Raw genomic sequence first — 71,903 nt, 5'->3', positions numbered from 1 at the left:
ATCATCAGCTAGTCGGGATTTACAAAATTACCATTTTACCCTTCTAGCTGTTATTTCCTCAACTCCTTTCTCGCTTGTGAATAAGTTAGAAACAATGTATTGACGAGGAGCTAACAAGTCACATTGTTTCATCCAAAAGAGTCAGGACTCAATTTGGACACTGGCTAGTTCATTTATTCACACTCCAAGGAACAAAGCATGAGGTGATATACATTGCATTTCAGCAATCTTGTACATGAATTCCATATCTATGAGAACTTCACAAAGTTACTCATGACATTCTCACAACTTAGTACTTCACCAATAGGCCTTGTTCGGAATCACATAGTGAGTCCGAACTCTGACTTTCTCAAATGAGAATACGTAAGCTGTGAAATGGCATGTCTTATTTCAGGATTAAGGTAAGCACGATGCAATTCATACGTAGTGACTTTGAGACATAAGAGGTTAAATGGTTTGTTCTTATCTTGTCTCTAGAAGTGCACTGGTCAATTCAGTACCTTCGGAAGATACCTAGAAGAACTATATAGTCTCCAACTCTCAATGCCCCATAACCAAACATCATAGATTCTCCTAACAATCGTACTGAGGTCAATAGTCCTTTGACCCTTAGATTGCGAATATATCATTTTAAGCAAACTATGAAGAGTTTGTTCATGCAAATCTACATTTGTCTCTTCGTAAGTTGTTTAGTTTGTTTATGGACTAAAAGACTAAGGTTTTATCATAAAGCTTCAGACAAGGAAGATTGAATGAACGTTTCAACTTTTATTAATAAATAAGCAGTTACAAGCAAGAGTTTTCGTAAGACTATATGACATCAAATGTACATAAATACACACTATAACTCTTCTTGTCGGCACCATTGACAACAAACTCCCACTTGACTCAAAGAAGATGTGTGTAGTCGTTCATGCCTAATCCCTCTCGATGTTGGTCGAAGACCTTGTTTGCTAGGGCCTTGGTGAATGAATCTGCCAGAGATCTACTTCACCTCCACGTCTCCGCGCTGCACGATCTCTCGAATCAAATGGTATTTCCTTTCAATATGCTTAGAGCGCTTATGGCTTCGAGGTTCCTTTGAGTTAGCGACTGCCCCATTATTATCACAATAAAGGGTCATGGGCTCGTCGACGTTTGGAACAACTTCCAAATACTTAAGGAATTTTCTAAGCCATACAACATCTTTGGATGCTTCACAAGCAGCCATATATTCTGCTTCCATTGTGGAGTCAGCAATGCAAGATTGCTTAATACTCATCCACACAACAGCTCCACCATTAAGGATGAACACAGATCCCGAAGTGGATTTCCTGGAATCCTTATCCGCTTGAAAATCGGAGTCGGTATATCCCGTCATAGTCAGGTCAGTACCTGAGTATGTAAGCATCAAGTTCCTAGTTCTTCGAAGATACTTAAGAACATGCTTAACAGCAATCCAGTGCTCGGGTCCAGGGTTGGATTGGAAACGGCTAACTACGCCAACGGCGAAACATATATCAGGTCTAGTGCAAAGCATAGCATACATGAGGCTTCCTACGGCAGAGGCGTAAGGAATTTTCCTCATGTCTTCAATCTCTTGTGTTGTCTTGGGAGACTGGTCCTTAGAGAGTGAGACTCCATTCCTAAAGGGTGTTTGGCCCTTCTTGGAGTCTTGCATCGAGAAGCGATCCATCACCTTATCAATATAAGATGCTTGAGAGAGCGACAGGGTCCGCTTTTTCCTATCTCGAAAGATTTGGATCCCCAGAATGTACGCGGCTTCTCCTAGATCCTTCATGTCGAATTGATTTGCCAGCCAGACCTTAACCTCAAATAACTTACCCACGCCATTACGAATGAGTAGTATATATTTGACATATACTACCAGAAACACAACTTTGCCTTCATGTATTAACTTGTAAACACAAGGCTCATCTATTGACTTTTCAAAGACGAAGCTCTTTACAGTTTCATCGAATCTAATATTCCATGACCTAGATGCTTGCTTTAATCCATAAATGGACTTAAGCAACTCACAAACTTTGGTCTCTTGACCTTCTTCCACGAAACCGTCTGGTTGAGCCATGTAAATGCGCTCGTCATGATTGCCATTCAGGAAGGCTGTCTTGACATCCATTTGCCAGATCTCATAGTCGAGAGATGCATCTATGGATATGAGTATGCAGATGGATTTAAGCATCACGACTGGCGAGAAGGTTTCTTCATAGTTAATCCCTTCTTGTTGGGTATAACCCTTCGCCACAAGTCGTGCTTTGAATGTCTCGACGTTCCCATCAGGACCCATTTTCTTCTTGTATATCCACTAACACCCTACGGGTTTAATCCCTTCAGGAAGGTCTACAAGTTTCGAGACTTTGTTGACATACATCGAGTGCATCTCGACTTTCATGGCGTCAAGCCAAAGGTTTGATTCAGAACAAGCCATCGCTTGGCTATAGGAAACAGGATCATCCATGTCAGAGACGGCTACGAGAGAGTCTCCATAAGACATGTACCTGTCAGGCTTTTGAGTAGCCCTCCCACTACGTCGAAGTACTACTTGACGAGATTCTGATGAGTTAGGTTGTGTTTCAGTTGGGGTAAGAACAATTCTTATAGATGAGGTAGAAGCTTCCTCACCCAACTTTTCTTCAAGCACAATTTTGCTTCTAGGTTTCGCATCCTTCATAAAGTCCTCCTCAAGGAAACGAGCATTCGTGCTAACGAAAGTCTTATCGTCCTCGGGACTATAGAAAGTAAAACCTTTGGTTTCCTTCGGATATCCTACAAACAGGCACAATTCTGACCTACTAGCCAACTTGCTAGTCTTTTGCCTCAGCACGTGTGCAGGGCAACCCCAAATTCGGATGCGGCCAAGATTCACTTTACGGCCAGTCCATCGTTCATAAGGAGTACCAGGAACCGTTTTAGACGGAACTTGGTTCAGAATGTAAGCGGCTGTTTCGAGGGCATATCCCCAAAAGGAAAGCGGGAGTGATGAGTAACTCATCATTGATATAACCATCTCCATAAGAGTTCGGTTCCTTCTCTCTGACACTCCGTTTTGTTGAGGTGTGCCAGGTGCGGTAAGCTGAGAAGTGATACCTTCTTCTTTAAGAAAGTCATCGAACTCTCCAGACATATACTCACCACCTCGATCGGATCGAAGGGTTTTGATCACTTTGCCAGTTTGCTTTTCCACTAAAGCCCTAAAGACCTTAAATACGTTAAAGGTCTCGGATTTGTGTTTGAGCAAATAGACAAACCCATATCGTGAGTAATCATCGGTGAAGGTAACGAAGTATTCGTATCCCCCACGTGCCTGTTGGCTGAGCGGACCACATACATCAGAATGTATTAGTTCCAGCAACTCAGTGGCTCTTCGACCTTTATCAGAGAAAGGTCACTTAGTCATTTTTCCTTCTATGTATGATTCACAAGTAGGTAGTGAACCTATTGCAGAGGCTTGGAGTGGACCGTCCCTCACAAGTCTCTTAATCCTATCTAGACTGATATGACCAAGTCTTAAGTGCCATATGTGTGTTGATTTTGTTAGATCGGAGGATTCAGAAAGGTTGATCCTCTTTGGCTCCGTAATTAGATCATTATCTATTTCGGTGTCTAAAATGGAAGGTTGAGTGGGATAAATGTAAAAAAGAGCATTCTTCATACATGCATCAGTGACAAAAGAATTATCAGGAAATGAAATACGAATTCCATTCTTAATGAACTTTAAACAATAATCTTGCTCAAGAAGACGAGCAACGGATATTAAGTTCTTCCCAAAGGTAGGAACAAAATAAATATTATTCAAGTTTAAAGTGCGGTCTTCAAAAGACAGCGTCACGGATCCCACAGCCTTCACAGACACTAGGCTCCCATCACCCCATTTGAAACAAAACTCGCCTTCTTCTAAACTTTTGGTTTTCTTGAAACCATTCAAGGAACAACAAATATGGTTAGTAGCAACGGAGTCAAGAATCCACGTTGATACATTATCAGCTACTAAGCATGCTTCGGTAACTAGTACAATACTATGTTCCTTTGCTTTGAGATAGGCAAGACAGTTCTTTTTATCGGCCTTGTGAGGTCTCTTCTTAGTTCCAGAGGCGGAGGCTTTTTGCTCTGTAGCATGTGCCTCTCCTTGATTCCTCTTTCTCTTAGTGAGACCTTCAGCAACGTAGAGCTCCTTCATAAGCTCGGTAACAATGTACTCTAGCTTGTTCATGGAGTAGTTCCACTTGAAGGTATTAAAAGATTCGGGGAGAGTTTCCAAGATCATATCTATTTTGATCTCCTCGTTAATCTTAGATCCTAGGATTTCCATCTCATTCATATAACTAATGATCAGTATCATAAAGTCTCCAATAGAAGTCCTAGCCTTCATGTGACAGTTCATAAACCGTCGGACTGCTTGTTGCCTTGCTTGACGCCTTTGCCCTTCAAACTGTTGGAATAGATCTAGGGTTTAAGAAAAAGATTAAACGCTTCGGGAAGCGGCGGAATTTTAAAAAATTTCTTTTCAAGTAAAAACAGTTTTTACTAACCTAGACAAAGAGCAAGTACATGTAATTAAAAACTATTATAAGCTAAGATGTTTACTAACCTTTCTTGAAGCTTTTGGAAAGTTTGCAACGCTCGTCTCCCCTCGCAGCACGTCTCTCTTTCTTTCCTCGGCACCTCGAGCAACCACGATAGTTTCTATCACTAAATCACTCGAAATAAAAGGAATCAGTGAGTGGGCACTTTTAAACACTACGACTTAAGAACGAGTCTCGAAGTCGCAGAGCTAAACTCTAGGTCAAGTGAGGACCTAGGTGCCAAAGCAAAAAATCGAAAATAAAACAGAGAGAGAGAGAGAGGATTTCCGCCACAAGTTCTAGAGAGAGAGTCTCTCAAATCTCTTAAACTTGGATGAATGAATTGTGAGGAAATGAGGCTCCTATTTATAGGAGAGGTCTCACCTTCAATAAGGTAGTTTCCTCTTCTATAGAATATCACATATTCATGAGCCAATTTCCTCTTTTTCCCTTTGAGACACTCGGCCAACACAAGGCTTCTAGAAGCCTTGATTTGTTTCCAATTTTGTTCATGGCTTGCCTTTTCTCTCAACATGGCCGATTCCCTTATGCATGCATATGCAAATTTGTTTCCTCTTTTTCTTTTGGCAAGTATCTAAATACATTTATGCACAAAATAAACTCTCCTATTTCTCTATAGGGTAGGCGCCCAACATGTCTCTAGAAGGAGCTTCTAGAAGCTTCTTCATTTATTCATGAGAACATGAAAAAGGCCCATTAAGAATTTTCAATAAAACTCTTATGAAATGAAATTAATTCACGAGGCCCAATGATCAAGTCATGGCCGAGTGACATTAAGTCATCAAATGAACTTGTCAAAAAATTTATTGACATTCATTTCATCCTTTGTCTCAAAAGACAAAAATACCCTTTTGACTATTTTCGTTCTTGTTTTGACTTAGCTTCCAGTTTAACTATTCCTATCGATGTGATTCGTGACAGTGACCTCATGGACACAAATGAACAAAGCTTGAGCTAAACACTTGGACTCAAAAGTTCACAAACCTTTTCCAAGTTTAGCTTAATGCCAACTGACTCCACTAAAGAGTTGACACTGAAAATCTCTCGGTTCAAATGAATTTATTTTCTACTCAAGAATTCGACCTAATTATGATGAGCGGATCCACTGAATATTATCTATGTTTACCCTTCATGAATGTCATCAGCTAGTCGGGATTTACAAAATTACCATTTTACCCTTCTAGCTGTTATTTCCTCAACTCCTTTGTCGCTTGCGAATAAGTTAGAAACAATGTATTGACGAGGAGCTAACAAGTCACATTGTTTCATCCAAAAGAGTCAGGACTCAATTTGGACACTGGCCAGTTCATTTATTCACACTCCAAGGAACAAAGCATGAGGTGACATACATTGCATTTCAGCAATCTTGTACATGAATTCCATATCTATGAGAACTTCACAAAGTTACTCATGACATACTCACAACTTAGTACTTCACCAATAGGCCCTGTTCGGAATCACATAGTGAGTCCGAACTCTGACTTTCTCAAATGAGAATACTAAGGTGTGAAATGACATGTCTCATTTCAGGATTAAGGTAAGCATGATGCAATTCATACATAGTGACTTCGAGACATAAGATGTTAAATGGTTTGTTCTTATCTTGTCTCTAGAAGTGCACTGGTCAATTCAGTACCTTCGGAAGATACCTAGAAGAACTATAGAGTCTCCAACTCTCAATGCCTCATAACCAGACATCATAGGTTCTTCTAACAATCGTACTGAGGTCAATAGTCCTTTGACCCTAAGATTGCGAATATATCGTTTTAAGCAAACTACGAAGAGTTTGTTCATGCAAATCTACATTTGTCTCTTCGTAAGTTGTTTAGTTTGTTTATGGACTAAAAGACTAAGGTTTTATCATAAAGCTTCAAACAAAGAAAGAATGAATGAACGTTTCAACTTTATTAATGAATGAATAGGCAATTACAAGCAAGAGTCTTCATGAGACTTTATTACATCAAATGTACAAAATAAAGATTACAACTCTTCTTGTGGGCACCATTGACAACACAAACATCTCTAGGAGATTGTAGAGCATGTCGGCGGCAGTCTCGATGTCACGATGTTGCTTTTTCAGCATATTGTTCATAGATGCTAAGATATAGCACCTCACAATCTCATCGGATCGAAGCCAGGCCGCTAAGGCGTCATTGTCCTCTTGAGTCGAATCATCATTCGTTAGAGGAGGACATGGGGTGGTGAGTACCCATTTGTGCTTGTTAATGGTAAGGATGATATCGAAGTTATGTTTTGAATCTACGTAGTTTTCATTTTCGAGTTTATTCGAGGAAAGGATGAACGAGAGAATGTTGTGAGACATATTGCCTATATAAGTTGAAACAAGTTTATGATTAGTCTTTGGTTTAGGATTTAAGTTTTGTATAAGACTTGATAAAATCCAAAGGTGTTATAAACCAAACGATAATTTACTCCTTCGAGGGAAGGCCGCAAAAAACTCCATTTATAAGTAAATGACACATCATTAATGCTTAGCCAAGATGTCAATACACCAATTTTGACCAGCCACCTTTTAAATTGGTTTGATCACTCACATCCTTTCGCAGGGCCTCGAGGGAGGATTACTAGGGATTGAGTCTAAGTGTGTAACCAACCACTTAGTCCAAAATATTGACTTTGAAATACAATCTGCCGAGGGGAGGTCTTGTCTCATTGTCTCACTTTCGGATTTAGCTCATTAAGCAATGATCAGTGCAAATCGCCCTTGAGTACTCTCATTTAAGAGAGGGCCACGAGGGTGACTCTTAGTCTAACGACAATTGCACTTTTCATTAGTGTTGGGGATCGTAGGTTACAAACAACAAGTATAACACTCCCACTTAGTTTTTGGAGTTGGTACATCGACTCTTATAAGTTCGGAAACGGTTTTCCTAGTTATAGAGCGATAGATCGGACAACTAGAAAAGAATCCTAGATTTTCATGTTCAGAGCAGTGTTAGTGCATAAAGGCACAAGGTACATACTCGGATCTTTTCCTATTTTCTATTTCGGGAAAGTGCGTAAGGGAAGTGTGAACTTCAACTCACTCGAACACTTGAAAGTTTGAGATTACACATCTTTTTATTTTTCGGCTTGTCTACAAGGAGACCTCCCACTCAAATTTTCAAGAGCATATAGATTTTGAACATATGTGATATAGATATAGTTTTGAAAACATTTTGAAAACTTATTTGATTTGGATGACAAAATATTTTCAAGTTTGAAAATGAAAACGGTTTTTCAAAATTCAAACTAGTTTTGCAAAAATTCAATTTCAATTAAACTTTCAAAAATAAAAACATTTTAATCTTACACATCATGTTTATAATCTTATGAAAACATTTTGCTCAAGAAAATTTTTCTCATTAGAGTTCTATAACTCATGGTAGTGGGGCTGAAAATCCAGAATTCTAAAAAACTGGACTTTTGGAACAGCCGCGCACCTCGGAGTAAAATCACAATAACTGGCGGCTCCGATGTCCTTTTGATCCAAAACCGGTGGCATTGAAAAGAGGACAGACAGACCTTTAATTTGATTCAAGAATCATTAAAAATTTCGATTTCTGAGCAGAAAGTTATGCCACTTTTACTGTGGGTTTTACTCCAGCTCAAAGAAAAAGAAATAATTAAAGTTCGGTCTTTTTAGGTGCGAAAAAGAATCGAGTGTAACGGAACGTTTTAGGAGGTTGTTAAAGCTTTTATTTGTGTTTTATTAGCAGGGTAATAACATGGTATAAAAGAAATAACAACATGCATAAAACGATTCAAGTAAATAAAAGAAACTAGTACGACAAGAAAACTAGTCACAAAATTTATTCGAAATTTTCTGAAACTTTTAAAACACGCTTTTCAATATAAAAAATAAAAAAAATTTAGAACTGATTCTAATGTGTTTTAATAACATCCCAAACTCATAGAAAAACAACATGATTTTTAATTTAAAGGCAAGAGCAATAAATTAAAAAAAAAAATCTAAGATAACAATTCTAACTTGTCACAAAATTAGTAAACTTTCGAAAACGATTTTCAAGCTCATATTTTTAAATACATGTACATGCATATCTTTAACCATAGCTCTGATACCATTTGTTGGAATTGATCTAGGGTTTAATAAAAAGTTTAACGCTTCGTTAAGCGGCGGAATTTTAAAAAATTTCTTTTACAAGTAAAACAGTTTTTACTAATCTAGACAAAGAGCAAGCACATGTAAATAAACACTAACATGAACATTTAAAGATTACTAACCTTTTAGAAGCTTGAACGTTGAGAAGCTTTTGGAAAAGGTTGCAACGTTCGTCTCCCCTCGCAACACGTCTCTCTTCCTTCCTCGGCAACTCGAGCAACCACGAAAGTTTCTATCACTAAATCACTCGAGAGAAAAGGAATTAGTGTGTGGGCACTTTTAAACACTACGACTTAAGAACGAGTCTTGAAGTCGCAGAGCTAAACACTAGGTCAAATGAGGACCTAGGTGCCAAAACAATAAAAACGAAATTGAATAGAGAGAGAGAGGAGAGGGGCGGCCAAGTCTAGAGAGAGAAACTCTCAATCTCTAAAACTTTGGATGAATGAATTGTGTGGAAAGAGGCTCCTATTTATAGGAGAGGTCTTAAATTCAATAAGATAGTTTCCTCTTCTATAGAATATCACATATTCATGAGCCAATTTCCTCTTTTCCTCTATGAGGCACACGGCCAACAAGGCTTCTAGAAGCCTTGGATTTGTTTCCTCTTTTTGCTTCTCTTATGCCTTGGCCGAATTTCCTTATGGCATGCATAGGAAATTTGTTTCCTATTTTTCTTTTGGCAAGTATCTTGATACATTTATGCACAAAATATTCTCTCTTTCTCTTGGGTATTTGGGCGCCTATCATGCTCTCTAGAAGGAGCTTCTAGAAGCTTCTTCATTTATTCATGACAACATGACAAAAGCCCATTAAGAATTTTCAATAAAATTCTTATGAAATGAAATCAATTCACAAGGCCCAATTAATCTAATTTGGCCGAGTGACATTAAGTCATCAAATGACCTTGTCAAAAAATTTATTGACATTCATTTCATCCTATGTCTCAAAAGACAAAAATACCCTTTTGACAATTTTCGTTCTTGTTTTGACTTAACTTCCAGTTTAACTATTCCTACTCGATGTGATTCGTGACAGTGACCTCATGGATCCAAATGAACAAAGCTTGAGCTAAATACTTGGACTCAAAAGTTCACAAACCTTTTCCAAGTTTAGCTTAATGTCAACTGACTCCACTAAAGAGTTGACACTGAAAATCTCTCGGTTCAAATGAATTTATTTTCTACTCAAGTATTCAACCTAATTGTAATGAGTGGATCCACAGAATATTATCAGTGTTTACCCTTCATGAATATCATCAGCTAGTCGGGATTTACAAAATTACCATTTTACCCTTCTAGCTATTATTTCCTCAACTCCTTTCTCGCTTGTGAATAAGTTAGAAACAATGTATTGACGAGGAGCTAACAAGTCACATTGTTTCATCCAAAAGAGTCAGGACTCAATTTGGACACTGGCCAGTTCATTTATTCACACTCCAAGGAATAAAGCATGAGGTGATATACATTGCATTTCAGCAATCTTGTACATGAATTCCATATCTATGAGAACTTCACAAAGTTACTCATGACATTCTCACAACTTAGTACTTCACCAATAGGCCCTGTTCGAAATCACATAGTGAGTCCGAACTCTGACTTTCTCAAATGAGAATATGTAAGCTGTGAAATGGCATGTCTCATTTCAGGATTAAGGTAAGCATGATGCAATTCATACGTAGTGACTTCGAGACATAAGAGGTTAAATGGTTTGTTCTTATCTTGTCTCTAGAAATGCACTGGTCAATTCAGTACCTTCGGAAGATACCTAGAAGAACTATAGAGTCTCCAACTCTCAATGCCCCAAAACCAGACATCATAGATTCTCCTAACAATCGTACTGAGGTCAATAGTCCTTTGACCCTTAGATTGCGAATATATCGTTTTAAGCAAACTACGAAGAGTTTGTTCATGCAAATCTACATTTGTGTCTTCGTAAGTTGTTTAGTTTGTTTATGGACTAAAAGACTAAGGTTTTATCATAAAGCTTCAGACAAGGAAGATTGAATGAACGTTTCAACTTTTATTAATAAATAAGCAGTTACAAGCAAGAGTCTTCGTAAGACTATATGACATCAAATGTACATAAATACACACTACAACTCTTCTTGTGGGCACCATTGACAACAGATTCGTGGGCCGGAAGAGCTTGGCAGGCTCGGGCTCCTACATAACTTGAAGTCTCCCAGGCTGGCAAGGCTTGGTCGGCCCGGGATTGTGCAAATGTTGGTGTCCCTGGCCGGCAGGACTTGGCTGGCCCGGGCTACTTGGAGTTTCCCATGGCTTAGCCCAACCGGTCGAGGCATGGCTGGCTGGGTCACAGGACCGGTTGAGCTCGCGTGCCGTGATACGCTCATCGTGTCCTCACGTTGAGTTACTTTTAAGGTCTTGAACTTGTTTAGTTATCCCGACCTTCTTCATTCCTTAGCTCTTCCGAAGTTGCGGGCCTTTCCCGTCGCTTGCGAGTTGTGCGTCTCGTTCTTATTACCATCTCTGATTCTCCAGCTCGTTCAAGATTTGTCATGTGCTTTTTTATTTTCTGTCATCTTTTAATTTTTTTATTAGAAAACCCGGGCCCTTTAAAAATTATACATTATATACTTAGATATATGTGAGATACTATATATTATATACAATATTTGTTTTAAAAATATCATTTCATTATATACTTTGGTAGATACTAACTATATTATATATATATATATATATATATATATATATATATATATATATATATTAACTCCCACTTGACTAAAAAAAGATGTGAGTAGTCCTTCATGCCTAATCCCTCCCGATGTTGGTCGAAGACCTTGTTCACTAGGGCCTTGGTGAATGGATTCTCTAGGTTGTCAACCGTTGAGATCTTCTTTACCTCCACGTCTCCGCGCTGCACGATCTCTCGAATAAAATGGTATTTCCTCTCAATATTTTTAGAGCGCTTATGGCTTCGAGGTTCCTTTGAGTTAGCGATAGCCCCACTATTATCACAATAAAGGGTCATGGGCTCGTCGACGTTTGGAACGACTTCCAAATACTTAAGGAATTTTCTAAGCCATACAGCCTCCTTGGATGCTTCACAAGCAGCCACATATTCTGCTTCCATCATGGAGTCAGCAATGCAAGATTGCTTAATACTCCTCCACACAACAGCTCCACCATTAAGGATGAACACAGATCCTGAAGTGGATTTCTTGGAATCCTTATCCGCTTGAAAATCGGAGTCGGTATATCTCGTCATAGTCAGGTCAGTACGTGAATATGTAAGCATCAAGTTCCCAGTTCTTCGAAGATACTTACGAACATGCTTAACAGCAATCCAGTGCTCGGGTCCAGGGTTGGATTGAAAACGGCTAACTACGCCAACTGCGAAGCAGATATCAGGTCTAGTGCAAAGCGTAGCATACATGAGACTTCCTTCGGCTGAGACGTAAGGAATTTTCCTCATGTCTTCAATATCTTGTGCAGTCTTGGGAGACTGGTCCTTAGAGAGTGAGACTCCATGCCTAAAGGGTGTTTGGCCCTTCTTGGAGTCTTGAATCGAGAAGCTATCCATCACCTTATCAATATAAGATGCTTGAGAGAGCGACAAAGTCCGATTTTTCCGATCTTGAAAGATTTGGATCCCCAGGATGTATGCGGCTTCTCGTAGATCCTTCATATCGAATTGCTTTGCTAGCCAGACCTTAACCTCAGATAATTTACCTACATAATTACCTATGAGTAGTATATCATCGACATATAGTACCAGAAACACAACTTTACCTTCGTGTATTAACTTGTAAACACACGGCTCATCTATTGACTGTTCAAAGCCGAAGCTCTTCACAGTTTCATCGAATCGAATATTTCATGACCTAGATGCTTGCATTAATCCATTAATGGATTTAAGAAACTCACAAACCTTGGTCTCTTGACCTTCTTCCACGAAACCGTCTGGTTGAGCCATTCAAGAAGGCAGTCTTGACATCCATTTGCCAGATCTCATAGTCGAGAGCTGCAGCTATGGATAGAAGTATGCGAAAGGATTTAAACATCGCGACTGGCGAGAAGGTTTCTTCATAGTCAATCCCTTCTTGTTGGGTATAACCCTTAGCCACTAGTCATGCTTTGAATGTCTCGACGTTCCCATCCGGATCCATTTTCTTCTTGTATATCCACTTACACCCTACGGGTTTAATCCCTTCAGGAAGGTCTACAAGTTTTCAGACTTTGTTGACAAACATCGAGTGCATTTCAACTTTCATGGCATCAACCAAAGGTTTGATTCAGAATAAGCCATCACTTGGCTATAGGAAACAGGATCATCCACATCAGAGACGGCTACAAGAGTGTCTCCATAAGACATGTACCTGTCAGGCTTTTGAGAAGCCCCCCACTACGTCAAAGTACTACTTGACAAGGTTCTGATGAATTAGGTTGTGTTTCAGTTGGGGTAAGAACAGTTCTTACAGATGAGGTAGAAGCTTCCCCACCCAACTTTTCTTCAAGCACAATTTTGCTTCTAGGTTTTACATCTTTCATAAAGTCCTCCTCAAGGAAACGAGCATTCGTGCTAACAAAAGTCTTATTGTCCTCGGGACTATAGAATGTGAAACCTTTGGTTTCCTTTGGATATCCAACGAACAGACACAATTCTGACCTACTAGCCAACTTGCTAGTCTTTTGCCTCAGCACGTGTGCATGGCAACCCCAAATTTTGATGCGGCCAAGATTTACTTTACGGCCAGTCCATCGTTCATAAGGAGTACCAGGAACCATTTTAGACGGAACTTGGTTCAGAATGTAAGCGGCTGTTTCGAGGGCATATCCCCAAAAGGAAAGAGGGAGTGATGAGTAACTCATCATTGATTTAACTATCTCCATAAGAGTTTGGTTTCTTCTCTCTGTCACTCCGTTTTGTTGAGGTGTGCCAGGTGCAGTAAGCTGAGAAGCGATACCTTCTTCCTTAAGAAAGTCATCGAACTCTCCAGACATATACTCACCACCTCGATCGGATCGAAGGGTTTTGATCTGTTTGCCAGTTTTCTTTTCCACTAAAGCCCTAAAGACCTTAAAAACGTTAAAGGTCTCGGATTTGTGTTTCAGCAGGTAGACAAAACCATATCTTGAGTAATCATCGGTGAAGGTAACGAAGTATTCGTATCCTCCTCGTGCCTGTTGACTGAGTGGACCACATACATCAGAATGTACAAGTTCCAGCAACTCGGTGGCTCTTCGACCCTTATTGGAGAAAGGTCGCTTATTCATTTTTCCTTCTATGCAAGATTCACAAGTAGGTAGTGAACCTATTACAGAGGCTTGGAGTGGACCGTCCCTCACAAGTCTCTTAATCCATTCTAGACTGATATGACCAAGTCTTAAGTGCCAGAGATATGTTGAGTTTGTTAGATCGGAAGGACCAGAAAGTTTGATCCTTTTTGGCTCCCTAACTAGATCTATATATAATTCAGTATCTAAAAGAGAAGGTTGAATAAATGTAAAAAAGACCATTCTTCATACATGCATCAGTGACAAAAGAATTATCAGGAAACGAAATACGAATTCCATTCTTAATGAACTTTAAATAATAAACTTGCTCATGAAGACGAGCAACATATATTAAGTTCTTACCAAAGGAAGGAACGAAATAAACATTATTCAAGTTTAAAGTGTGGTCTTCGAAAGACAGCATCACAGATCCCACAACCTTCGTAGACACTAGGCTCCCATCACCCCACTTGAAGCAGAAGTAGCCTTCTTCTAAACTTTTTGTTTTCTTGAAACCAGTCAAGGACCAACAAATATGGTTAGTAGCATCGGAGTCAAGAATCCACGTTGATACATTATCAGCTACTAAGCATGCTTCGGTAATTAGTACAATACTATGTTCCTTTGCTTTGAGATAGGTAGGACAGTTCTTGGCCTTGTGAGGTCTCTTCTTAGATCCAGAGGCGGAGGCTTTGTGCTCAGTAGCATATGCCTCTCCTTGGTTCCTCTTTCTCTTAGTGAGACCTTCAGCAATGTGAAGCTCCTTCATTAGCTCGGTAATAGTGTACTCGTTCATGGAGTAGTTCAGCTTGAAGGTATCGAAAGATTCGGGGAGAGTTTTCAAGATCATATCTATGTTGGTCTCCTTGTCAATCTCAGATCCTAGGATTTTCATCTCATTCAGGTAACTAATGATCAGCATCACGTGGTCCTTGATAGGAGTCCCAGCCTTCATGCGACAGTTCATAAACTGTCTGACTGCTTGTTGTATGGCCTGACGCCCTTGCCCTCCAAACATCTCATGGAGATTGTAGAGCATGTCAGCAGCTGTCTCAATGTCACGATGTTGCTCTTTTGGCTCATTGTTCATAGATGCTAAGATATAGCATCTCACAATCTCATCGGAGCAGAGCCAGGATGCCAAGGCGTCTTTGTCCTCTTGAGTTGAACCATCACTCGTTTGAGGAGGACAAGGGGTGGTGAGTACCCATTTGTGCTTGTTAACGGTAAAGATGATATTGATGTTACGTAGTTTTCGATTTTGAGTTTGTTTTGAGGAAATGATGGTTGAGAGATGGTTGGGAGACATCTTGCTGAAGTTGAAACAAGTTTATGATTAGTCTTTTGGTTTAGGATTTAAGTTTGTTTAAGTTTTTAGGATGAACAAGACAGGAAAAATCCAAAGGTGTTATAAACGAAATGATAATCTACTCACTCAAGAGAAGGCCGCAAAAAATGTCCTTTTATAAGTAAATGAGACATCATTAATGCTTAGCCAAGACGTCAATATACCAATTTTGACTAGCCACATTTTAAATTAGTTTGATCACTCACATCCTTTCGCAGAGCCTCAAGGGAGGATTAATAGGGATTGAGTCTAAGTGTGCAACCAACCACTTAGTCCAAAAGGTCAACATTGGAAAAACAATCCCCCAAGAGGAGGCCTTGTCTTCATCTTCTCACTCTCGAACGTAGCTCATTGAGCAATGATCGAAGCAAAAACACCATAGAGTACTCTCATTGAAGAGAGGGCCACAAGAGTGATTCTTAGTCTTACGTTAATTGCTTCTTTCATTAGTGTTGGGGATCATGAGTTACAAACAACAAGCATAACCCTCCCACTTAGTTTTTGAAGTTGGCACATCGTCTCTTATAAGTTCGGAAAAAAATATCCTAGTTACAGAGCGATAGAGTGGACTTCTAGAAAGGAATCCTAGATCTTCATGTTCAAGGAAGAGCATTATTAATGCGTAAAGGCACAAGGTACATACTCGGACATTTTCCTATTTTCTATTCGGGAAAGTGCATGAGGGAAGTGTGAACTTCAACTCACTCGAACACTTGAAAGTTTGAGATTACACATCTTTGATTTTTTGGCTTGTCTACGAGGAGACCTCCCACTCAAATTTTCAAGAGCTTATAAATTTTGAACATATGTGATATAGATATAGTTTTGAAAAAATTTTGAAAACTTATTTGATTTGGATGACAAAATATTTTCAAGTTTGAAAGTGAAAACGGTTTTTCAAAATTCAAACTAGTTTTGTAAAAATTCAATTTCAATTAAACTTTGAAAAATCAAAACATTTTAATCTTTCACATTACGTTTATTATCTTATAAAAAACAATTTTGCTCAAGGAAATTTTCTCATTAGAGTTCTATAACTCATGGAGTGGGGTTCTAAATTCGGAGTTCAATAATTCTAAAAAACTGGATATTTGGAACAGCCGCGCACCTCAGAGTAAAATCGCCATAACTGGCGGCTCCGATGTCCTTTTGATCTAAAACCAGTTGCATTGTAAAGAGGACAAAGATACATTTAATTTGATTCAAGAATCATTAAATTTCGAAATCTGAGCTGAGAGTTATACCACTTTTACTGCAGATTGTTCTCGAGCTCGAAGAAAACTGAAATAATTAAAGTTCGGACTTTGAGTGCGAAAAAGAATTGAGTGTAACGGAACGTTTTAGGAGTTGTTAAAGCTTTTATATGTGTTTATTAACATGGTATAAAATAAAATAACAACAAACATAAACGAAACGAGTAAATAAACGAAACTAGCAAGACAATATAACTAGTCACAAAATTACTCGAAATTTCTCAAACTTTAAAAACACGTTTTTCATTATAAAAAATTAAAAACTTTAGAACCGATTCTAATGTGTTTTAATAACATCCCAAAGACATAGAAATCAACATGATTTTTAATTTAAAGGCATGAGCAATAAATTAAAAAAAAATCTAACTTGTCACAAAATTAGTAAACTTTCGAAAACGATTTTCAAGCTCATAGTTTTTATTACATGTACATGCATATCTTTGACCATAGCTCTTATAGCATTTGTTGGAATTGATCTAGGGTTAAGAAAACATTTAACGCTTCGAGCAAGCGGCGAAATTTAAAAATTTTCTTTTAAATAAGTAAAACGATTTTACTAACCTAGACAAAAAGCAAGTACATTTAAATTAAAACTATTAAAGAGCATTATTTGTTTACTAATCTTTGTGAAGCTTGAACGTTTAGAAGCCTTAGGAAGGTTGAAACGTTTGTCTCCCCACGCAGCTCGTCTCTTTTCTTTCTTTGGGAACTCGAGCAACCACGAAAGTTTCTATCGCAAGAATCACTCGAGAAAGAAATGAATTAGTGTGTGGGCACTTTTAAACACGACGACTCAAGAACAAGTCTAAGAGCTAAAACACTAGGTCAAATGTGGACCTAGGTGCCAAAACAAAAACGAAAAGAACTTAGAGAGAGAAAGGGGAGGGGACGGCCAAGTCTAGAGAGAGAAGCTCTCAATCTCTAAAACTTTGGAATGAATAAACAATGAGAATAAGGGCCCTATTTATAGGAGAGGAATTACCTTCAACAAGGTAGTTTCCTCTTCTATAAAATATCACATATTAATGAGCAAATATAGCCCTTCATTCTCTCCCTTTGGACGTGCAAGGTATATGGTGCTAGTCCTTGGATTTGTTTCCTCTTTTATCTTGATTCTCCCTTGACTCTAATTGCCGCCCATCTCTTTCCTCACAGAGGAAATTTGTTTCCTCTTTTTCTTTTGGCAAGTATGAAGTCATACATCAATGCATAAAATAATCTCTCTTTTTCTCCTTGGGTTGGACGGCCAACAAGCATCTATAAGGAGCTTCTAGATGTTTCTTCATTTGTTCATGACAACATAAGAAAGGCCCATTAAGAATTTTCAAGTAAAATTCTATGAAATGAAATTAATCCACAAGGCCCAAATTATTTAACTTGGCCGAGTGTTTATATGTCATCATATGACAATTTCAAAAAAATTCGACACGCATTTCATCCTATGTCAAAAAGACAAAATTACCCTTTAGACAATTTTCGTAAAACTTGTCTCGTTCTTGTTTTGACTTAGCTTCTAGTTTAACTATTCCTACTCGATATGATTTGTGATACTGACCTTATGGATCCAAATGAACAAAGCTTGAGCTAAATTACTTGGACTTCAAAGTTCACAAACCTTTTCCAAGTTTAGCTTAATGTCAACTGACTCCACTAAAGAGTTGACACTTAGAATCTCTCGGTTCAAATGAATTTATTTTCTACTCAAGAATTCAACTATTTGCGATGAGTGGATCCACTGAATATGATCTATGTTTACCCTTCATGAATATCATCAGCTAGTCGGGATTTACAAAATTACCATTTTACCCTTCTAGCTGTTATTTCCTCAACTCCTTTGTCGCTTGTGAATAAGTTAGAAACAATGTATTGACGAGGAGCTAACAAGTCACATTGATTCATCCAAAAGAGTCATGACTCAATTTGGACACTGGCCAGTTCATTTATTCACATTTCAAGGAACAAAGCATGAGGTGATATACATTGCATTTCAGCAATCTTGTACATGAATTCCATATCCATGAGATCTTCACAAAGTTACTCATGACATATTCATAACTTAGTACTTCACAAATAAGTCATGTTCAGAATCACATAGTGAATCCTAACTCTGACTTTCTCAAATGAGAATATGTAAGCTATGAAATGACATGTCTCATTTCAGTATTGAGGTAAGCATGATGCAATTCAAACGTAGTGACTTCGAGACATAAGAGGTTAAATGGTTTGTTCTTATTCTATCTCTAGAAGTGCACTGGTCAATTCAGTACATTCAGAAGATACCTAGAAGAACTATAGAGTCTCTAACTCTCAATGTCTCATAACCAGACATCATATATTCTCCTAACAATCGTACTGAGGTCAATAGTCCTTTGATCCTTAGGTTGTGAATATGCAGTTTTAAGCAAACCATGAAGAGGTTGTTCATGTAAATCTACATTTGTCTCTTCATGTGTTGTTAGGTTTGTTTAAGGACTATAGACTATAGATTATCATAATGCTTCAAACAAACAAGGAAGAATGAATGAACGTTTCTACTTTTATTAATAAATAAGCAGTTACAAGCAAGAGTTTTCGTAAGACTATATTACATCAAATGTACATAAATAGAGACTACAACTCTTCTTGTGGGCACCATTGACAACACACAACCCCTTCTCCATTACCTCTTTCTTCTTCCCCTCCCCATTCTTCTTCTTCTCCTTGTTTCTCTCCTTGTTTCTGCTCGTTGTCTTGTTTCTCTTCGACGACATCGTCGTCGTTCATGAGAATTTCTGTCCTACTATGCTCTTCTTCTGAGCACACAGCGTCCCTAATCTCTTCTGACTTCTCCTTCACCATCTCCTCAGACTTCTGGAGGTTGACAAAATCATCTGACTGAGAATGTTGTTGCTTGTCCACTACCTGTTTCAAGGTTTCTGAAATGACTCGCATTTCATTGGACAACTGCTTCTTCCACTCCAGAAACTCTATTCTGAAATGTTTCAGATCTTTTTCCATGGCGGACATGTGTGTCTGCAATGTACAAATAATTTTGTATGAGAATAGATTCACGAAATGAAGTATTTTCGTTACAGTAAAGTCACGAAATCAAGTAAATTCATGACAGTAATGTCACGAAGTCAAGTTTATTCGTGACACAATTGTCATGAAATCAAATATTTTCATGACAAAAACGTCACAAAATCACGTATTTTCGTGACAATATGGTCACGAAATCAAATTGTTTCGTGATAATAAAGTCACGAAATAACTTGAATTCGTGACTTTCATGTCACAGACATACTTGATTTCGTGACATTATTATTGTCACCAAAATATTTGATTTCGTGACTTTAATGTCACGAGTATACTTGATTTCGTGACATCTATGTCACGAAAATATTTGAATTCATGACTTAAATGTCACGAATATAATTGATTTAGTGACATCAATGTCACGAATTTACTTGATTTCGTGACTTTACTGTCACAAATTTATTTTAAACTATAAAAAAAATAATTAGTTAAAAAAAACATTACCTCAGTTAATGATGATGTGGTAACAATGTCTTCTTTTTTCTTCTTCCCCCTCTTCTTAGAGGGGCTCACAACAGTCCTCGCAGTCGTCGCAGACTCGACCTCACCACCGATCGGCTTGAATTCGATCTGAAAAACGTCTGAAGTTAATTAAATGTGCATGTTCTTATAAGTAAGAGATTAGAAGTTAATTAAATGTGCATGTTCTTATCAATCATATTCATACCTCTTGGAATCGAATCTTTTGTAGCTGGGACTCCAAGACCTTACCTGATTTAGTAGCCCAATGCATCATCAGCGTTGTTGCGTCGGCAGCGAGTATCGAGGCGAAGTCCAGCTCCACGAATCGTGGGATGCACTCGTAACCCCAAATCTGGAGTGTGAGCACGAAACTCGGCAGGTGGAGTTTTGGGTTCTTACCCTCCTTGATGGTCTTGGCCTTGCTCACAAATCCCTTGATAGAATCCAGAAAGAAGTCACATGCGACGTTTCCCCATGGGTAGTTGTTGAAAACCACCGGGTCTCCCACCATCTTGATGTAGCTATCGCAGGGGAGGTTGACGGTCTTCTCGGCCGCCAAGAGAACATTGTACAGAAAGTGAAGGAGGAGTAGTCTCATCCTCCTCTCATCTGGCCATTCCTGGCTAGTCTCAAGGACTGCACCAATATTGGCCCTTTTTCGGCCAAGAACACCATTACAGAAGGTGACATTGTATAGCCCTCCCTCAACCACATTAGCGTACCGTGGTTGCTCTGAGTAGTTTTCGCTGAATCTTAACCCTGTGATCAAGGAAAAGTGCTATTTGGTGAACTCGTGGGGTCTTCCACCAATCTCCATGACTAGAGATTCGTTCGATGGACTGATCCCATCATAATAACCAGATCTCAATACCAAATGACTTATTATTCTGGATGATTTTGTTATCAAGGGTATGTCCAGAAACTGTCCAAAACACGTCTTTTTGAATAAATCTTTTTGGTTGGCGGTCGTGTTGGTCTCCTTTTCGAAGGCGTCCAAGTTCCCATGGAAGTTGAACGAGTAGCCTGAGTCTATTTCTTCTTCTTTTATCATTCATATGAAACCTTGAAAATTAGAACATTAAACACATAAAAATTAAAACATTAAACACATATGAGTTAGAGCATTAAACACATATGAGTTAGAACATTAAACACATAAACACTGTGGGTTTTGTGACAATTGTGTCACGAAATTTTTGGGTTTCGTGAGAATTGTGTCATGAAATTTATGGGTATCGTGACAATTGTGTCACGAAATCTCTGGGTATCGTGACAATTGTGTCACGAAATTTCTTGGTATCGTGACAACTATGTCATGAAATTTCTGGGTAACATGACAGTTGTCATGATACCCAGAAATTTCGTGACACAATCGTCACGAAACCCAGAAATTTAGTGACACAATTGTCACGATACCCAAATATTTCGTGATACAATTGTCACGATACCCAGAAATTTCGTGACACAATTGTCACGAAACCCAAAAATTTTGTGACATAATTGTCACGAAACCCATAGTTTTGTGACACAAAACAATTCACAGACCCTGCATCTAATATGAGCAAGCCTAAACAAATCTAATTTTCTTACAAAATTCACACAGAATCCCCAATAACATTAAAAATGAACACTTTTGTCAAACTAACAGTTACATCAAACACACAATACACATGCAAATCATGAAAAACATTGGATTTGTGACAGTCAAGTCACGAAACCCATGATATGTGAACAATGTATGTCACGAAATAACATCCTACATCTACAAAAATACACAAAACTAACCACAACAATGCACAGAACCTACATCTAATATGAGCAAGCCTAAACAAATCTAATTTTTACAGAATCAACACAAAATCCACATAGAATCAACACAAAATACACACAAAATCCCTAATAACATCAAACTAACAGTTTTATCAACACAAAATTAACATGCAAACCCAAAAGTTTTCATTTTTGTCACGAAATAAAAAATTAAGTAATCAAAAAACTGAAACCACCAATTGCAAGTAAAAAAATCTCACCTTGTGAGCTCTCTCGGATGTAGAAGGGACAGATGAGTCAAAATTTTGAAGGCAACTCAACAAGCACCTTCCTCTTCTTCTTCGGCGGCGCTAGAGCCTTTCTCCATCTCTTTGTTGGGGAGTTTTACGTTGGCGGCTCCGGGCAGAAGCCACGCGCGGACTCCGACGCGGGGATACATGCGTCACTCGAGGTGGAGTTTCGGCCGATGATTCAGGAAGACTCATCTTTTTAGGGTTAGGGTTAGGTTTGGGAACTTTTGGGGGGCGTTTGGTCGGCGAACTATTCTTTGTCTTCATTTCTTGGGCGAAGAATGGACGAGAGTGACGAAATGAGTGAGATAATGGAGTTTGAAAAACAAATCGAGACGGTTTTTGGAGGGTTAGTGAAGGAAAGTTGGACGAATTTTTTTCGCTCGCTCTCTCTCTCTCTCTCTCTGTCTCTCTGTCTCTCTCTTCTGGTTAAACTGAAGAAATGAAGAGGAAGGTGACGTGGAGGCAAGGTAAGTTGGAAATTGAATTGGGCTTACGTGTAAAGTGGGCTTAATAAGTGGGCCCGTTTCAGCATAAAATCCGGGATTTTTCGTGACATTTCGTGACTTCTTATTTAAAATTTAATGTTCACGAGGGTAAAATGGTATTTACATAAATCCAAATTAATTACAAAGTCCTATTTGTGACCTTTTTGAAAAAAAAGTCCAAAAAAGTAAAAAAAAAAAAAAAAAAAAAAAAAAAAGACATCTTATTCTATACTTTAGCTGATAACTACAAATATAAATATATTATGATTAAACTAAATTAAAAATATCGGGGGGTTAAGATTAAATAAGGTTTATATTTTTAATCTATATATATATTTATTTTTTATTGTTTCATAATCATTTATTTATGTTTTCTATTAAATCTAATAATTATTTTACTTTGATGTCTATATATAAGAGGTTTATTATTTATATTTTTTTTATTAGATATTACAAATCTCTTCAAGCGAAACACAGTAGTATCACATTCCCGAGAATCTGCTAAAATATTTTTTTGGATGATGTACCTAAATAATCAATTTAAAGTTATGAATGTGCAAAATAACCAATGTTTATCTTAATTTAGTGAAATAACAAAAATGTGCAGCAAATTAGTTTTTTTTTAAAAAAATTGAACTCAAGATTAACTTTTTTGAAAGTGATAAATTACTTATAATAATTGTCAAAAAATTTAATATTGGGTTATAAATTTTTTTGAAAACGTAAATTTAACTAATTTGCTCAAAAATTGAATCATTAACTATTTTGCTAATCAATAAGTTTTAAATGGCTATTTTGTATAATTTTTTCATAATCTTATAAGGGCAGTGTAGCGAAATAGTCAAAATGAAACTATGAAATTTGTTTTTAGTCTATGTTTCACAATTTTTAGGGAAATAGCCAACAAACTTATGTGGCAATAATTAAGGTCTGATTTACCCTTATTTATTAACAAATTCGTCACTTTCTCTTTCCTACTTTTTTCCTACACTTTTTTTTACATAAAAACTTCAAAAAACCATATCTATCTCATATGAATTCGAAATTGAGTGATTTCAAATCCTACGGATTCGTGACGCCTAGATCTTCAAAAATAGATCCATTGTGTTTGATGAAAAATCATGTTTAATACCATAGATGTAGAAAAATCACGTTACTACCTTAAATATGGAAATAACTGAAAATTTTTGAAATTATAAAAAAAAAAAAAAATGGAAACGTAACTATGATGCATTAAACATAATTTTTATCAAACACAATGGGTCTATTTTTGAAGATCTCGACGCCACGAATTTGTAGGATCTGAAATCACTCAATTTCGAGTTCGTATGAGAAATATACGAATTTTTGAAGTTTTGATGCAAAAAAATTATTTGAAAAAAAAAATAGGAGATGGAAAGTGACGAATTTGTTAATAAATAAGGGTAAATCAGACGTTAATTATTGCCACATAAGCTATTTGACTATATCACTAAAAATTGTCAAACATAGACTAGATACAAAATCACATGTTTAAAGTGACCCAGTTACTTACAATCAAATTTTATAACCAAAACACGTAATCTTACGTTCATTCCCACTACACTGCATTACGTACCCTTAGATTATTGCCGTTTATTCAGCGACAGTATGTCGTTTTTTCATTTTAAAGTTCCCCTTGTAGACTGTCCGCTTTCGCTGATTCTTCTCTGTTTTCTTAAACCCTAAACCCTAGACGAATACCTCAAACCCCAACAACCAAATCCAATGGCTTCGACGATCCTCAAAATGGCAAGCAAGCTAAGAAATATCTCACAAAAAACAACATCCTTAGCGAGTCTGAGAAGATCGCTAGGCACAGTCGCAGAAACCAGTGCCACTTCGAAAGGAAGAAAAACGACCAAACCAAACTTTACTCTTTTATCGAAAATAAGCCATATCGGAAACCCGTCGATCAGCATCGTCCCAGATCTCGATCAGTGGGCCAAGGAAGGCTCGAAATATAACGCAGCCGAGTTACGATTCGTTGTAAAGACTCTTCGATCTCGCAGGCGCTTCAACCACGCGCTTCAGGTAACGATTCTGTTTCGGTTGACGATGATCACGAAGTTGTTGAGAATTTATCTTAAGAAATGAAAATGAACTCCCTATGAAGCCGAGTTGAGCATTTAGTTATGGCTTTTGTTAAAACTTTTGCTCTTCTTGTGTGCGAGTTGTTTCTTTGGAGTCCAAGCAATAAGATTCTTAACTTAGAGTAATGTAGAATCACAGGAATATGTGTTTTCACGATAAACTCACGAGATTTCTACAGGTGCAAAATTCTTTTATTTTATCCATTATTGTCCATCGGAACACAGATTGATATGATAAACGTACGGTAAAATTGATGAATCCACTAATTTGACTGCTAAAATGATTGGTCAATTTAGCAAAATCTTGCAAACCCTAACGACTTCTTCCCAAACACCTATCTATAAGGACTAGTTTGTCCCGGAAACGAGTCATAACATTTTTCATTGTGATACACGCTCTTCTCAATGTTCTCATCCATAAAAGATTCTTCTGATCCTAAATCATGCATACTCTGTTTTTGTTCAGGCTTGTGAATGGTTGCATAAAAGGGAGGGCAGTGCATTTACATCTGGCGATCAAGCCGTGCTTTTAGAACTGATCGGTAAAGTCCGCGGTTTGGAATCTGCAGAGACTTACTTCAATACCATAATTGGAGTAAAAGAAGACAAAAAAAAGTTATATAGTGCTCTCTTGTATTGCTATGCAAAAGAAGGCAGGACCGACAAGGCTCTCTCGCTTATGCAGAAAATGAAGGATCTGGGCATTGCCAACACGCTCGCTCACAACAGCCTTATGACCCTCTATAAGAATATGGAGCAAGTCGATAAAATCATAGACGTGCTGTTAGAGATGAAGAAGGATAAGATTCTCCTGAACAGTTTCAGCTATAAAATAGGCTTAGATGCATATGGCATGAAATCTGATTTCGACAGCATGGAGAAACTTCTTAAAGAAGCGGAGAGTCAACCCGGCATCGCAGCTGAATGGGAGTTTTATTCCAAGACGGCCAATTTCTACATCCAAGCTGGTGAGACTGAGAAAGCTTTGGTTCACCTCAAGAAATGCGAAGAACTGGTTGGTAGAGATGCAATGGGATACAATCACCTGATTTCACATTACACAAAACTTGGTCATAAAGACCAGGTGATGAGGCTTTGGGGGATTCAGAATGATAACTGTAAAAAGCATCTCAATTTGGACTATGTGACAATGATTAATACGCTCTTGAAGCTCGGAGAGGTTGAAGAGGCTGAGCGAATGTACAAGGAATGGGACTCATCTTGTCTGTTTTACGATGTCCGAGTGCCTTATATACTTGTTAACTGGTACTCTAAAAAGGGGCTGAATGAAAAGGCTGAGTCAATGCTTCTTAAAATCACTGCAAAAGAGAAGACCCTGACACCGACATGCTGGTCTGTCGTTGCAGATGGGTATTTTGAGCAAGAAAAGATGGAGAAAGCTTTTGAGTGCATGAAGAAAGCTCTGGTCTTGCAGTCAAAAAATACCCGATGGAGGCCTAAGCGGATTGTAGTCATGGGAATTCTGGATTGGCTCGCGGATAACAGAGAAGTTGAGGAAGTTGAAGCTTTTATGGGCTCGATGAAGAACGTGGTTCAAACTGGTAGAAAGATGTACCATGCCTTGATCCGGGCGTACATTAGATCAGGGAAAGAAGTAGACGGGGTTTTGGAGAGAATGAAAAGTGATGGCATAGACGTGGACGAGAACACACAGAAGATACTCAAACCTCAAGCGGCATGAGAATTGACCGGACATGATTGATAATGAAGTAGTGCTTTAGAGACTCACATGTTGTGGTGTTTTTTCAAAATATGCTTTAGAAATCACTAGGATTATTATGTGCTTCGTTTGTTGTGGCAGGCTTCAGTAAGCCATTAAACTTTTATCAGCTCATGTTTTCTGTCTAATTTTTTTGGAAACTATTTATTCCAGCTTGAATCTTGTTTGCAATGATCTGATATCTGACCCGCAACGAAGATCATTGTGATGACGTCTATGTATGAAAGAAATTAGTTCAACTTTAATACCGTTGTAATCATTTTGAGTTTCATCGTACATTTGTTTCATTACTAAAACTTGGACCTTTTGGTTTAATTTTACTTAAAAATTTCGTCTTTCTCTGCTTTCTCTCAATTCATATATTTCTTAATTTTTATCTCTCTGTCGCCTAATATCTTCATCGCCGCGGCCGGGACCAGAGCCTGGTCGAGTTAGTATGATTTTTGAGATGGAAAATTGATTGAGAAAAAAAAAAAAAGTCCGAACAGGTTATCACCTAAATTATCCCAAAACCATTAAACGAAGAGTGATTTTCACAAAAGTCATTTCTTATAGATAAAATTGCAGCTATGTCACCTCCAAATAACGTGTTGCAAGTAAGTCACTTTTACCAATTATTGGACTAAAATACCCGTACTTAGAGCAACCAAAAAAACGTTCTACGAAACACTCGCGAAGAAGAACAGCGAAGATTCTCCTTCCAAAATCTGAAGTCGAGCGTTCTGAGTCGAAATCGCCGTTCGAAATCGAAGGTCCAGGTCGAACGGCGAAGATTTTCCGATCCAAAAACTTATTATCTGCTCCCTATTCTTCACTTGGCGTTCGAAATCGAAGGTCAATGTAGAACGGCGAAGAATCTCTGGCCAAAATCCGTGTTCTCGGCTCCTCGTCTTCGCTCGCCGATCGAAATCGAAGGATGAAGTAGACATGTGAAAATTCGAAGTCTCTCCTCGAATACTTCCACTGCCAAAGCCAAATTTTTCAGGTTCGAATATTGATTACTTGTTTCTGGAAACTGAATTTGAAAATTAGGTTTTTGTTCTGCTATATGATTCAATATTTTAGAATGAAAAAAATGAAGATTCGTAGGTTTTGCTTTTCAACTAAAAAAATTGTAATTATTCCGGTGATTTTTCTCAGCAATTCCTTTTTCTTCTTTCACAGTGATTATTCAGACGATTTTCCTCAGCAATTCTTCGTCATCAACATTGATCACAGGTATTGCCTACTCGAATTTCATTATTTTTACACACAAACGTATTTACAGTAAGAATAACATTATTAGTCTCATAGTGAAAATAAAGTAGATTCACAGTACAAAGTTCAATAGATTCAAAGTAAACTCATAGTGAATTTTGGGTATCACATTGCACTAAAACGAAGTTTACAATTGCATGATATCACAATGAGTTGATTCATTCAGCAACACAAACTATTTGTATTCTTAGAATATTCAGGGTAGACTGACAGTGACGCATTTCTAAATAAAATGTAGACTTGCATACCAAAAAAAATTTCAATTCATCATAAACACAGCTAAAAGTAAACTCACATAACAAATTACAAATAAAATAAAAATTTGCAGTTCTTATTTATTACAGATAGTGTATAATCACAGATAAAAAATTATTACACTTAGAATATATTTGATGATGTATAATATATGTATATTTGCAGGGTTAATTTTGATAATGGAAAAGATCTCAATTGCTGTAAAATATGGTGAAATTTGGGATGCAGATTACATATACATCAACAACAATGCAAAGATGGTGCTATTGAGTCAAGACATGAGTTACATTGAGCTCATTACAAAATTATCCAAGGAAGTTTTCAATGACAACAAAGCCGAATTAAAAGTATCATTTAACACAGAGTATAAGGGCTTAAGAGGAATGATGATTGAAAATGACGACAATCTTGAAGTCTTGATGTACCTTCTGAAGAACAATGCACAGTACAAGAATTGTGCTTTAATCGTGGAAAACGATACAGCATCAAATGAAGACAAAGCTATAACAAAGAGAAAGGGGAGAGATAAGAGTCCTAAAATGGAAGAAGATGAATTTTCAACAAAAGGAGAAGCATAATCTCCATTTCTGGTTATTCCATAAAACAATATTGAAGACTTGGAAGAAGATATGATATTTCGTACTAAAAAAGAGTTGATTGACAGACTCTCTATGATGGTTATGAAATACCACTTTGAGTACAGTACTACTAGATCAAACAAGATTGCATACAATGCAAGATTGCATACGATGCTTGATGGGCATTCATATCTATTAGTTTAAAATATATATATTTTGTGTTGTTAATCCACTTCAAATTGTTTGAAATTTGTTCCTTGAGTCTACTTATTTCAACGATGCTGAGAAATAAGTATTAGCAGGGGAACTGCCAGCTTAGGTTCATCCTTTGAAAGTAACGAGTCTCTTAGTCTATTAGTGGACTTGACCAGGGCCTGAAAATAAATTAAATGCATGTTTTTGGTGAATTATCAAGTTTATAAGTACTCATTTCTCTTTCTTCTTTTTTTTGTGAACAATTTGATGGACTATAGCTGAATGTTGAATATATATTTTGCATGAAAAGTATTATGCTAGGAGTTCTGGCTAGAATTTGGACATATGATCAATGTAGACACAGCAATATTTTTTCATAACCAAAGTAGACTCATAGATATGAATGTCAATCAAGCATCTGAATAAGATAGACTCAATGAAATATTTTCTTAACCAAAGTAGACTCACCAAAAATTCATAAGGGACCAATATAGATTTATTTAAACACCAAAAAGTAGACTCAGGAAACAAATTTCAAACAGTTTGAAGTGGATTAACAACACAAAATATATATGTTTTAAACTAATAGATATGAATGCCAATCAAGAATATTAACAAAGTAGACTCAATGTAATATTTTCATAATCAAAGTAGACTCACGTATCAGACTACTTAAAAATTCATAAGGGACGAATGTAGATTTATATAAACACCAAAAAGTAGACTCAAGAAACAAATTTCAAACAGTTTGAAGTGGACTAACAACACAAAATATATATATTTTAAAGTAATAGATATGAATGCCAATCAAGCATCTGAATAAAGTAGACTCAATGGAATATTTTCATAACCAAAGTAGACTCATGTGTCAAATTACATAAAAATTCATAAGGGACTAATATAGATTTATTTAAACACTATAACGTAGACTCAATGAACAAATTTCAACCAGTTTGAAGTGGACTAACAACACAATATATATATATATATATATATATATATTAAAGAAATAGATATGAATGCCAATCAAGCATCTGAACAAAGTAGACTCAATGAAATATTTTCTAACCGAAGTATACTCGCGTATCAAATTACATAAAAATAAAGTAGTCTAATATAGATTTATTTATACACCAAAAATTAGAATTAAAGAACAAATTTCAAACAGTTTGAAGGGGACTAACAAAACAAAATACATATAATTTAAAGTAATAGATATGAATATCAATCAAGCATCTGAACAAAACAAATTAATAAAAATTAGGGAAGATCCACACTTAATTATTTACACAAACAAATAAAGTCAAATCAACATTTAAGCAACTAGAATTGTACCATACTCAAATCCTTATCCTTTTTTACAAAACATATTTGTAAATAGTTCTTAATAAAATATTTTGATAATTAACAGAATCTAATGAATAAAATAGAAAGACCATTTCAGTTAGTGATATAAAAGCTAATACTAAATACAAAGATTACTATGACAAAAGAACATTTTATTTTGTAATAACAGATATGATTATGTATTTTTTGGTGAATTCTAAATTCAGAACTAATTTCTTTAAATTGTGAATGACTGAATTCTCAAGTTTTTGGTGAATTATCTAGTTTATAAGTACTCATTTCTCTTAATTTTTTTTTTGAACAATTTGGTGGACTATAGCTGAATGTTGAATATATATATATTGCATTAAAAGAGTTATGCTAGGAGTTCTGGCTAGATTTTGGACATCTCTCTCTCTCTCTCTCTCTCTCTCTCTCTACATCTATATGATCAAAGTAGACACAATGGTAATTTTTCATAACCAAAGTAGACACATAGTAGTCTAATATTATTTAAACAACAAAAAGTAGACTCAAGGAACAAATTTCAAACAATTTGAAGTGGATTAACAACACAAAATATATATATTTTAAACTAATAGATATGAATGCCCATCAAACATCCATAAAAAGTAGACTCAATGAAATATTTTCTTAACCAAAGTAGACTCACATATCAAATTACATAAAAATTCATAAGGGACCAATATAGATTTATTTAAACACCAAAAAGTAGACTCAAGAAACAAATTTCAAACAGTTTGAAGTGGATTAACAACACAAAATATATATGTTTTAAACTAATAGATATGAATGTCAATCAAGCATCCAGAAAAAGTAGACTCAATGTAATATTTTTATAACCAAAGTAGACTCACGTGTCAAACTACATAAAAATTCATAATGGACTAATGTAGATTTATTTAAACTTAAGGAACAAATTTCAAACAGTTTGAAGTGAACTAAGAACACAATATATATATATATATATATATATATATATATATATATATATATATATATATATATTAAAGCAATAGATATGAATGACAATCAAACATCTGAACAAAGTAGACTCGATAGAATATTTTTTATAACCGAAGTATACTCACGTATCAAATTACATAAATATAAAGTAGTTTAATATAGACTAATTTATACACCTAAAAGTATAATTAAAGAACAAATTTCAAACAGTTTAAAGGGGACTAACAAAACAAAATACATATAATTTAAAGTAATAGGTATGAACATCAAACAAGAATCTGAACAACAAATTAATAAAAATTAGGGGAGATCCACACTTAATTATTTACACAAACAAATAAAGTCCAATCAACATTTAAGAAACTAGAATTGTACCATACACAAATCCTTATCCTTTTTTACAAAACAAATTCGTAAAATAGAAAAACCATTTCAGTTAGTGATATAAAAGCTAATACTAAATACAAAGATTACTACAAATCTTGAACTTCAACAACGAGAACGAGTGTAAGTGCAAGTTCTAGATCGACAAATGTTCTTAAATTGTTGATCTCTATAACTTCCATATCCATGGCGTGTTTCCAAAGCTGAGTGCTGTACTTCAACCGGAGATTATTGATGCATATTTCCTCGATTTGCATAACAGGACGATTTGAAATAAGTAAATCGGCAAATCCAACAACATAGATACCTGAATCAAAACTGAAAGACAAAAAACAAGAAAAATATTACAGTAATTAATGAGTAAACTAACACTGATAAAATTCAGAATATAATTTAATTACTAAACATACAAAAAAGAAATATAAGTTACAATGAAAAAATAAAGAATGAAAACAACTTACTAATTTATTCGTTTGGGTGTATCAGCAAAACCAAGTCATATGGCTTGAACACATTTGAGACAACTGACTTCTTATTCTGATTTTTTTTTTTATCTTAGAGAGCAGTTTAGGCATCTGTCTACAATACATATCACACTTTTTCATCAAATTATTGTTCTCACGACCAATAGATGAATAAAAAATTATTATCTTGCCACTGACTGACTCTATGGGAAACAGAGACCAATGGAAAAACGTATCTGCTCCATCAATTGAAATCTTGAGGGGAATAAGAATCAAATCCACATCTTCCCAATTCTGTGTGTTTGATATAATTTGTCCCATTAAAAATAAAAAATTATAATTATGTAATAACCAATAGAAACTATACTAAATATATAATAAAATATATAACCAAATACAAACCTTTTATAACATTCATGAGATAGGACTCAATCTCAGCAAGGACATTAGAACTTTGAGGTACGTTTTCATCACAATACTTCTAGAAGTTTACATAAAACATAATATCGGTCATCGTAACACACAACTGAAAGCATTGATGATATACATATTTCATCCTCAAATAATATGCACATATCTCCATGTTCTTCAAAATACATTCATAAAATATATCACCAAAACACCTTCCTAGCAAAATATATACTCGCAGTTAATCTTTATAATAACAAACGTATACTCACAGTGAAAAATTTAACACAACAAACGAATATTCACAGTTTATCAGAAATTCCTAGATAATACAACAGTCTCAGGCTTGATTTATCAGAAATTCAATTGCACATTTCAACAAAGATCATAAATGAAAATCAGTTCTTTGCAAATTATAATCAATCCATTTCACGATACAAACATAAGCATTAACACATTTAGAAGCACAAATTGACGATGAAGAACCCTAATACAAAGCCATTGTTACCTGATTGAGCTCGCTCGCGCACAGAAGAGCTTTCTCAGCTTCCTCGTCGAACCTGAGTCTCCACTCCGCCGATTCTTCCATGGCTTCTCTGTTAGCCAAATCGCCTGCTCCGGCGAGCACCACCACCGGATCCAGAGAATCTCTGCAATCCCGAACTTCAGCGAAGGCGGCAATTGTGAGTTCGTAGTCGGCGAGGAAGAGGCTGGTTCCGCTAGAGACCATCGGCGACGATGACGAGAACGCGAGACCGTCGGTACTGTGGTCGATGGCGAGACTCGGGAGGTAGATCGAGAAGGAATCATAAGTTTGGAGAAGAGGATTCTCCGATCGGCGTCGTCGGTGAGGAAGAGGCTGGTTCCGGCGGAGACCATCGGCGACGGCGACGAGAACGCGAGGCCCTCGGGGCTGTGGTCGACGACGAGGCTCGGGAGGCCGATCGAGAAGGAATCGAGGCTGTGTGTTTGTGTGAAAGATCTCGCGGCGATGAGAGGGAGGGATTTAACTGTGTGTTTCAGTGACAAGGGTAATTAAGACATTGTATAGGTGACACATATGCAAAATAAAGACACGAATGCAATTTAGACTCATTTGTGATACAAATGAAATAATGTGCTGTAGTTGTGACTTCAGCAGCAAATTCCACATAAACCAAAGAGTTATCGGGCTTGCGCCTAAATTTCAGCTTGGCTCCGTTAAGCCCATATTCAAGCCCAAGTGACAACCCAGAAAATTACGAAATTACCCTCCAAAGCTTGATGAGCTCTTCTTTTCTTTCTTCTTATTTGCACCTGGTAACCGAAAGAAAGAAGAAAAAAAACACAATGGCCAGAGATCGAAACGATTTGATGGCAGAGAAAGACGAGAAAGTTTCAGAGAAAGAAGAAGATATCGAGAGAAAACCACGGAAATCTCGAGAAATCTCAGATTCAGATTCCGATGGAGATAGAGTTAGAAAGCACAGAAAGTCTAGAAGGAAAGCGCGGGAAAGTTCAGATTCGGAGGAGGAGAGACGGCGGAGAAGAAGACGGAAGAAGCGAAGGTCACGAAGGAGGCACAGCGAAAGCAGCGAAGTCGATGATTCGAGCTCGGATTCGGAGTCGGAGCTCTCAGAATCGCAGTCGGAGAGCGATGAAGATAGAGATAGGAGGAGAAAGAAGAGGTCGAGAAGTAGGAGAGAGAAAGGGGACGATGAAGAGAGGGAAAGGAAGAGGAAGAAGAAGAAGAAAATAGAGAGAGAGGAAAAGAAGAAGAAGAAGAAGAAGGAGAAGAAGGACAGAGGAAGCAGAGGAGCTGTGACCAACTCTTGGGGGAAGTACGGGATCATCAGAGAAACTGATATGTGGTAACTATTCTTTTTGTTGCCGAGAAACGATTCTGAAATCTCCAAGACCGAAAAGCTTTTCGAGAATCTATTTGTGTTAACTTATGCTGTCTTGTTGTGGGAATTAGATTTAGATTATACATTTCAAGACAAGTTCTTCTTGAGGATTTAGCCTTTGTGGTTGTGTGTAGGTGACTCCATTACTAAGAACTCATTTGTTTCAATGTTTTGGTTTGTTAGCAATAATCCGATGATGATTATACAAATTTTTTTTTTCTCTTCTTATGAGGATTTAATTGAGTTCACTACTAAGTGCATTTATGTTTTGCAGGAACAAACGACCAGAGTTCACGGCATGGTTGGCCGAGGTGAAAAAGGTGAGCTCTTTGTTTGCCGATATGGCATTTCTATGTGAGAGCTAAAAGTGTTAAACGAGTTTGCTCATATTGCATTGCCTTTGGTTTATCTTTGTAGATTAACCTTGAAGCCTTGCCCAACTGGGAAGAAAAACAGATGTTTAAACAGTAAGTGAATATGCTGCGGCTCTGTGTATTATTTTCATTTTCGGATCGATCCCGAGATAATTCTAATCGTGGAGCAACACTTGATGCATTATGATGTGCAGATTCATGGAGGATCACAATACAGCAACTTTTCCTTCAAAAAAGTAAGCTCCTTTAGTTTTATGTTTTTCTTTTGAGAGGTTTTTTAGGGTTTTGTTGTTAGGACATGACATTAGTTTGTTTTTGTTGTAGCTAAAAGAAAAGTTACTCCTTGTAATGTGAGCATAAGTAGAGTCTGTGAACTGGTCATTTACTATATTATTTTTATTATTGATGAGATAGGTATTATAACCTCGATGCTTTTTATAAGCATCAATTGGAAAAGGAGATTAAACGAGGATTCAAGAAACGCACAGAATCAGAGCGCACTGTCTTCAATGATGAAGAAATACGCCGGTATATTTCAGTCATGTGTACATATATTTTCCCTTCTTCTTCTTCGTTTTTTTGTTTTTGTTTTTGTTTTTTTTGTTTTTGTTTTTTTTTTTGTCTATTGAGAACTTTTGAAATCATATAATGTATGTCTCTTGGTATTTTGTAATGCTGAACCGGAGCTTATTTACTATGACGAATCCAGCAGACGCGGGCTTGACGAAATGCTTCAAGCCCAAAATCTGTTTTGTCAATAGTATTTCTGGTTTTGTCTTTCATTGACATGTATTAATCTTTTTATCTTCCCTATTTGTCCGAAGACAACAAACAACGATGTGTTCTTTGCAGGAAAGAACACATATTATTTTTGTTCAACTGGAAGCATTAAAACTTGCCTTACGAACAACCAACGATGTGTTCTTTGCAGGAAAGAGATGCAGATAGAACGTGAAAGGCGAAAGGAAGAAGAAGTGGAAGCCTTAAAGCGTTCCATGCAGGGTGGAATGGTAAGTAGTTTTTTATTTTATAAATTAAAATCAACTCAATTTAAAAATAAAAACAACTCATTTACGCTTTTTTTCTTCATTGTTGCTTGTTTGATTTCCCAGGCACAAGCGATGAAAGAGCAGGCTCAGCTCAGGGAGGAGATGGCATACCAGTACAAGATTGGAAATTTCGAGGTATCGTGAATGAACTCAATAACCACATGTCTCCTCAACATAACCTATATATGTATATGTAAGATTCTTGGAATTGAAATTTACTGGTCACCATGTTGTTTTCACAGGCTGCATCGGCTATTCAGAAAAGACTTGATCCAGATGTTCCAATGTGAAACTCGTCGACCCGAGTTTGATCGAAAGCGGTTTGATTATGGTATTATGGATTTCTTTGGTGCCAATAATCCCGCTGGATCATTTTTCGAAGATGTGGTAGATTCGTGTGCTTTGTAATCAAATAGCTTACTTTATGTAGAAACCCAAGGAAAAGTTTAGATCAAGGGAGGTTTTTTGTGGAAAGTATTTATGTAGTGTATGAGATTTAGAATTTAGAGCTAAGATATGTCTACCCTTTTCTTCGAGTCGTCCTTTCTCCGAATTTATGAAAAAATCACAACAATAATATTTTTGTGTCATAATAAATCAGCATTGGCATCTCTCTATGCAAATACCAGTATTTTTTTATGCACTTCGACACCTCTATGTTTAGCGTAGCCACGTTCTCTCCCTTGTTTATTCATCTTCAAAATAAATTTAGTACAAAAAAAGTCTTTGAATTACTACACAAAGCAATATTTTGGTATTTTAATTTTTGGAAATTTTTTGTTTCGCCCATTGACTAACCCGACTTTAGCTAAAAGCTTGGGCGTTCCGACAAACGTGCCCTACCGCTTTTGGCCGAATGCCCCTTCTGATATTTTAACGGATGTTGCGATATTTTAGTACGCAAGTGCACGTAGTCGCTCAAGTAGTAAAGTTTGTAAGAACGAGTCTATCCCACGAGGATTATGCTTAACCGATTATTTAAACCCAGTAACGAATTGAACTCAAATAAACAAAGATGATTATTAACTAAAACGACAAACTAAACTTAAAAAAAAGTCTTTTTATTCTGTTAACCGCATAAGTTGGTTCCTCCAACAACATGTAAGTAAAGCACAAAGTAAATACGGGTGCATGGATGAGTAGAAGACAAGGGCAACGGCTTCGCTAAGCTCTCCTATGGTCAGGATTTCTAGAACTACACACGATTTTTCGGTTCTATCTCTTCACTAATCACATTCACGTAATTATCACTAAATCTCTATCGAACATCTAACAACCTATGTCAATACCGGATTTTTATCTCTCGATCTCAAACCCTAAAAATACGACAAGCATTACAAACAAGAGTGTACACACGACTCCATAGCAGCCTAACTATCTTTACCTTAGGAATTCTTATGCACGATCAACCTAATTTTTCTCAAGCATCAAGTCAATCCTAAAAATAATGAATGAGGTCGCGACTCTCACACAAGAGTTAAGCATGTAATTAAATAAAGCGATAGAGAAGAAGAACATGAAAAATACTAAAATTAAAAAATAATGAACTCACAACCATAATCAAGCAAAGCTAAGCCATCATCCATAAATGAGTTCAGTTCATGGCGGCGAGAATAACAGAAACTCAAGAGAAATAAAAACAAACTATGAAAACTAAATTAAAACAATAAAACATAAATGAGAGTTCCATATAATTGAGATAGAAGGAAGAACACTGAATTCGCGGTTGTCAATCACGACGAACGGTGATCTTCTTCTCTGGTTGTCTCTTCTCTCCCAACAAGGCAAACAATTAATAATAACTTAAAATGAAACCTCTATGAGAGTTATAATATATAGGGTGTTTTAGGTATTTTCGGAATAATATGATCCTTTAGATTGGATCTAATGGCTTAAAAATGCTTAAAATCGGGCAATTAACGAAAACAATATTTTTGGGCTGCGGTGAAATTGGACAGCTGCGCAGTTATTTTGAATTGGCCGTAACGTCTTGCCCCTATGCCAAATTTTCGTAAATAATCATGCGTTGGAAAGTTAAGAGAAAGATCTATCCAATATGGAGCTGGATAATCCAAAATCTTCAAATCAAAATCTCAAAATTGTGCAGAAGAGGACGTCGTGTGAAATTCTCTCTAATCTGTACCAATTACATCCTTAGCACCAAAATATTCTCTCTAATCTGTAAATCACTCACAAACACATTAAAGAAACTAAAAAATCACTCAACAACGTGTGAAATTCAAGCAAAAAAATATGAGTTTAATGCGTATAAAACGCACCTATCAAATTCCCTCAAACTTGAACAATCACTTGTCCTCAAGTGATAAAAGCAAAAACAAAAACAAAACACACACACACACACACACACACACACACACACACATACACACACACACAAGAAGTTAACTAAAAATAACGGTAACTTTTGGTTATCGATTCGCCTTGTAAAAAAATATGCTCGCGTCAACTACGAATTTATAGACTTACAATGCAAAGGGTATTCATGATTTTGATTTGAATTCATCTACCAACTGTGACAAAAAGTGAAATACAAGTTAGTGTTACCTTGATCCTTTACAACGTTTACGTATCTCGCGAACTCTCGGGTACCCTGCTTTGCAACGTTCTCAACCGCCCTCAAGAGATTTCACATAGCCAAATTTCAACGACTTATGGCTCAACACACCCATATGCTCACTCTTCTCCCTTAGTCTCCACTGATGTACATATTTTCTCTCTAGTTGGTCCGTAGGTCTTTTCGGATTGTAATGTTCAGGCTAGGATATGAAATTTTTAGTGACTAATCAACTTAACAAGGATCACGTATCACTTCTCACCAAACACTCAAGCTTCACACTTAACTCGCTCAAGCTCTCGACCTCTCCCAAAAGAACCCTAAACCGTCATTAAGACTCTCGACGCACAAACATATCTCCAAACCATATTTATTTTTTGTTTGAACACCGTAATTAACAAAACAAAAAGACACAAAAATAAAAAATAGATGCTAAAAGTGAGCATCATCTAAAACTTTTTTTTTTCATTTCTTTTTTGCGTATGGCGTCCCCACTCCTTTTGGCAGCATCCACTAATTCGGAACTTAATTTGAAAACCATATATATATATATTTTTTTTATCTTTTTCTTTTCTTTTCTTTTCGACAACGAATAAAAATAAATAACAAATGATTAAGGTGTTCAACATTTTTTTATTGACTTGGAGACTCACTCAAGAACTTGTCAAAAACTCTCGGAAGTGACTCGCGATGACGTCCTTACTAGATTGAAGGGTTCTTGTTGGGGATGTCTTCATGGGCTGACTTTTCGTTATGTGGCTAAGAACGAGATGGATTAGTGTTTGGATCTTTTTGCAAGGGCTCTAATAAAAAAAATTTCAGGTCAGCTCTTTGGCTTAAAGTGGCTAATCTTTACGCCTATATCATCCTAACTAGATTAACGCATACTCAATTTTACCTCGATAAAGGGTAGGAAGGGTTTTAGTGTGTTGAAGTAATCTCACTTAGGCGATCGGTCTAGTTACATCACAAAAGCACCATAAAGATTCTCAAGACATACATACTGGAGTCAAAACATAGTAAACATAAAACTTGTACGAATACAATCACACTCAAGAAGATCATGACTAACAACCCTACGCATATACTTAAAATCTTAAAGTCCCCTAGGCAAGCATTTCAGAATTACAATCAAAACAAGATAATCATAAAGGTAGGGGCTGGAATACTTACTTGGCAGACACCTCCTGCACAAATGGGCTCGTCGAAGCTCCGGGGCGTTTTTTTTTTAAATTTTTATTTATTTATTTATTTACGAAATATCTAGAAATAAAATAATAAAAATGAAAAACTAAAAAAAAAACATTGGGTTGCCTCCCTACAAGCGCTTTAATTAATATCAATAGCTTGGCGGGATACTTTTACCACTTCATGTTTCGGCTCACTTCCTCGCCGAGTCCTTTTCGCTCTTCTTTGTACGGCGGCGGCCATTCACCTCTCCACGATGCTTCGTGAGACTTCATTCTTGCTTGCTTCTCGTCGCTGGAAGAAGGCCCTCGTCAACGTCTTTTCACATATACCTTCGAAACAATGAAGGTGAACAAAAAAGAAAAGTTAGAAAAGACTAAAAAAATAAAAAGAGCTCAAATTGAAAAGTAGATAATCTAATATCGGTTAAAGACTTAGTCCTTGGCAATGGCATAAAACACTTGTTGCGATATTTGAGTACGCAAGTGCAAGTAGTCGCTCAAGTAGTAAAGTTTGTAAGAACGAGTCTATGCCACGAGGACTATGCATAACCGATTATTTAAACCCAGCAACGAATTGAACTCAAATAAACAAAGATGATTATTAACTAAAATGAAAAACTAAACTAAAGCACAAAGTAAATACGGGTGAATGGATGAATAGAAGACAAGGCAACAGTTTCACTAAACTCTCCTATGGTCGGGATTTCTAGAACTATGTACGATTTTTCGGTTCTATCTCTTCACTAATCACATTCAAGTAATTATCGCTAAATCTCTATCGAGCATCTAACAACCTATGTCAATACCGGATTTTTATCTCTTGATCTCAAACCCTAAAATACGACAAGCATTACAAACAAGAGTGTACACACGACTCCATAGTAGCCTAACTAATATTTACCTTAGGAATTCTTATGCACGATCAACCTAATCTTTCTCAAACATCAAGTCAATCCTAAAAATAATGACTGAGGCCACGACTCTCACACAAGTATTAAGCATGGAATTAAATAAATCGATAGAAAAGAAGAACATGAAAAATACTTCAGTTAATAAGTAATGAATCTACAACCATAATCAATCAAAGCTAAAATATAAGCTAAACAATCTTTGACGACCAGAGTAACAGAAATACAAAAGAAATAAAAACAAACCACGAAAACTGAATTAAAACAATAAAACATAAGCGGGAACTCCAAGGAGTTAAGATAGAAGGAAAAATGCTGAATTCACAGTTATTAATCACGATGAACATTGATCTTCTTCTCTGATTGCCTCTTCTCTCATAATAAACCAAACAACTAATAAAAACTTAAAATAAAACCTCCCTTCTAATTATGAGAGTTCTAATATATATATATATATATGGACCTTTGGATTGGATTCAATGGCTAAGAAATGCTTAAAATCGGGTAATTAACAAAAACAACGTTTTTGGGCCGCAGTGAAAATGGATAGTTGCGCAATGATTTTGAATCGGTCGTAACGACTTGCTCCAATGTCCGATTTTCCCAAATAACCATACGTTGGAAAGTTTAAGAGAAAGCTCTATTCAGTTATGGAAATGTATCATCCAAAATATTCAATTCAAAATTTCAAAATCGTGCAGAAGAAGACGTCGTGTTTGTTATTTCGCTCTAAGTTGCCCGAAAATATATGAATCGTCTTGACTTGCTCCGATTACATCCTTAACACCAAAATACTATCACAAACCTCTAAATCACTCACAAACACACTAAGCACACAAAAAAATCACTCAAGAACGCATGAAATTCAAGCCGAAAATAGGAGTTTAACGCATATAAAACACACTTATCACGTATAAAACGCACTTTTCAATGGAATGGAAACTTCCAGCCGCTATGGACCGAAAATTTTCGTTAGAGTGGAATGGAAATTTCTGTTATGAGACTGGGAATTCCTCTACATGAAAGTTGGCTCCAGCGAACATGAGAAAACAACAAAATCTAGACTGGTGGAGATTAATCCAACGACCCAGGTTTTTTCTATTTAAAAAAAAAACCCAGAAGGAATGTGTTCCGGCCATTTTCATGCAATTCTTGTTCATGTATAGAATCAGAAGTTCCATTCTAACGTGTCACCAAAATAGAAGATCTAATTTATATTATGGCGAAATTACGACTTATGTCGGTTCCGACGCCGCTTCCGCTCATACGTGGTGTAAGCTCCTTTAAGAGGTTTTTAATGTATTAAATATTGTGAAATTACGTGGTGTAAGCTCCTTTAAGAGGTTTTTAATGTATTAAATATTGTGAAATTTGTTGTAACTAGCCAAGTTTGCTATTCTTATTGGGGGAATAGCCCAAGTTTCATTTTATTAAGCAAGTAACCCATATTTTATGCTCAGACCATAATGCCCTCGCTTCCTTCACGTATCAGTTAATTAATTAACGTACTGGAGTGATTCTACTAAATTAATTAACTAATTCGTGAAGGATTTGAAATTCACAAAAAAATTACAAAAATTAAAACTTAAGTCAATTGATATTCAAAGCGTTCAATTAATTAACGTAATTCCTAATTCAATCATTTAGTAAATTAACTTTACTCACAAAAAAATCAGAACCTAAACTAATATTCAACCAATAAGTTAATTAATTAACCTAACTCAATTCAATCAGCTAATTAAATTAACTGATTCGTGAATTTACAGTGAATTAATAAAATCGGAGAATCCGATCTTCGATCCGAACGCCGTGAATCCGAGCTTCGATCTGAGAAGCATCCGATCATCAACATTCGCCGACGACGAGGATTCGCCGATGAGGACGACGACGAGGAAGACAATGACGTGTCACGACTGTGACCGGCGACGAGGTCGAGGCAAGAGTCGACGAACGAGAAGAGAATCACGGCGGCAACATTCGAGGTCGAGAAATGACCGGCGACGGAGATTCGCCGATGAGGACGACGACGAGGAAGACGATGACGTGTCACGACGGTGACCGGCGGCGAGGTCGAGGCAAGAGAGGAGAGAGCGAAGAGAAGGTCAGATTATCGTTGTTCATGAGAGAAGATGAGGAATGAAGGCAGTTTAGGTAATATATTAAAGTTGGGCTATTTACTTAATAAAAAGAAACATTGGCTAGTCCTTTAATATTGTTAAGCCAATTGGGCTATTCTTCAAAATAGCCCTATATTTAATATATATCCAACAACATTATTTCCGTTCGATTTTTATCGCATGTCGATTTTTCATCAAAAACGGTATTTCATTTATCCATTTTCACATTTTTTCCGTTTGATTTTTTGGAAATCAGGAGTCTCAAAATGACACCAAAAATGACATTTCTGACCTTGGATCAATCTATGATCATTTTTTTTCTAAGTTATGAATCCAACGAATATGACGGACATGGCCAGCATGGCCAGCAAGAGCCAGACTTTCTAATTTTCCATCTTTTATACTATTTCTTCCTTTATCACGCAAAAAAGATTATTTCTCTTTTTTAAGCCCCCTAAGCTTGAAAGCTTATATTCCTCTTCTTTTTCAACTCTCTCTATCTCGTTCTCTCTCTCTCTCTCTCTCTCTCTCTCTCTCTAGCCGGAGATGGATCTGCAAAGCCCATATTGTTCAGGCTCTCCGGCGGAGTGAGAAGATCAGAGAAACACGGAGCAAAATCGAAACCGTTCTGGATTTGATCAGAAACTCAAAGCGTCGATCTCAATCCTCATCGGAGAAGAAATGGGGGCTGAGAGCACTTCGGGGGGCGGAGGAGAGACCACGACGGAGGTTCGGTTGAATGTCTACGATCTCACGCCTATCAACAATTACAGTTACTGGTTCGGCCTCGGAATATTTCACTCCGGCATTGAAGGTTCCAATGCTTGATCTTATTTTCACATAAATGAAGCGACCTAGGATCTGAATTCCCTTTCTCTCCAGCTAGTTAGAGTGATGTGTATTGAGTGATTGTGGCAGTGGAGGGGAAGGAATACGGATTCGGAGCGCACGATTATGCGGTGAGCGGTGTGTTCGAAGTGGAGCCCAAGACTTGCCCGGGATTCATTTACCGGTGCTCGCTCTCGCTGGGACGCGTTCGATTGCCGTGCCACGATGTGCGTGCGTTCATCGAGGGCGTTGCGTCGGAGTATCACGGAGACACCTACAATCTCATCTCCAAGAACTGCAACCACTTCACTCATGACCTCTCCACCAGGCTCACCGGAAAAGGCATCCCCGCTTGGGTCAATCGTCTTGCTCGCCTCGGTAAACCCCTCAATTACCACTCACTTCTCCACATGATTTAACTATTCACTATTCACTATTCATTTTGCAGGTGCTTTATGCAGTTGTTTGCTGCCCGAAAGCCTCCAAGCAACCACCGTTAAACAGTCGCCGGAATACCACGACGATTCTGGTGAGCCTTTCCCAAAAATAATCTCTTTCTCTCATCTGATCAACCTTTTATTTTTCACTAATTGTGTTTTGGATCATTACAGAAGAAGATGGGAGTGATTCTTTATCAAGCGGCCCGCCTCACGACTCGACAGAGATCGACGATGATCAAGAAAAGCGCCTTCTCTCACCGCTCGCTGGAACTGGTGACTTTGCTTTTGTCAAAGAGAGTCACAGGTGAAACTCAGCCATGGGACAAAATGACTCATTGGTTGTGTTTTCCTTTTTCTAGTGGAGACTTGTGGGTTGTATTCGTCAAGTCCAATTTGGTGTACATTTTAATTTTTGCGTTTCTTCCTTTCCCATGTTTTTTATTCTTTTATTGCTCCATGTATTCATGTTCTTGCTGCAAGAAAAATTGAAAAAATTCGGACTGATTGTTCTATTGAGGCTTTTTTATTGTAAAGGAACAAGAATGTTGGGGTTTTTTCCCCCCCTTCCCAAGCACTAGAGGACATTTTTCTTGAAATAAACTTGCCTTGTGACAAAGGCAATCTATTCTCTGTTTTCACTCGCCGCAATAAGACCAAATACCGACCCAAAAAAATCCAATCTACAGAGATTGGTTCCGAGTTCTAAATAAATACCCCAATACACTAACAAATTCTATTGAAAGTATGGCATCGCCAATGCCAGTTCTCATCAATTACATCTTTAAACCAGTTCAACATCTCTGATCTGATCTCGATATCTTCAGTTCCCGTCGAGCCCCAGTTTCGTAGTTAGCCACGAACAAACCTCCTCCAACTCTTCAGGGATCGTATGGTGCCCAAATCTGAAAATTCAAAACAAAACATTTATTATAGCTAGATTTCTTGCAACAGGGGTTATAATAGAAACATTACCGTGAATATGATTTGAATGTCACATCTTGAAACCCGTTTGTGGTCAAAGCATGTGCCGACTTCTCACCGAACTTGTGGGCGACAACTTCATCCACTGTAAAAGTCACACCATCACTGAAACTATTAAACTAGTTTCTACACTTTTTGCTATGTGATCACAGTACTGGTTTTAATGCTCTTTGGCTGGTGAGTGTTTCGCGAAAAACTAAACCCAGCTTGTCTCCAGGTAAATAACCTTGCTTTAATTTTTAAGAGTCAGATGTTTCGGACAAGCTAATAGTTTTCAGTTCTCAGGATTTGAACCTGTGACCTCTGCTTACCGCTGAACTAATGCCCTGTATTCATAAAAATAAACGGCCGGGTCCGCATATAATAGATAAATGGGTTTCAAGCAGTTATTGAAACAAAAAGATTCATTAACACTATATTCTCAAACCCTTTTCTTATATGAACTATCTATTTTATAAACAGAAGACAAAGAGTCCTATGGTTTGCGAGACCCGGACTATCCCGAAAGGTCAAGGCTTTACACAACTAATTACCGCTATTAATGGACCTATATATCACCCGAATGAGCTCACAATAACTTTAATATATCGCGATAAAGCAGGACCTAAAATGATGTGCACCTTTTCCATGACACAAGAAAATGGGCAAGGTTACGGCGCGCCTTGTGGCCTCATTCCCTCCTTCTGTTATCTTTTTGCGCAATATCCTAAAGAAGAATATAGATTTATCCAAGTCATTTACAAGTTCATGGGACAAGAGAGAATAACTCAGTGGTAAGCACCTTCAGCACCCCAAAAGAGCAGAGATGGTTCGACTCACATTCAAGTTTCTTTTAAATAAAAATATATCTTTTGGCCTTATCTGAAATTGGGGGGGAAAAAAAAAACATACTTTGCACAAGGAAGCCATCCACTGAGTCCGACAACCGAGCTGAGAGAAGGCAGGTATGGCTTTCCATTTGAGTATTTGCCCGAAGCATAAGTGGTCGCTGAATATAGGGCCGTCCCTGCACCCATACTGAACCCTCCCACTCCAAGCTTAACTATATACAAAAAACCAAATAATATTCCTTCATTTTATGGATGGGCATTCAAATTGGTAACATAAAAGAAAAAGCCTCTTTTCTCCATCAGCGGCCGGTATATATAGGAACGACATAAAACTGTACCGAGACGGTCTTTTCTGTAAAAAAACTAAGTCGACGAAACTTACTATCAGCAGGCTCATTTGACAGCAGATTCGCAACATGTGAAGCTGTGCAATCTAAGCCCTCTAAGTCGTCTGGACTATCTTCTGTGAGGTCTCCGACATCGAACCCTGATACATTAAAAAAAACAGACTTCAACTCACTAAAAGTCACTTCATTTTTTTATCTTCTTAGGGTACAGAATTATAAACGGGAATTATCCATGAACGGAGACTTACAACCAGTAGTAGGAAATCCACCAAACACAGAGATTGGTCGAGTCGGAGCGGTTGGGCATATCCATTTAATCTGCACCAAAAACAATCTCGCCATCACATTCCATGACAAAGTCAATTCACGAAAAAAAAAAAAAATTGATGTTAAGGATCCCATGACTTAAGATTCGTAAGATCACAGGTTACTCATCTCCAAGAAAATTAGTTTTGAGCCGGAATCCCGGTCAAAAATAATACAAGCCAGCCCAAGATGAGTAATCCTAACAAGTCAGCATCTTGAGGAAACATGTTAAGAATCTCACATCTTCGACATGAAGGGATTTAACAACATTAATAAGATCATATGTCACTCGTCTTATAGCCATTTGATTTTGAGATGGGCGTACGTGATACTTAAAAAATGATATCGGCAAATTTCACTTACATTAGGAAGAGGAAGAGTCTCCAAGCGCTGGGACCAACTGCCAGTTAGTGGTATAGAAGAAAAAAAAGAATCTTTGTCACTCATAGAAGGTCATAATAAAATAGCACAGAAAAACTTACCAGCTCCAAGAGAAGAACCAGCAATGCTCATATTAAGCCCCCAAAAGTTATATCACTAACCAAACTTCTTATTTAATTGGCTCAGAAGATCACAGTTCCTGGGAAGAAACACGAACCAAGAGTTAGCAAACAAATCCCACACAACAAACCAAACTGAGAACCCAAAACTTGCCCATATTGAAACCTTTTTCTTTATCAAATAAACACCCAGAGTTTGGATTTGGTGACCCAACAAAGAGAAAAGTGGCAAGTTTCTTCAAGACACTTGCTTGTAAATAAGTCTCTAAAACCTCAAAAATTGGTAACCAAAGGCACGAGCTGAGATTGACAGAAACAGAGATAGAGAACCTGACAGTTTTACGGAAAAATGGCTTCCCATTCAGAAGATAAAACCAGTACATCGACAAAATCCGATAACAAAATATAATTTAAATATATATATATATATATTTAAAATCTTGATTTTTTTATTTTATATATAAATATATACATATAAATAAGTATTTATATATATATATATATGTGTTATAAAATATAAATAAAGAAATATTGATGATACTAAGAAAAATCAATAAGTAAAAGATATAAAGAATAAAAAATAAAAAATAATTTAAAGAAAAAATAAAATAAAAAAGAAAATAATGAATTGGTTTTTTTATTAAAAAAAATACAAATTTGGATGATATTTTATCGATATTTGTCGATATTTTTTGAGTTTTTAACTGCTAAAAGATATTGATATTTTGTTGATATATCATATTGTTATTTTAACAATATTTATAAAATGATAACGATTATAACTAATATTTTACCGAGACTCTTCAAAATCGATATATGCGATATTTTGAACCTTGCTCAAAACCTCTCCACCCTTGGTTGGTGCGAAAAAAAATATAAAGTACCCTCATTCATCTCATTAAAATTATCACAACCCGTCACACTCTTCTTCACAAGCGACGAGAGATCCCTTAACTTAATAAAACCTGTAACTCAGGATTGAGCCGCCTATATACACTGCAGAGCAGCGATATTCCAGTTCCTCGGAATCCATTTGAAATCACAATACTTAAAGTCTTTAACTAAATCTAAAACATAACAAAAAATGCTCTAAGAATTCCAATGCAAAGAGCTGTTGGTATTTTCCAAACTAAGCATCCCCCCTTGATTGTCTCCTTCAAACTTCACCTTCTCTAAGTTGCGAGAACGAGCAATTCTGCTCGCTACAAGAACCCATGAGAGCTCAGCCTCTGCAACCGTAGAGCTCTGTAAACTCGCAGCGCAAATCAACAAAACAGTCTGGTGGCAATCTCTCGACACCACACTCACAAAAATGGCTCACTAGTTGAAAGCCGCATCAAAATTGAGTTTAATAATACCTGATTTGGGTGGGAACCACGCCTCCATCGGCTTGCCCCCATAAATATGGGAATATGGCCCACCGAATGAAGAACTCTAGTGTGCTCCTGGCCTTTGCGCGAATTCTAATCAAAGGCTTAGCAAAGTTGACCTCGATGCCATTCGTCCAGCTCTGATTCTGTGAGAACCAGATTTCTTCAAGGATGATGCAAGCTTTGATAGCGAACTTATCCACCTCACTCGAGGATTTGTTGCACTCACCATTAGCCTTGAAGATGAAAACAACCACTGTTTTTCCATCAGTAATCTGAGACAAATCCTATCTTTTCTCTCCCACATTTCGCTGAACCAAAACCTCTCAGAGTTGTGGCATTGGAAGAAAAAATGACTTGCCGTTTCTTCATAATTCCAGCACACACAACATAAATTGTCTTGGCCAATCCCTTGACAGACCAAGCTAGCTGTAAAAGGAAAAAAAATTCCAAAACCAATCCTCCATAACAGAAACTTGTACTTCTCACAAATCTTAAGTTTCCAAATGTTTCCCCAGATAGCTTCTCTAAGATCAAACAAGTCTCGAGCTAGGATCCGCACAATAGATTCGACAGAGAACCGACTCGTCTCGTCCCCGGTCCACATTAGAGTGTCTTCACGAGGAGTATTCAACGACGAAGCTGGAGGATTCTGTCAACAGTCTCAGGATCGCACAGATCCTGAATGTTCCAAGGCATGCTGCCCGAAAGAAATAAATCGCAAACCGCATTCTGCCAGGATTAACATCTGGTCTAGGTGAGATCCAATCCGGGGAACACCAAATATCATTGAAGACCAGCATCTTTTTTCCACTGCTTACCACGAAACAATAGTTCTCACGAATAACATGCCTGTTGGCAAACATATCTTTCCATCCAGAGGAGTTGCCCTTCTTCAGCTCGATCTCTATGAAACTCTAATGGGCACAATATCTTTTACTCGGGAGATCCACCCAGAGAAGCTTATGTTGAAATTGATCTAGGGTTAAGAAAAGATTTAACGCTTCGAGCAACCACGAAAGTTTCGATCACAAGAATCACTCGAGAAAGAAAAGAATTAGTGTGTGGACACTTTTAAACACAACGACTCAAGAATTTAAGAGTCGAAGAGCTAAAACACTAGGTCAAATGTGGACCTAGGTGCCAAAACAAAAACGAAAGAAAAACTTAGAGAGAGAAAGGGGAGGGGCGGCCAAGTGTTCTAGAGAGAGGAGCTCTCAATCTCTAAAACTTTGGAAATGAATAGAATGAAGGGAATGATGGCTCTATTTATAGGAGATGGATTACCTTCAACAAGGTAGTTTCCTCTTCTGTAGAATATCACATATTCATGAGCAAAATTTGCTCTCCTTCCCTTTAAGTCACACGGCCAAATAAGGCTTCTAGAAGCCTTGGATTTGTTTCCTTTTTTGTTCTCCCTCTTGCTTGGCCGAATTCCCCCTTTCCTCATAGAGGAAATTTGTTTCATCTTTTTCTTTTGGCAAGTATCTTCATACATTAATGCACCAAATAATCTCTCTTTTTTCTATCTATGTTGGGCGGCCAAGATATCTAGAATGGGCTTCTAGATGCTTCTTCATTTGTTCATGACAACATAAGAAAATGCCCATTAAGAATTTTCAAGTAAATTCTATGAAATGAAATTAATTCTCAAGGCCCAATTAATTTGTTATGGCCGAGTGATAATATGTCATCATATCATATGACAATGTCAAAAAATTTATTGACATTCATTTTGTCCTATGTCCTAAAAGACAAAAAAAAATACCCTTTAGACAATTTTCGTAAAACTTGTCTCGTTCTTGTATTGACTTAGCTTCTAGTTTAACTATTTCTACTCGATATGATTTGTGACAGTGACCTCATGGATCCAAATGAACAAAGCTTGAGCTAAAATACTTGGACTCAAAAGTTCACAAACCTTTTCCAAGTTTAGCTTAATGTCAACTGACTCCACTAAAGAGTTGACACTGAGAATCTCTCGGTTCAAATGAATTTATTTTCTACTCAAGAATTCAACTAAATTGTGATGAGTGGATCCACTGAATATTATCTATGTTTACCCTTCATGAATATCATCAGCTAGTCGGGATTTACAAAATTACCATTTTACCCTTCTAGCTGTTATTTCCTCAACTCCTTTATCGCTTGTGAATAAGTTAGAAACAATGTATTGAAAAGAAGCTAACAATTCACATTGATTCATCCAAAAGAGTCATGACTCAATTTGGACACTGACCAGTTCATTTATTCACATTCCAAGGAACAAAGCATGAGGTGATATACATTGCATTTCAGCAATCTTGTACATGAATTCCATATCTATGAGAACTTCACAAAGTTACTCATGATCTTCATAACTTAGTACTTTACCAATAGGTCTTGTTGAGAATCACATAGTGAATCCGAACTTTGACTTTTTTAAATGAGAATACGTAAGCTATGAAATGACATGTCTCATTTTAGGATTGAGATAACCATGATACAATTCATACGTAGTGACCTTGTTGCGATTTTTCCGTACGCAAGTGCACGTAGTCGCTCAAGTAGTAAAGTTCGAGTACGAGTCGATCCCACGAGGAAAATGTTTAATTAAATTGACAAGATTACTAGCACGAATTGAACCCGAAGATTGTGATGGTTATTAAAACGAACGAAAATTTAAAGCAATTAAAATACGGTAGATCACGATAATGAGAAAGCAAGAACTATGGCTTCACAAGTTATTCCTGATCAACCTTTTTCACTAATTGTGTTTTGGATCTTTACAAAAGAAGATGGGAGTGATTCTTTATCAAGCGGCCCCCTCACGACTCGACAGAGATCGACGATGATCAAGAAAAGCGCATTCTCTCACCGCTCGCTGCAAGTGGTGACTTTGCTTTTGTCAAAGAGAGTCACAAGTGAAACTCAATCATGGGACAAAATGAAACATTCTTTTTCTAGTGGAGACTTGTGGGTTGTATTCGTCAAGTCTAATTTGGTGTACATTTTAATTTTGGGTAATTAAGTGAAATGACCTCCCGAAAATAAGCATTTTTTTAGCCCACCTTTCGTTAATATGCTGTAAATAGCAAGTGTCATTTATTAACAGTCAAATTTGGACGGGATTGCCCTTTGTTATTCCCGCCCATTATTTTCAGCGTAAGAATTTAAATGGAAAAAAAAAATTCGACCATAACTACCTCGCATAAATCAAGGGAGCATTTAAAACTCCATAAATGCATTAACAAACGAATTTAAACATCACGCACCACAAAATCCATTCAAAACAAACGCACCATAGAATACGCCGAGATGCACCCTCGTCGACAGGCTCACAACGAGTCTTTTCTTCTTCTGTCATCTTCTTTCTTCTCCGAGGAGGCAACGAGAAGAAATAAGATGGCAGAAGAAGAAAAGATTCGTTTAAATGAGAAAAATATTCATTTGTCCACGCCGTGATGTCGGCCATGGTGTTCTCCGCCGTGGTCATGCTCGACGAGAACGATCAGAATTGGGATTAGATGATTTCTTGTATTATGATAATCCTTCATTTTTTTTTCTTCTTCTTCTTCTTCTTCTTCATCGGCATTGCTGGTGGTTTTGAGTGTATGAGATATGTTTAAGTGATTGTGAATTTGTTGAGATTTTGGTTCTGGTGTTTCTTTTCCAGTATTGTAAATACGATGTTAATTTACAGTTAATACCAATTGTTTCAGCGTAAAGCATTATAAAAATAAAACTAATTTACAGTATATTCGTGTAAATACAAAACTGATTTACAATATATTCGTGTAAATACAAAGCATATTTACAGTATATTCATTGTAAATACAAAACATATTTACAGTATATTCGTGTAAATAAAAACTGGAAAAAATTCTGTAAATATTTTGGACGTTCTAAAATATTTTGGCGGTCAACTGAGATCGTGAATATCGTAATTGTAATATTTGAATTGTTTTCCAGAATAAAGTCAATAAATGAGGAATATTTTGCAGATTGTATATTATATTTTGCCACAAAATAGAAACTCAATGCCTAAGGTCAATCGGTAAATCTTCTATAACCACACGTCCAAATCTTCTATAACTACTTTCCTAATCGGTTTCCTTTAAAAAAAAAAGATTAAAAAAAACTGCCTTATTTATTTAATTCGAAATTTGAAAAAAAAACTGCCTAATTAATTCAATCTACCGAGTTAAATAAGGGAAAAAATGTAAACCTAATTTAATTAATAAGCTGTCACGTAAGCAATATGACTATTTACAGGAAATTAACGAAAGATTGACTAAAAAAAAATTGCTAGTGTTTAAAATGACTACGCAGCCAATTATTTGTTTAATTTTTGCGTTTCTTCCTTTCCCATGTTTTATTATATTCTTTTATTGCTCCATGTATTCATGTTCTTGCTGCAAGAAAAATTGAAGAAATTCGGACTACTGATTGTCCTATTGAGGCTTTTATAGTGTAAAGGAACAAGAATGCTTGGGGTTTTTTTCCCCCTTCCCAAGCATTAGAGGACATTTTTCTTGAAATAAACTTGTCTTGTGACAAAGGCAATCTATTTTCTGTTTTCACTTGCCGCAGTAAGACCAAATACCGACCCAAAAAAATCCAATCTACAGAGATTGGTTCCGAGTTCTAAATAAATACCCCAATACACTAACAAATTCTATTGAAAGTATGGCATCGCCAATGCCGGTTCTCATCAATTACATCTTTAAACCAGTTCAACATCTCTGATCTGATATCGATACCTTCACTTCCCGTCGAGCCCCAGTTTCGTAGTTAGCCACGAACAAACCTCCTCCAACTCTTCAGGGATCGTATGGTGCCCAAGTCTGAAAATTCAAAACAAAACATTTATTATAGCAAGATTTCTTGCAACAGGGGTTATAATAGAAACATTACCGTGAATATGATTTGAATGTCACATCTTGAAACCCGTTTGTGGTCAAAGCATGTGCCGACTTCTCACCGAACTCGTGGGCGACAACTTCATCCACTGTAAAAGTCACACCATCACCTGAAACTATTAAACTAGTTTCTACACTTTTTGCTATGTGATCACAGTACTGGTTTTAATGCTCTTTGGCTGGTGAGTGTTTCGCGAAAAACTAAACCCAGCTTGTCTCCAGGTAAATAACCTTGCTTTAATTTTTAAGAGTCAGATGTTTCGGACAAGCTAATAGTTTTCAGTTCTCAGGATTTGAACCTGTGACCTCTGCTTACCGCTGAACTAATGCCCTGTATTCATAAAAATAAACGGCCGGGTCCGCATATAATAGATAAATGGGTTTCAAGCAGTTATTGAAACAAAAAGATTCATTAACACTATATTCTCAAACCCTTTTCTTATATGAACTATCTATTTTATAAACAGAAGACAAAGAGTCCTATGGTTTGCGAGACCCGGACTATCCCGAAAGGTCAAGGCTTTACACAACTAATTACCGCTATTAATGGACCTATATATCACCCGAATGAGCTCACAATAACTTTAATATATCGCGATAAAGCAGGACCTAAAATGATGTGCACCTTTTCCATGACACAAGAAAATGGGCAAGGTTACGGCGCGCCTTGTGGCCTCATTCCCTCCTTCTGTTATCTTTTTGCGCAATATCCTAAAGAAGAATATAGATTTATCCAAGTCATTTACAAGTTCATGGGACAAGAGAGAATAACTCAGTGGTAAGCACCTTCAGCACCCCAAAAGAGCAGAGATGGTTCGACTCACATTCAAGTTTCTTTTAAATAAAAATATATCTTTTGGCCTTATCTGAAATTGGGGGGGAAAAAAAAAACATACTTTGCACAAGGAAGCCATCCACTGAGTCCGACAACCGAGCTGAGAGAAGGCAGGTATGGCTTTCCATTTGAGTATTTGCCCGAAGCATAAGTGGTCGCTGAATATAGGGCCGTCCCTGCACCCATACTGAACCCTCCCACTCCAAGCTTAACTATATACAAAAAACCAAATAATATTCCTTCATTTTATGGATGGGCATTCAAATTGGTAACATAAAAGAAAAAGCCTCTTTTCTCCATCAGCGGCCGGTATATATAGGAACGACATAAAACTGTACCGAGACGGTCTTTTCTGTAAAAAAACTAAGTCGACGAAACTTACTATCAGCAGGCTCATTTGACAGCAGATTCGCAACATGTGAAGCTGCGCAATCTAAGCCCTCTAAGTCGTCTGGACTATCTTCTGTGAGGTCTCCGACATCGAACCCTGATACATTAAAAAAAACAGACTTCAACTCACTAAAAGTCACTTCATTTTTTTATCTTCTTAGGGTACAGAATTATAAACGGGAATTATCCATGAACGGAGACTTACAACCAGTAGTAGGAAATCCACCAAACACAGAGATTGGTCGAGTCGGAGCGGTTGGGCATATCCATTTAATCTGCACCAAAAACAATCTCGCCATCACATTCCATGACAAAGTCAATTCACGATAAAAAAAAAAAAAAAAAAAAAAAAAATTGATGTTAAGGATCCCACGACTTAAGATTCGTAAGATCACAGGTTACTCATCTCCAAGAAAATTAGTTTTGAGCCGGAATCCCGGTCAAAAATAATACAAGCCAGCCCAAGATGAGTAATCGCAACAAGTCACCATCTTGAGGAAACATGTTAAGAATCTCACATCTTCGACATGAAGGGATTTAACAACATTAATAAGATCATATGTCACTCGTCTTATAGCCATTTGATTTTGAGATGGGCGTACGTGATACTTAAAAAATGATATCGGCAAATTTCACTTACATTAGGAAGAGGAAGAGTCTCCAAGAGCTGGGACCAACTGCCAGTTAGGGGTATAGAAGAAAAAAAAGAATCTTTGTCACTCATAGAAGGTCATGAAGGAAGCAAATGTAGCTCCAATTTTGTTCGAGATCGATTGAGTGAAAATACCTGGATCCATTGTCACCGAGGCCGTGTAGCCAAACAACGGTCGCTTGATGTTTACCCTTGGGTCTCACCACATAGGTTCTTCCAAACTCATATGTCCTTCTGGCAGCTGAACCACCTTCAAAGTTCAAACCAAGCTCAATTGAAATTGAACGCGAAACCATAAAGATGCAAAAACCATAACACAATCTGCAAAGACATTTCCGAAGAAAAATTTCCACAAACAACCATACTTCATGGTGGCCATAATAAAATAGCACAGAAAAACTTACCAGCTCCAAGAGAAGAGCCAGCAATGCTCATATTAAGCCCCCAATAGTTATATCACTAACCAAACTTCTTATTTAATTGGCTCAGAATATCACAGTTCCTGGGAAGAAACACGAACCAAGAGTTAGCAAACAAATCCCACACAACAAACCAAACTGAGAACCCAAAACTTGCCCATATTGAAACCTTTTTCTTTATCAAATAAACACCCAGAGTTTGGATTTGGTGACCCAACAAAGAGAAAAGTGGCAAGTTTCTTCAAGACACTTGCTTGTAAATAAGTCTCTAAAACCTCATAAATTGGTAACCAAAGGCACGAGCTGAGATTGACAGAAACAGAGATGGAGAACCTGACAGTTTTACGGAAAAATGGCTTCCCTTTCAGAAGATAAAACCAGTACAACAAGAGAGAGAACGAAAACACGGAAATGAGGTTTAAATAACTTGTGATTACTTGGCTCAAGTACGAACCTGAGATCGGTGTTTTGGCAAGACTCGATTCAAAGTCAGACGAAGCTAATAACACTCTCTCATTCTGGTTTCCTCGCCCAATGTGCTTCGCCGCCTTCACCACAAATGTCCAGTTGTGAGAATTAATTAATGACAATTTGATTGATGGCGATTTTTTTTTTTTTTTTTATTAGCCAAATAATATATTATTTTCATACGATATCTCCACCGACCATTTCGACGATATTTGTTTCATACGATTTTTTTTTTTTTTTTTTTAAAGACCTACTCAAAACCAAAGGTTAAACTACTGATATCGAAATTATTATTTTATTGATATATCGACTACCAACGGATATATCGATGAATATCTAATAATAATTTTAATATCGACTACTGATGATATCGATGATATATCATCGGTAGTTACCGATCAATATATCGACAAAATCCTATAACAAAATATAATTTAAAAATATATATATATATATATATATATATTCAAAAGCTTGATTTTTTTATTTTATATATAAATATATACATATATTGTATTGATATATATATATATATATATATATATATATATAAATATATGTGTTATAAAATATAAATAAAAAAATATTGATGATACTAAGTGTTGATACGTTATTTATTGGTTTTATTTTTTAGTGCAAGTTGTGTGGAAAGATGTCGGTCGTTATGTTTCCTCTTCTGGTATGATATATTTCCTCCTATGCGCAGACTCTTTTTCCGGCAAGTTTCCAGTTTTGACAGATTGCTTCGCTGGTGACTTTTTGCTGAGTTATTGCCTCGCTGCTGTCTTCATTACGAGATATCTGCCTCGCTGGTGATTTCATTGCAAGATATCTCTCGCTGCTATCTTCATTGCACGATATTCGCCTTGCTGGAGACTTTACTTTGTGATATTCACTTGAGGCCGGGTAAGGAAACCCGAGATACCTTCCAGGATTGTACAGCTGCTATAAAAGCCATGCGTTCCCCCTTAGCAGCCTCGACGCTTTTGAAAAAACACTCAGAGCTCTTAGACGTGCAAGACCGGCGGACTGGGAGGCTGTGTGTTTTGCTGATAGCGGTGTTTTCTCTCAAACACTATTCCACAAAGATTGAGTGTCTGTGAGAGTTGGGTTTTGTGTTCTCGTGATGAAGGTTCACGTACTGCTGAAGACTAAAGGTCATCCGAGCCAGGAGGGTGCTCGAATGGTGGAATTGAGACGGAGCTCAAATTCAGGGGGAGTCCCTAACTAGGTGATCACTAGTGGTAATAGTCTCTAGGTTTTTATTGATTTGTTGATTGTAATCAGATATAAACCTTGTGTGTACTATTGACTACAAGATAGTGAAAACCTTTCCACTGGCAGCGTGCCCCCAGACGTAGGTGTGTTTCACCGAACTGGGTAACCATATCGTGTGTACTTTGTTTACAGCACTGTTTTGTTGTTTATCCATAATCTGTGTTCAAGCAAGTTGTCGGACACATTGTCAATATATTGTGTGCGACATCTTGTCTTAGCGACTAATCAAAATTTCAATTGGTATCAGAGCGGGCACCTTATTCTCTTTGGTGGTTTCTTGGATTTTTTTTTTTCTGATTACCTAATATGGATAGTTCCCGAGAGGGAGGTTTTGTCAATCGCCCTCGAGTACTCGACGGAACCAACTATGGTTATTGGAAGGCACGCATGACCGCCTTCATGAAGTCCCTTGATAGCAGAACCTGGAAAACAGTGATACACGGGTGGGAAGCTCCTGCTAAGGTTGATGACAAAGGAACCGCTACTGGTCCAAAACCCGAAAATGACTGGATCCCCGCTGAAGATGAGGCGGCCCTTGGTAACTCTCGTGCTCTTAATGCGATTTTTAACGGAGTCGATAAGAATGTTTTCAGGTTGATAAATACGTGTACTAGTGCCAAAGAGGCCTGGGAAATCCTTGCTGTTGCTTATGAGGGTACCACAAAGGTCCGTGAGCAGAAGTTACAATATCTCACAACCAACTTTGAAGCCCTCACTATGCTTGAGGATGAGTCAATTGCTGAATTCAACGTTCGCATCCGAGACCTTGCCAATGAATCATACTCTCTCGGGAAACCTATGACCGAAGAAGATCTTGTCCGGAAAACTCTAAGGGCATTGAGTCCCAGATTCAAAATGAAGATCACGGCTATTGAAGAAGTCCATGACCTCAAAACCTTGAAGTTTGACGAACTTATGGGATCTCTCATGACATTTGAGCTCTCCCTGCCCAAGATAGAGAAGAAACATAAAGGGGTGGCCCTAAAAGGCTCTGTTCATGAACAAAAGGATCAGGTATACTCAGATTCTGATAGTGACATTGACGATACTATAGCTATGCTTGCAAGAAATTATAGCAGGGTCATGAAGAGATTCAATCAGATGAATGGGAAAAATGTTTCGCAAGATGTTAAAGACAAGTTTCAACAAAGAGTCCAGAAGAATGCTAATCCTCACATGAATAGTAAAAGCGGTGAACGATCTGGCAAAGGTAAAGGCATTCAGTGTCACGAATGTGAAGGTTTAGGACATATTCAAAAGGAGTGTCCCAACTTCCTCAAGAAACTGAAAAAGGGATACAACGCTACTCTTTCGGATGAAGAAGATGAAGATAGCGACTCCGATCAGATAAGTAACTTTGTGGCCTTTACTGCCTCTGTCCATACTCATGAGTCTACTAATGAATTTGGTGAATGCTCTCAGAAATTTGTTCTAGATGAGGAACTATCTGACGATGCCATGAATGAAGCATACAATACCTTGCACACCAAATGGGTTGAGGAGTCCCAGATTCTCGACAAACAGAGTGCTCTTATTCTCACTCTGACTGAAGATAAGGCAAGACTCCTAGAGACGATTGTGGATCTGAAGAAGGAAGTCAGTCGGCTGAATGGAGAACTTGATCAAATGACTAAATCTGTCAGGATGCTGAACTCTGGGACTGACAGTCTTGACAAAATCCTCACCATTGGCAAACCTGCGAAGAACATGAAGGGGCTTGGATATACCCATGGTGCTTCATCATCCCAAACTACTTTTGTCCCTCAAAAGCAGACTAGCCAGATGTCGCGAAAGTTGCCTCAATCATCTGGTAATGACAAATCCCATGATCTTCTTCGGCAACATCCCTCTGGACCAAACAGGTCTCTAGTCAACAGACCTCGTTGGGTATGCCATTATTGTGGTAGAAAGGGCCATATTCGACCTTTTTGCTATCGGTTATACGGGAGAAACGTCTGTCAGCAAAAGTCCATTCACAGGAATGCCCTTCCTCGCCAACAACCTTCTACTCGGCTGGAATGGAGAGTAAAAAATATGTCCTATCATGCCAATATTGCCTATACATCTCTGAGTGCATCCACCGGGAGTGACTGGTATTTCGACAGTGGTTGTTCTCGCCACATGACAGGTGATCACACCTTCCTGACCAACGTGAAACCTTACTCTAACTGTCATGTTACCTTTGGAGATGGAGTAAAAGCCAAAATTGTGGGTAAAGGTCAGTTAAACTATCCTGGTATGTCTTGCTTGACTGAGGCTTTGTTGGTAGAAGGACTTACTGCTAATCTTATCAGTATTAGTCAGCTTTGTGATCTGAACTTACGTGTCAATTTTACTTGTGATAAGTGTGTGGTGGTTAATGAGGAATAGGATAAACTTATGCGATGAACCAGATCACGTGACAACTGCTACATGTGGTCACCCGTACCAAACAACAATTGCCTCTTGACCAAGGTTGACGAAATCAAGCTGTGGCACCAAAAGCTTGGTCACCTAAATCTCAGAAGCATGCAGAAAATTATTTCGAAAAAAGCCATCATCGGTGTCCCAAATCTGAAGATTATTGAAGGAAAAATCTGTGGTGAATGCCAGATTGGGAAACAGGTCAAGAAGCCTCACAAGATGGTGCAACATCTTACCACATCTCGTGTTCAGGAACTTCTTCACATGGATCTGATGGGACCGATGCAGGTCGAAAGTCTTGGAGGGAAGAGATACGTGTTCGTGTGTGTGGATGACTACTCCAGGTATACTTGGGTTGATTTTATTCGTGAGAAATCTGACACTTTTGCTGTTTTTGAAGCCTTATGCAAGAAGGTTCAGAGAGAAAAAGGAGAAAGCATAGGCAAAGTGATCAGAATTCGGAGTGATCATGGGAGGAAATTTGAGAACATGAGCTTTGCTAAGTTTTGTACCGAAGAAGGGATAGCCCATGAATTCTCTACTCCTATCACACCACAACAAAATGGAATTGTTGAAAGGAAAAATCGAACCCTCCAAGAGATGGCTAGAGTAATGATGTTGGCTAAAGACATTCCACCACATTTCTAGGCTGAAGCTCTTAATACTGCATGCCATATTCACAATAGAGTTACTATTCGTCCAGGTACTTCCATCACTCATTATGAAATATGGAGGGGGAGAAAGCCTAATGTGAAATACTTTCATGTCTTTGGTTATGTTTGTTATATACTTGTTGACAGAGATCATCGACGTAAATTTGACCCTAAAAGTGATGAAGGTATATTTCTTGGATATTCTAGAAATAGTCGGGCATATCGTGTTTTTAACAAACGCACTAAGACTATGATGGAATCCATAAATGTGGTGGTAAACGATGATCATGATGTTACTAACGGTACTAATGATGAGGATGAAGTTTTTCCTAGTAACACAGATGTCAAGACAGATGCTGAAAACTCTTTGGACGCCATCTCCTCTGGAAACCCAAATGTCAGGACTGATGCTGATGACAAAGTGAGCGACATTGTTTCAGATGAAGGATCTCCTCCTGAGACTGAACAAAGAATTCCTTCCAGAATAATCCAGAAAAATCACCCTGCTCATGAGGTGATTGTCGAAATCAGTGAAGGATAAGGACTCGTCCAAAACCTCCTGTAAACTATCGGGAGATGATTGGTAATCTCTGCTTTGTTTCTAAGATTGAACCTAAGAATGTAGATGAAGCTATTGATGATGAATATTGGGTTAATGCTATGCAAGAGGAACTTGTTCAGTTTGAAAGAAATGAAGTCTGGGAGCTAGTTCATAAACCTGACAATGTGAATGTCATTGGAACTAAGTGGATTTTTAAGAATAAATATGATGAACATGGTAATATAACTCGAAACAAAGCTAGACTTGTGGCGCAGGGTTATACACAGGTAGAGGGCATAGACTTTGATGAAACCTTTGCACCTGTGGCGAGACTTGAAGCCATCAGACTCTTGCTTGGTATCTCGTGTCACCTGCACTTCAAGCTTTACCAGATGGATGTTAAGAGTGCTTTTCTCAATGGTTACCTGAATGAAGAAGTATATGTAGCACAACCAAAAGGGTTTATAGATCCCAGCTCACCACAGCATGTCTACAAACTCAGAAAAGCTCTCTACGGCCTTAAGCAGGCTCTTCGTGCATGGTATGAGAGATTGACCCAGTTCCTTGTGCAGAATGGTTATACCCGAGGTGGAGTTGACAAGACCTTGTTCGTGAAAAAGGAGAATGGAAGTCTCATGATAGCCCAGATCTATGTTGACGACATCGTCTTTGGAGGAATGTCAAACAAGATGGTGGACCTTTTTGTCCGACAAATGCAGTCAGAGTTTGAGATGAGTATGGTCGGTGAGCTAAACTACTTTCTGGGCTTCCAGATCAAGCAAATGGAAGATGGCATCTTTATCTCCCAAAGTAAGTATGCAAAAAACCCAGTGAAGAAGTTTGGCCTGGAAAAATCCTCTCACAAGCGGACCCCTGCTGCTACTCACATCAAACTCACTAAGGATGAGCATGGAGAATCTGTTGATCAAAGCCTCTACAGGAGTATCATTGGTAGCCTTCTTTATCTCACTGCCAGCCGACCAGACATAGCCTACTCTGTAGGTGTGTGTGTGCGATATCAAGCCAATCCCAAAGCTAGTCATCTAGCTCAAGCCAAGCGAATCATAAGGTACATCTTAGGAACTGTCAAGTTTGGCCTCTTATATACTTATGATACTTCCTCTACGCTTGTGGGATACTGTGATGCTGACTGGGCAGGTAGCACGGTTGATAGAAAAAGTACCTCTGGTGGATGTTTCTACCTTGGAAACAATCTCATCTCCTGGTTTAGCAAGAAGCATAATTGCATCTCCTTGTCCACAGCTGAGGCTGAATACATCGCTGCTGGGAGTAGTTGCACTCAACTCCTCTGGATGAAACAGATGCTTGCTAAATACGATGTTGGACAAGATGTCATGACATTATTCTGCGACAATATCAGCGCCATCAACATCTCTAAGAATCCAGTTCAACACAGTAAGACCAAGCATATTGAGATCAGACATCATTTCATTCGGGATCTTGTGGAAGATAGAAAGATCAAACTCGAGTATATTCACACTGAGAAACAGCTTGCAGATATTTTCACTAAGGCTTTGGATGCTAACCGGTTTGAAAATATCAGATCCTCTTTAGGAGTGTGTGTGATAGAACAATAGCAATTACTGTTTTTCAGAGTTTTCTTTGGCTTTACTACTGGAATCCAGATGTTATTTGATCACAGTTACGTTGTGAATTTTATTTCATGGGCCCATTTATCTAGTTGGCCCATTCGACCTTGTTACCGGGCTAAAGTGCCAATTGTTGTTTCTCTGGGCCTAAGATCAATCAAGGCCCACCATATGTCATGACGTCGTATCACTCCTTGCCATGCTCTCATTCATGCAGACGGTTCCATTCTCGAGAAAGAAAGGGAAGTTACCTCTTGTTCGGTTTTTTAAATTTCTTTCTTTTCATCTCCGTTCGTGAGCTTTGTTTCCCATATTTGCTCGCTTACCCCTCTCGACGGTTACTTGTGTGGCAGTTTCCTTAAATTTCTTTTCAAAATGGTAGGCACCAGAAGCTGTATCAACACAATCATTCCCCCAGAGAAAGAGGAAGCCACAATGAAAAGGAAAAATGTCGCGACAAAGAAACCTGATCCTGAAAGCAACATGCACGGTGTTAGGGTACGGGGACTGTGATCCAGTGAACGCGCCGATGGTCAGGCCGGAGGTGCAATCGCTGGGTCATCAGTTCCCCTTGAGAATCCATCCCTCTTCGCCGTCAGAAGCGCCATGCTCAAGAAAGCCGCTCTCTCGATCACCGACATTACAGGAGATGTAAGCTCAAGTAGTTCGTCTGAGGAAGGAAGAAAAGATGACGATGGTCCAGAAGAAGAAACCCTCACTGGTGGATCTCCCATCGAAAGCCCTCACAAGGTTGTACAAGGTAATCCTGTAGCCTCTTTCACCCCTATTGATAATCCTAGGGATAGAGATTCGCTACCCCATCTTCAAGAGCCTACTCATGTTGATGCCATTGGAGGCATTCTGGGTTTGAGTAAAGAAGTCGCAAAAGATGTGCCAACATCTTCTCTGGGGCAAGAAAGAACGACTAATCAAGTCTAGGATGTTGGAGAGGACATTCTTGCTTCTCTGAAGGAGAAGGTTCAGAAAGATGATGACGTCTGCTTAGCAACTCTTCTGTCGGAGAAGAGAAAGAAGAAAAGAAAGGTGGTGGAAGAAAGTGCTGCTGCCACTCCCATCCTTGCTAAGAAGAAGATGAAGAAATCGGTGAAAATGGGTTTGAACAAGAAGAAGCTGAAGGTAAAAACTGTTGAGAAGACAATTCCGGATGTTCTGAAGGATATAGAGGAGGAAGAGGAAGATGCCCGTCCTGAGTTTGTGTCCCACATCTCCAGGAAATCTATTGGAGGCCAAAAGCTTCCTAAGGATGTTCCCGCCGCTCCTCTGGATAATGTCTCCTTTCATGAGGAAGATCGCGTTAGAAAATGGAGGTATGTCTATCACATAACTATTTTTCCGGAAAAGGAACTGTCTAAGGAAGCCCTGAAGATTGATGTGATCATGGAACTTCTGTACGATGCTCAACTCGTCAAAACTATCTCTGGGGTCAGGCCTTATTATCCAAAACTGGTGAAAGAGTGTATAGTGAACTTGTCCTCTGATATTGACCAGCCTCATCACCCTGAGTTTGGGAAAGTCTACGTTCGTGGCCACTGCTTTGATGTCTCCTCCACTGCAATCAACGAGTTTATGGGAAGTGGAAAAATTGTCACTGACGATCGTCTTCCCTCCTTGGATGTGGTTGCCGAAGAACTCACTAACGATGAGAAGAAGACTTGGCCTACTAAGGATTCTCTGCCTTCCTCAGATCTCTCGGCAAAATACTCTGTTCTGTACAGGATTGGGATTGCGAATTGGGCTCCTTCCTCTCACGGTTCGAGCATCAAGTCAGACCTCGCATACCTCATTTATCAGATTGGTACTCGGGCGTCCTTCGATTTTGGAGAGTTTGTGTTCAATGACCTGGCCAAGCATGCTAAGTCTTACGCCGTGAAGCTTCCTATTGGCTTCCCATCTCTCTTGTCTGGTATGTTGGTGGCTCAGAAGAGAGATCTGCTAAGGGCCGATGACATTGCTGGTAAACCTCCTAGTGAACTCTCCTTCAGTCCTATGTTGTTTGAAGGGAAACATGCCAGAGATCTTGTTATGCCTTCTGTCGCAACTTCTGTCTCCCTTGGTCGTAGCATCAAAGTTGCTCCCCTTTCGGAAAATGCCAAGAGTGATATCCTCAAAGGCCTGTTGGAAGAAGTTGCTACGCTCAAAGAAATCATCGACATCTCCTCTCGAAGGAAGACCGCTTGTGAGCGTCTTATCTCTGTCATGACTCCCCCCTCTACCACTGAAGGCGCATCTACCTCTCAGCGGAGTCATTTGCTTGTCCTGATGATGAAGATACAGAGGATAATATCAGTAGCGATTCCCAGGGCTCTGAAGGTCTTGCCAACGATGTTTCTTATCCCTCTAGTTGATGTTAATTTGTTCTGGTCTGTAACATCTAACTTCTTTTTAGACATATTTTTGTTGGTTTTTCGCTACTGTTTCTTGTGTTTCAGACTGAGTGTTCTTTCCGAATGATTTGTAAGACAGCTTTCTCGTACTATTGCTGATTAATCATTTGCTTTTGTTCTAGTTCTCATTCCTTTGGAGTCTGTTGTTCCTCCCACTGTGTTGGTCGATCATTGTCTTTGGTATTATTTTGAGGCAATCAGGGGGAGAGGCGTCATGAGGTCATTTATTTTGACTCTCTTCTCTGGTCATGACGCTTGTATGAGAACTGGTCCTGGAAGTGCTTGCCTAAAAAATAGCCAAAGGGGGAGATTGTTGATACGTTATTTATTGGCTTTATTTTTTAGTGCAAGTTGTGTGGAAAGATGTCGGTCGTTATGTTTCATCTTCTGGTATGACATCTTTCCTCCTATGTGCAGATTCTTTTTCCGGCAAGTTTTCAGTTTTGACAGATTGCTTCGCTGGTGACTTTTTGCAGAGTTATTGCCTCGCTGCTGTCTTCATTACGAGATATCTGCCTCGCTGGTGACTTCAGTGCAAGATATCTCTCGCTGCTATCTTCATTGCACGATATTCGCCTTGCTGGAGACTTTACTTTGTGATATTCACTTGAGGCCGGGTAAGGAAACCCGAGATACCTTCCAGGATTGTACAGCTGCTATAAAAGCCATGCGTTCCCCCTTAGCAGCCTCGACGCTTTTGACAAAATACTCAGAGCTCTTAGACGTGCAAGACCGGCGAACTGGGAGGCTGTGTGTTTTGCTGATAGCGGTGTTTTCTCTCAAACACTATTCCACAAAGATTGAGTGTCTGTGAGAGTTGGGTTTTGTGTTCTCGTGATTGAAGGTTCACGTACTGCTGAAGACTAAAGGTCATCCGAGCCAGGAGGGTGCTCGAAGGGTGGAATTGAGACGGAGCTAAAATTCAGGGGGAGTCCCTGACTAGGTGATCACTAGTGGTAATAGTCTCTAGGTTTTCATTGATTTGTTGATTGTAATCAGATATAAACCTTGTGTGTACTATTGACTACAAGATAGTGAAAACCTTTCCACTGGCAGCGTGCCCCCAGACGTAGGTGTGTTTCACCGAACTGGGTAACCATATCGTGTGTACTTTGTTTACAGCACTGTTTTGTTGTTTATCCATAATCTGTGTTCAAGCAAGTTGTCGGACACATTGTCAACACATTGTGTGCAACATCTTGTCTTAGCGACTAATCAGAATTTCAATAAGTAAAATCAATAAGTAAAAGATATAAAGAATAAAAAATAAAAAATAATTTAAAGAAAAAATAAAATAAAAAAGAAAATAATGAATTTTTTTTTATTTAAAAAAAATCAAATTAGGATGATATTTTATCGATATTTGTCGATATTTTTGACTTTTTAACTGCTAAAAGATACTGATAGTTTGTCGATATATCATCGTTATTTTAACAATATTTATAAAACGATGACGATTATAACTAATATTTTACCGAGACTCTTCAAAATCGATATATGCGATATTTTGAACCTTGCTCAAAACATCTCCGCCCTCGGTTGGCGCAAAAAAAAAATATAAAGTACCCTCATTCATCTCATTAAAATTATCACAACCCGTCACACTCTTCTTCACAAGCGACGAGAGATCCCTTAACTTAATAAAACCTGTAACTCAGGATTGAGCTGCCTATATACACACTGCAGAGCAGCGATATTCCAGTTCCTCGGAATCCATTTGAAATCACAATACTTAAAGTCCTTAACTAAATCTAAAACATAACAAAGGCTCTAAGAATTCCAATGCAAGGAGCTGTTGGTATTTTCCAAACTAAGCATCCCTCCTTGATTGTCTCCTTCAAACTCCACTTTCTCCAAGTTGCGAGAACGAGCAATTCTGCTAGCTACACGAACCCATGAGAGCTCAGCCTCCGCAACCGTAGAGCTCTGCAAACTCTCAGCGCAAATCAACAAAACAGTCTGATGGCAAGCTCTCGACACCACACTCACAAAAATGGCTCACTGGTTGAAAGTCACATCAAAATTGAGTTTAATAATACCTGATTTGGGTGGAAACCACGCCTCCATCGGCTTGCCCCCATAAATATGAGAATATGGCCCACCGAATGAAGAACTCTAGTGTGCTCCTGGCCTTTGCGCGAATTCTAATCAACGCCTTAGCAAAGTTGACCTCGATGCCATTCGCCCAGCTCTGATTCTATGAGAACCAGATTTCTTCAAGGATGATGCAAGCTTTGATAGCGAACTTATCCACCTCACCCGAGGATTTGTTGCACTCATCATTAGCCTTGAAGATGAAAACAACCACTGTTTTTCCATCAGTAATCTGAGACAAATCCTATCTTTTCTCTCCCACATTTCGCTGAACGAAAACCTCTCAGAGTTGTGGCATTGGAAGAAACAATGACTTGCCGTTTCTTCATAATTCCAGCACACACAACACAAATTGTCCTGGCCAATCCCTTGACGGACCAAGCTAGCTGTAAAAGAAAAAAAAATTCCAAAACCAATCCTCCATAACAGAAACCTGTACTTCTCACAAATCTTAAGTTTCCAAATGTTTCCCCAGATAGCTTCTCTAAGATCGAACGAGTCTCGAGCTAGGATCCGCGCAATAGATTCAACAGAGAACCGACTCGTCTCAGCCCCGGTCCACATTAGAGTGTCTTCACGAGGAGTATTCAACGGCGAAGCTGGAGGATTCTGTCACAGTCTCATGATCGCACAGATCCTGAATGTTCCAAGGCCTGCTGCCCGAAAGAAATAAATCGCAAATCGCATTCTGCCAGGATTAACATCTGGTCTAGGTGAGATCCGATCCAGGGAACACCAAATATTATTGAAGACCAGCATCTTTTTGCCACTGCTTACCACGAAACAATAGTTCTCACGAATAACATGCCTGTTGGCAAACATATCTTTCCATCCAGAGGAGTTGCCCTTCTTCAGCTCGATCTCTATGAAACTCTAATGGGCACAATATCTTTTACTCGGGAGATCCACCCAGAGAAGCTTATGTTGAAATTGATCTAGGGTTAAGAAAAGATTTAATGCTTCGAGCAACCACGAAAGTTTCTATCACAAGAATCACTCGATAAAGAAAGGAATTAGTGTGTGGGCACTTTTAAACACGATGATTCAAGAACAAGTCTAAGAGTCGAAGAGCTAAAACACTAGGTCAAATGTGGACCTAGGTGCCAAAACAAAAACGAAAGAAAAACTTAGAGAGATAAAGGGGAGGGGCGGCCAAGTGTTCTAGAGAGAGAAACTCTCAATCTCTAAAACTTTGAAAATGAATAGAATGAAGGGAATGATGACTCTATTTATAGGATATGGATTACCTTCAACAAGGTAGTTTCCTCTTCTATAGAATATCACATATTCATGAGAAAAATTTGCTCTCCTTCCCTTCAAGCCACACGGCTAAATAAGGCTTCTAGAAGCCTTGGATTTGTTTCCTTTTTTGTTCTCCCTCTTGCTTGGCTGAATTCCCTCTTTCCTCATAGAGGAAATTTGTTTCCTCTTTTTCTTTTGGCAAGTATCTTCATACATTAATGCACCAAATAATCTCTCTTTTTTCTATCTATGTTGGGCGGTCAAGATATCTAGAATGAGCTTCTAGATCCTTCTTCATTTGTTCATGACAACATAAGATAAGACCCATTAAGAATTTTCAAGTAAAATTCTATGAAATGAAATTAATCCTCAAGGCCCAATTAATTTGTTATGGCCGAGTGATAATATGTCATCATATGATAATATCAAAAAATTTATTGACATTCATTTCATCCTATGTCCAAAAGGACAAAAATACCCTTTAGACAACTTTCGTAAACTTGTCTCGTTCTTGTTTTGACTTAGCTTCTAGTTTAACTATTCCTACTCGATATGATTTGTGACAATGACCTCATGGATTCAAATGAACAAAGCTTGAGCTAAAATACTTTGACTCAAAAGTTTACAAATCTTTTCCAGGTTTAGCTTAATGTCAACTGACTCTACTAAAGAGTTGACACTGAGAATCTCTCGGTTCAAATGAATTTATTTTCTACTCAAGAATTCAACTAAATTGTGATGAGTGGATCCACTGAATATTATCTATGTTTACCCTTCATGAATATCATCAGCTAGTCAGGATTTATAAAATTACCATTTTACCCTTCTAGCTGTTATTTCCTCAACTCCTTTGTCGTTTGTAAAAAAGTCAGAAACAATGTATTGACGATGAGCTAACAAGTCACATTGCTTCATCCAAATGAGTCAATACTCAATTTGGACACTGGCTAGTTCATTTATTCACATTCCAAGGAACAAAGCATGAGGTGATATACATTGCATTTCAGCAATCTTGTACATGAATTCCATATCTATGAGAACTTCACAAAGTTAGTCATGACATCTTCATAACTTAGTACTTCACCAATAGGTCTTCTTAAGAATCACATAGTGAATCCGAACTCTGACTTTCTCAAATGAGAATGAAATGACATGTCTCATTTCAGGATTGAGGTAAGCATGATGCAATTCATACATAGTGACCTCGAGACATAAGAGGTTAAATGGTTTGTTCTTATCTTGTCTCTAGAAGTGCACTGGTCAATTCAGTACCTTCGGAAGATACCTAGAAGAACTATAGAGTTTCCAACTCTCAATGTCCCATAACCAGACATCATAGATTCTCCTAACAATCGTACTGAGATCAATAGTCCTTTGATCCTTAGATTGCGAATATATTGTTTTAAGAAAACCATGAAGAGTTTGTTCATGCAAATCTACATTTGTCTCTTCATATGTTGTTAGGTTTGTTTATGGACTAAAAACTAAGGTTTTATCATAAATGTTCAGACAAGGAAGAATGAATGAACGTTTCAACTTTTATTAATAAATAAGCAATTACAAGCAAGAGTCTTCGTGAGACTTTATTACATCAAATGTACATAAGTAAATACTACAACTCTTCTTGTGGGCACCATTGACAACAGCTTAGACTTAGCAGCTAAGGGCCAACTCAATTAGCACTAAGGGCTTTGTTGCAATCATGGAATTTGCGAAGCCCAAGCCCACCATGATTCTTAGGTTGAAAAATTCTCTCCTAAGCGATGAAAACCAAAAATTTCTCGTTACCATTGCTCCTGCTCCACCAAAACTTCGAAGATAATTTATCAAGAGCTTGACAAAAGGTTGTTGGCAGTAAAAAGGTCACCATGGCAAAAGAGGGAATATTTTGCACCACTACTTTTACAAGCGTCGAGCGGCCGGCTTTGGAGATGTTTTTAACCATCCACCCTTCAAGTCTACCATGAATCTTATCTTTGATGAACTCAAAAGTTTTTTCACTTAGTACTCTGAAGGTTCTTCCGCTTTCTCAAAAAACAAAATAAGAATTTTCAATTATTATTTTTTCTTTTCGCATTGCACATTGTAGTTAACTTTAGCCGAATTAAATTGAAATATCTCATGTTTATTTCGTTTATAGTACTTATTAACCCCAAACTATTATAGATTTCTCCAATAAACAATATATATAATAGTAAAATATATATATATATATATATATATATATATAACTTTTAATTAATATGTTAATAATAAATAGTTAAAAAAAATACTTACAATAGCAATGAACAAATCGATTTGTATTCCCTAATTAAAAAATCTCAAAAAAGTTTAAGATATATAAGAAAACACGAAAACTCTTATTTGATTAAAAAAAACTCAAACCTCCGATATCGAGAATTAATATATATTAATAACAGCTAAAAATATAAATACATATTCGTTAATTTCAACTGTGAACATCACATAATTTCATGTTCTTCCGTTTGTAGGTGATAAATTTTTTTGATGGTCTTCCGAACCGGGATAAGTACACGATTCTATGACAAATTAGGTCGGTATTTATCACAACCCGCAAGCGTCTGCTCGCCCACGAGCCGCGACTGATCGGCTCGAATATCACGCAATCATTACAAAATATATAAGTATCAAGGCAGATAAATAAATAATTAAACATACGATTAGTAAATATATATATATATATATATATATATATATATATATATATATATATATATATATATAACATAAGTTATGTGCGGAATTAAGTAAATATAAAAGTTGTCATACAAAAATCCCAGAAAAAATTTCGCTTTTAATTTTGAAGTTTGAGTCTTATAATGACTTATATATATACAAGCTCATGGCTTTGCGTATATATACGGAGGATAGTTTATGAGCATAGATTAGAAAACAGTTCAATAAAATACTATTATATAGTATTTTTGTTCCCAGGTGAGACCCCATTAGCCCATAGGTCGAGAGATACACGTCCGGCCTCCGTCTTCGATTTCTTCACTTACATAGTTGCATTGCCTTTATCTACATAACCAAGGGTCATAAAGCTATGAGTCGATTAACTCAGTAAGCACGCACGTGAGAGAGAGGAGTTCAGTGGCTCGCGACGGAGAGGTTATATTCATCTTGTTTTGTGAGGTTGGATGGTTGGTTTCATTGAAGAAGAGAGAAAGAAGTGGAGGGAGGAGGTGGTTCGGTCGGTTCGTGAGCGTCTGCTCTTTTCTTTCTTTTTTTCTTCGGTTGCTTTGGTCAAGCAGAAGAATGAAGAAGATGAAATGAGGAGAGAGAAATTTTGGTTTTTATATGAGCTGAAGAACCATTAAATTGCTCACTTAATCCTCATACTTGCCACCGCTTGCACAATGACCCCGACACCACTACAAAATGACTTTTAGAAGCGACGCCGGGGAGAAGCCACAAGTCACTTCTAATTAGAAGCGAAGTTTGTCCTTTAGAAGAGACTAGTTGCTTCTAACCTATTCCATGGATATTAGGGCAGCGCAAACAAACCGGTAAAACCGTAAACTGGACCGGACCGTTGGTTTTTAAACCGTTGGTCCGGTTTTAAATGGTTTAAAATTTTACCGGTCCGGTCCAATCCGGTTTGAACTTTTAAACGGTCCGGTCCGGTCCGATCAAAAATTAAAAAAAAAATAATTAAAAAAATATGTTTAAAACGGTCCGGTCTAAAACGGCCCAAACTGGTTTTAAACAAACCGCACCGGTTATTATTTAAGAAAAATATAGATAAAAAATAGGTTAAAATAAAATAATTTGGTTTAAAACGGTCTAATGGTCCAAAACGGTCCTGTGTAAAACGGTTTAAACCGGACCGGACCGTTTTAACCGGTTTGGTCCGGTCCGGTTTTTTTTCTCATTTGGTCCGGTTCGGTTTAATTTTTTTGACCGGTTTGAAACCGGACCGGACCGTGCACACCCCTAATGGATA

The 71,903-nt window shown here is 37.7% G+C and overlaps 5 protein-coding genes across 8 annotated transcripts; 3 read left to right on the top strand and 2 right to left on the bottom strand.

Moving 5' to 3' along the window:
- The first annotated feature begins 24,291 nt into the window (after positions 1-24,291).
- On the top strand, positions 24,292-26,649 carry LOC149401732 (pentatricopeptide repeat-containing protein At4g21705, mitochondrial-like). The gene is made up of 2 exons (XM_089610309.1): positions 24,292-24,690; positions 25,216-26,649. Exons 1-2 carry the CDS (start codon positions 24,385-24,387, stop codon positions 26,449-26,451), a joined length of 1,542 nt encoding a protein of 513 aa, XP_089466435.1. The 5' UTR covers positions 24,292-24,384; the 3' UTR covers positions 26,452-26,649.
- A 6,964-nt stretch (positions 26,650-33,613) lies between these two features.
- Positions 33,614-36,262, top strand: LOC149401731 (nucleic acid-binding protein). The gene is made up of 8 exons (XM_089613097.1): positions 33,614-34,194; positions 34,505-34,550; positions 34,648-34,697; positions 34,799-34,840; positions 35,019-35,132; positions 35,536-35,614; positions 35,717-35,788; positions 35,896-36,262. Exons 1-8 carry the CDS (start codon positions 33,674-33,676, stop codon positions 35,941-35,943), a joined length of 972 nt encoding a protein of 323 aa, XP_089469223.1. The 5' UTR covers positions 33,614-33,673; the 3' UTR covers positions 35,944-36,262.
- A 6,649-nt stretch (positions 36,263-42,911) lies between these two features.
- LOC149401730 (deSI-like protein At4g17486) lies at positions 42,912-44,207 on the top strand. The gene is made up of 4 exons (XM_089613298.1): positions 42,912-43,257; positions 43,362-43,649; positions 43,720-43,800; positions 43,883-44,207. Exons 1-4 carry the CDS (start codon positions 43,125-43,127, stop codon positions 44,017-44,019), a joined length of 639 nt encoding a protein of 212 aa, XP_089469424.1. The 5' UTR covers positions 42,912-43,124; the 3' UTR covers positions 44,020-44,207.
- Positions 44,208-44,288: 81 nt separating this feature from the next.
- Positions 44,289-46,689, bottom strand: LOC149401729 (uncharacterized; the record flags this gene model as incomplete). The annotated part of the gene is made up of 8 exons (XM_089610861.1): positions 44,289-44,613; positions 44,684-44,777; positions 45,313-45,398; positions 45,584-45,734; positions 45,905-46,009; positions 46,118-46,187; positions 46,539-46,575; positions 46,658-46,689. Coding segments are annotated over 8 exons (657 nt in total), but the record flags the coding sequence as incomplete, so codon positions are not given.
- Positions 46,690-52,451: 5,762 nt separating this feature from the next.
- Positions 52,452-55,839, bottom strand: LOC149401728 (uncharacterized). 4 transcript variants are annotated; one of them, XM_089613294.1, is made up of 11 exons: positions 55,697-55,839; positions 55,412-55,575; positions 55,228-55,325; positions 54,959-55,073; positions 54,812-54,848; positions 54,377-54,446; positions 54,164-54,268; positions 53,843-53,993; positions 53,572-53,657; positions 52,942-53,035; positions 52,452-52,871 (listed from the first exon to the last, which is right to left on the bottom strand). In XM_089613294.1, exons 3-11 carry the CDS (start codon positions 55,256-55,258, stop codon positions 52,790-52,792), a joined length of 771 nt encoding a protein of 256 aa, XP_089469420.1. In that variant the 5' UTR covers positions 55,259-55,325; positions 55,412-55,575; positions 55,697-55,839; the 3' UTR covers positions 52,452-52,789. The 4 variants fall into 4 exon arrangements, with proteins under 4 accessions (XP_089469420.1, XP_089469422.1, XP_089469421.1 ...); XM_089613296.1 differs by having other exon boundaries at positions 55,518-55,575; XM_089613295.1 differs by lacking the exon at positions 55,412-55,575.
- Positions 55,840-71,903: the final 16,064 nt, after the last annotated feature.

This window comes from Urtica dioica, chromosome 4, assembly GCF_054948205.1.
Source record: "Urtica dioica subsp. dioica isolate 48M chromosome 4, U.dioica_male_clone48M_v1_H2, whole genome shotgun sequence".
Taxonomy (NCBI): domain Eukaryota; kingdom Viridiplantae; phylum Streptophyta; class Magnoliopsida; order Rosales; family Urticaceae; genus Urtica; species Urtica dioica.
This window is presented reverse-complemented; position numbering and strand designations above follow the sequence as displayed.

What these genes read in the sequence shown, in the direction of transcription:
- LOC149401730 (XM_089613298.1), top strand. Translation starts at nt 43,125, where the DNA reads ATGGGGGCTGAGAGCACTTCGGGGGGCGGAGGAGAGACCACGACGGAG. An exon ending in ATTTCACTCCGGCATTGAAG is followed by an intron (nt 43,258 to 43,361) that starts GTTCCAATGCTT and finishes TGATTGTGGCAG; the next exon opens with TGGAGGGGAAGGAATACGGA. An exon ending in CAATCGTCTTGCTCGCCTCG is followed by an intron (nt 43,650 to 43,719) that starts GTAAACCCCTCA and finishes TTCATTTTGCAG; the next exon opens with GTGCTTTATGCAGTTGTTTG.
- LOC149401731 (XM_089613097.1), top strand. Translation starts at nt 33,674, where the DNA reads ATGGCCAGAGATCGAAACGATTTGATGGCAGAGAAAGACGAGAAAGTT. An exon ending in GCAACTTTTCCTTCAAAAAA is followed by an intron (nt 34,841 to 35,018) that starts GTAAGCTCCTTT and finishes TTGATGAGATAG; the next exon opens with GTATTATAACCTCGATGCTT. An exon ending in AATGATGAAGAAATACGCCG is followed by an intron (nt 35,133 to 35,535) that starts GTATATTTCAGT and finishes TGTTCTTTGCAG; the next exon opens with GAAAGAGATGCAGATAGAAC.
- LOC149401728 (XM_089613294.1), bottom strand. Translation starts at nt 55,258, where the DNA reads ATGAGCATTGCTGGCTCTTCTCTTGGAGCTG. An exon ending in TGGCTCTTCTCTTGGAGCTG is followed by an intron (nt 55,074 to 55,227) that starts GTAAGTTTTTCT and finishes TGAACTTTGAAG; the next exon opens with GTGGTTCAGCTGCCAGAAGG. An exon ending in CTCGGTGACAATGGATCCAG is followed by an intron (nt 54,849 to 54,958) that starts GTATTTTCACTC and finishes CCTAACTGGCAG; the next exon opens with TTGGTCCCAGCTCTTGGAGA.
- LOC149401732 (XM_089610309.1), top strand. Translation starts at nt 24,385, where the DNA reads ATGGCTTCGACGATCCTCAAAATGGCAAGCAAGCTAAGAAATATCTCA. An exon ending in GCTTCAACCACGCGCTTCAG is followed by an intron (nt 24,691 to 25,215) that starts GTAACGATTCTG and finishes GTTTTTGTTCAG; the next exon opens with GCTTGTGAATGGTTGCATAA.